This window comes from Hibiscus syriacus, unplaced genomic scaffold (assembly GCF_006381635.1).
Source record: "Hibiscus syriacus cultivar Baekdansim isolate YM2019G1 unplaced genomic scaffold, ASM638163v2 tig00110503_pilon, whole genome shotgun sequence".
Lineage (NCBI taxonomy): Eukaryota > Viridiplantae > Streptophyta > Magnoliopsida > Malvales > Malvaceae > Hibiscus > Hibiscus syriacus.
The window spans coordinates 240,888-312,976 of NW_024062764.1; the positions used below are offsets into that span (position 1 = coordinate 240,888).

The 72,089-nt window shown below is 34.4% G+C and overlaps 1 protein-coding gene across 2 annotated transcripts; it reads right to left on the bottom strand.

The window, feature by feature from the left end:
- Positions 1-13,587: 13,587 nt before the first annotated feature.
- Positions 13,588-32,061, bottom strand: LOC120129567 (N-terminal acetyltransferase A complex catalytic subunit NAA10-like). Of its 2 annotated transcripts, none has more exons than XM_039147034.1 (4): positions 32,049-32,061; positions 28,502-28,504; positions 14,896-15,226; positions 13,588-14,152 (listed from the first exon to the last, which is right to left on the bottom strand). In XM_039147034.1, exons 3-4 carry the CDS (start codon positions 15,193-15,195, stop codon positions 13,829-13,831), a joined length of 624 nt encoding a protein of 207 aa, XP_039002965.1. In that variant the 5' UTR covers positions 15,196-15,226; positions 28,502-28,504; positions 32,049-32,061; the 3' UTR covers positions 13,588-13,828. The 2 variants fall into 2 exon arrangements, with proteins under 2 accessions (XP_039002965.1, XP_039002966.1); XM_039147035.1 differs by lacking the exon at positions 28,502-28,504 and adding an exon at positions 24,970-24,973 and having other exon boundaries at positions 32,049-32,059.
- Positions 32,062-72,089: the final 40,028 nt, after the last annotated feature.

Here is a 72,089-nt window from a genome sequence, read left to right on the forward strand (position 1 = left end):
AGTTTCGCAGCTCGTCTGTTTAGTAAATTAATTTACAACCATGAAATCATCTAATGTTGATCATGTTTGGATAGATTTGTGTTTTGGAGGGTCATGGGATAATGTTCATGGTGTTTTACAATATATGCCTTTACCCATGAATCTTCAACTAAAATTGTCTTTACAAAAGTTAACTTATGAAACTCTAATGCTACGTGTTTCAAATAAATTGAATTTAGAGCCCCTAAGTGGATTTAGGCTATCTTATCAGAGAAATGGTAAAGTTTATTTGTTAACCGACAATGAAGATGTTGAACGATTCATTGCTTACATTAGTGTTTCACAAGATGATGTTACATTGTATGTTGTTGAACCTAGAAGTAGTATTGTTGGGTCAGTAGCGGGTAGTAATCAACTAAGTTTTTCTCAAAACCCACAACCTTTCTCTAATCCAAATCCCAATCAACTTTCAGCACCAAATTCCGGTTTTCGTATTGACCAGTTAGACGATGATGAGCCAACAGAAAAAATTGTGAGTACTAGTCAGTATTCGAAATTTGGTCTTGGTCAATATCCGGACTTTGATATTGGTCAATACACGGATTTTGATGATGTTTCAGAAGAAGAAACAGACCCTGCGTGTAATGATTTTGATATTGGTCAATACCCGAATTTTGATGATGAAACAGCCGTTGCCGAAGAATGTATTGTTGATGATAATGAGGAGGAAGTTACGACTGTGAATGAACATGTTGAACATCCATTCTATAATTCATATAATCCTGAAGAAGAAAAAGAAGAAGAAAAAGTCCCCGAAGAAAAGAAAATGCCACGGGCGTATAACTGGAATATGCCAGAATTACTTCAGATACCGGAAGAAGAGTTGGTAAAGAAAGCAGTTGATTGTTACACAAAAGTTATTCGTATCAAGAAAGATGATTGTTTTGATACAAAGGAAGACTTGAAGATAGCTTTGTATACGAAATGTGTGGAAGATGGCTATCAACTAAAAGTTAACAAATCAAGCAAAGATCGTTTAGAAACAAGGTGTATGATTGACAAAAACTGTATGTGGCGTATGATTGCAAAGAGAATAAAAGATTGCGAAATGTTTCAAGTTAGGACTTTTATTGATAAACATACATGTTCAAGAACCCAAGTTTTTCCTCACCATAGACAGGCAAACAAAAAGGTGTTGGGTGGTTTCTGGCTGAGTTAATGTTTTTGAATGGCAGGGTATATCGGGGACATGAAATTATGACTGACATGAATGCTCGGTTCAAGATTAGTATATCATATTCTCAAGCTTGGAGAGCCAAATGTTATGCCTTGGAATTGTTGAGGGGGTCGCCAGAAGCATCGTTTGCCCAACTGCCGGCTTATTGTCACAATTTAAAGCTGAAAAATCCTGGGTCGGTAACTCATATCAAAACAGATAGAGATGGACGCTTTGAGTTGCTGTTTATCACCATTGGTGCTACGGTTAGTAAATCAATATAATTTTGTTGACTCATTTTTGTTAGTTACATGCATTTCACATTTAAATGATTATATTTCTTGTGTATATTATTTTGTAGATTCGTTCGTTTATTACTTGCATGCGCCCAGTTATTATAGTTGACGGAGCACATTTGAAAGGTCGATACCTTGGAGTAAACTTATTAGCAGTAGCCATGGATGCTAACAATGGGATATTGCCAATAGCTTACGGGGTTGGCAAATCTGAAACCTCTGATTCATGGACATGGTTTATGGGGCATCTTAGGGATTGCATAGGTCCTATTAGCAATCTGACAATCATATCCGATAGGGAAACTCAATTGACAACGCTGTTAGAAGGTGTTTCCCAGATGCTTTTCATGGAATTTGTGGTGTTCATTTGTATAGAAATCTAAAATCAAGGTCTGCTGGTATAAAAAAGCACAAATGGACATACTGGAAGGCTGTAAAAGCTTATCGGGAAGTGGATTTCAATAAGCATATAAATTGTTTAAGACGTGTTTTGCCTCAGTGTGCTCAAACACTAGAAGATGTCGGGTTTGAAAGATGGTCAAGAGTACATCAACTTGGAGCAAGATATGGTTTCATGACGTCTAATAGTGCAGAATCAATCAACGCTCTAAGTCGTCATTCCCGGAAATTACCCATTACTATGTTAATGGAGTTTTTTCGAGCCTCTATTCAACAGTGGTACTACAAGAAAAGAAACCATGCAGGTATTATTTCTTTGAATTCGTAACTTATCATATTTATATTTTACTAAGTATTGTTTATTTAAATTTACAGGAACATTGGAACATCGTGTTACACCATGGACTGAAAAAAAGATAACGAAACGTGTTGTGAAGTCAACGTCATGGAGAGTTGAACCATGTTCAAACACTTTGTTTCAAGTACTGGATAATAACTTAAATGGGCTAGTCGATCTAAATGCAAAGACGTGTAGTTGTATGAAATGGCAAACATCTGGTTATCCGTGTGGCCATGTTATAAAAGTTGCTCTTCATTTAAACCAAGATGATTCAAGCGCATACGCTATGGATTGCTACACTACAGAAGTTTATCGACAGACTTATGCCGAGATTGTCTACCCTATTCCACATCCTTCTGAGTGGGACATACCAGATGACTTACAAACAGTTTTGCCACCAGCCATGGACAGAAGGCTACCTGGCCGACCAAAAAGTCACGATCGTATACCGTCTAAGGGTGAAGAGAAGAAGAGATCGACATGTAGTCGGTGCAAGGAAAGTGGTCATACAAGGTTGACATGTGGATCACCAGTGCCATCAAAATCATCTTTTCCTCTACCAAAATATGGATCCTCATCAAAATCCAAAGCTCATATGGTGTCAAGCAAAAGGCAATCATCTTTAAAATACCAATCACAATTGGCTTCACCTTTTGGGACTGTTAACTTAGGTGATTTTTAAATGCAAACGTTGTATTATGTGGATTTTATGTGTGAACTTTTAACATTTTCAGTTGAATTAATGACTCAGGCAAACCATTTTGACTTAACCAACTCTTGTTATTCAGTTGTTATCACTATTAGGCATGCATTTGACTATCGCAACACGGAAATTACAATCGCAACGAGAGAATCGCAATGCGAAATGAAAATCCCAACATGAAAATCGCAATGTGAAATGAAAATCGCAACGAGAGAATCGCAATGCGAAATGAAAATCGCAATACGAAATGAAAATCGCAACGAGAGAATCGCAATGCGAAATGAAAATCGCAATGCGAAATGAAAATCGCAACGAGAGAATCGCAATGCGAAATTAAAATCGCATTGCGATTCTCCCGTTGCGATTTTCATTTCCGCATTGCGATTTTCATTTCGCATTGCGATTCTCTCGTTGCGATTTTCATTTCGCATTGCGATTTTCATTTCGCATTGCGATTGTCAATTTTGCCTTCAACATAATGCAGATTGAAATCAACAAAATCAACCATTACATTTCAATCAATTAAACAAGCACAAATAAGAATTATATTCGCATCAATTACACAAATCAACTTTTACAAATCATCTTTTACAAATCAATTAAACAATCAAAAAATAAGCAATAATTCTTATTTCCGATCATCTACTATTGAATCAACTTTTACAAATCAATTAAAAAATCAAAAAACAATCAATTAAACTATTGAATCAACTTTTGCAGCCATACATCATTTTCACGCAGTTCACTTCTGAGATTAACCTGCAGAAACCAAACATTTGCTCAAACAACACTTTCTACACATCTAAAACCTACAAACAGCAAATTATTGAATTCTAGGTACTTAACCAAACATTTTCAAACCAAAAGTATATAAACTTACCAATTGTTTATGGACATTTTTATAACGCGGATGCAGGTAGGCAGCGTCTCGTATATATCGATTTAGCCATATAATGCCGAAACCACAAGCCTACTGCAGCTCTATCTCTATCGGTGGGAGGTAGATACTTGATGCTTCCCGTCGTCAAACGCTCCATCGCCAAGCATACGAGAGGACCACAATCTCCTCTGGCTCCGCTCGTTTGTTGTGGCGCGGTCTCGTCTCTAATAACTGTAATATTGAGCTTCTTTGGCTTCTTGTTTCCAGAACGAGTCCAATAATTGATCGCATCCAAGAATTTAGCCAAATGAGAGCTCCATCCCTTAATAACATCTCTTAAATCAGCCAATGATATGTAATTTATCATGCTGTCATACACTATTGTCTTAAGGGATGGGAGCTGAAGCTCGACGAGAATCCAATGTTTACGTTCCAAAACAGGGATAAACACCTGCAATCATAAGTAATAATTCATTCATTTGCGCACTTATTTCATAAAACCTTTAAACTCAATCTAAAATAAATACTAACCTTATCGACCTCCCACCATGCAGGATAAAGTTTAGCTTGTCCATTGCCCAAATCAAATGATTCATCTCGTGCATTCTTCAAGTGAACGGCGTGAAAAGACGTCGGCATAATTGTATATCGTATATTTTTATTTTTCTTAAGTTTTCTTATTATTAGAAGACGTGTCACCCACGCATCGATATGCTGTTTTACAAAAAAAGACATATATTAGTGACTTACATAAATTTAAAAAAAAAATTAATCAAATTAAAATATAAGAAAAATATAAGACTTACCCCCACATCGAAATAGCCATTGTCTTCGACCCCTAATAATACGCCCCACCAAGACCGATCAAGCAACAAATAGATATCATCGGTGAGCTTGCATATGTCAGTGAAACACCCCTGGCTCTGCTCATGTAGATAAAAATCAACAGCGGTCTTAGCCCAAAGGGTGTTATCCAGAATTGTGTCCGGTAGTTCTTCCCTCTCCTCTTCAGATACCGGTATGGTACTGGCCGGTAACTCATACGAGAGCCAACTTGAATCCATCATGCCCGGCACGTCAGAGGGTTTCTCAAGAAGCCTACATATGACGCCATGTGAATCGGGCTCTTGAATGGTGGGAGGGACCTCTTCAATGATGACAGTGGCCTCTTGAACGGTGGGAGGGGACTCTCGAGGAATGATAGGGGGCCTCTTCAACGATAGGAGTGGACTCTTGAGGGATGATAGGCGAGTCGGGCTTCTTCTTGCGGTGTCTTCGCACTATTGGGGTGTACGGAGACTTAATAGCACGTGCACGCTGTCTGATGCGTGAACTCCGTCGTGCAAGCATAACCCGACGTAAAGCATCCACTCTATCGGGCCGCTAAATAATTAAATACAAAAATCAGTAAATAAACAGACATGATATTTAAACAGTGAAAACAAAGACAAATATGTTTCAAACTTGCATTGTATTCACCCAAGTCATTATTCTATCATAGTTCACAAAATGCATCAGATAACAAAGAAAAATATGTTTCAAACTAATACCCTGAAGTTAGTATTTGTCTTTGTTTTGTCTATTGGTTGAAGTAATGCAATCCATTCAAGTTTCAATTTGCAGAAGAAGAAATAGTTTACTTTCGCAACACGAAACTTAAAATCGCAACGCGAAATGAAAATCGCAACGACAGAATCGCAACGCGAAACCAAAATCGCAACGAAAGAATCGCAACGCGAAATGAAAATCGCAATGCGATTTTGGTTTCGCGTTGCGATCTTGTCGTTGCGATTTTGGTTTCGCGTTGCGATTTTGTCGTTGCGATTTTCATTTCGCGTTGCGATTTTGGTTTCGCGTTGCGATTTTAAGTTTCGTGTTGCGAAAGTAAACTATTTCTTCTTCTGCAAATTGAAACTTGAATGGATTGCATTACTTCAACCAAAAGACAAAACAAAGACAAATACTATTTCACAGTGTTAAAGAATACACAGTTTAGCAGAATTGGCAGCAACCGAACAAATTTACTTTCAACCAAAAGACAAAACAAAGACAAATAATATTTCACAGTGTTAAAGAATACACAGTTTAGCAGAATTGGCAGCAACCGAACAAATTTACTTTCAACCAAAAGACAAAACAAAGACAAATACTATTTCACAGTGTTAAAGAATACACAATTTAGCAGAATTGGCAGCAACCGAACAAATTTACTTTCAACCAAAAGACAAAACAAAGACAAATACTATTTCACAGTGTTAAAGAATACACAGTTTAGCAGAATTGGCAGCAACCGAACACTTTGAATTTCAACCAAAAGACAAAACAAAGACAAATACTATTTCACAGTGTTAAAGAATACACAGTTTAGCAGAATTGGCAGCAACCGAACAAATTTACTAAGCAATCTAAGTGAAATGGCTAATCTAAGTGAAATTACGAGTAAATTTATCATTAAGTTAAATATGGAAAATCTTAAACTTACCTCGTTGCGTAGAGTATGAACCTCATTCTGCAACGATACTATCATCTCACGTAGAGCGGCAACCTTACCACGTAAAGTTGACACCTCCACACGCCATGCACCATCGTTATCGTGTAGAGTACCGATCTCCTCACGCAAGGCATTGACCTCATCACGTAACTCCCTTGACTCATCCCGTTGAGGTGGAGGTGGAGAACAGGGAGATAGGAGTCGTGGCATCTTTGCCGGTCGCCTATCATGAGGTGATGGTGGAGAAGAGGCTCGATGATGTGACGGGATAGGTGATGGCTCTCGTTCTAGAGGTGTATAGTCGGGTCGATCGGGTGATGGCTCTAGGTGAGGTGATGGCTCTCGAATTGGAGGAAGTGGATGCTGCTCATCATCCGTGCCATCAAAAAAACTCTGACTAGCTTGCCACCAATCAGTGGCAAGCTCTTCCTCCGTGGGTGTCAGTCTTTGTAATGGAATGTTGGCCTCCTAAAATATAAAAACTCAAACAAAGTTAAACGTCTACTATTAATAACTTGTTTATATATTATGAAAGTATTTGTGTTAACTTACATTATTTATTGTCGCATATGGTATTAAGTCTTCCCAATCCAACAGAGTTTTCCTCTTCCAGGAAATAGCCCTGGGAATATCATTTGACGTTTTTATTGCATATGTACGCATGCTGGGGAAAGCCTCGAATATCCAAATCTACAAACAATATAATAACAAAATTAGTAATTGTTAAATAATTAATTATAATTTTAGAAACATTATATAGAAATTCTTACCTTAAAGGCCCAAACAAAGCCTGACAAAGTGTATTTGGACCCATCGCCCCGCAAACTTTTGCGGTCATCAAAGGCAGACGACAACTTAGTCCAGGTAGCTTTCCATATATATGAACCCCACGGAAACAGATTCCATGCATTCAGGTCCTCTACCAATATTATTAGCTCCCGATGAATAGGTTGTCTGGCCTCTCTGCCTAAAAAGCCGGCATACACAAGTAGTAGAAGGCATACTCGGACAACATCGACGTCATCCATCCGAGTGAAACCAGCTTTCTTATTAAACAATTTCTTCAGGTCGTCGACATGTAGGTTCGGCTTCTCCATTGACTCATCCGGAAAAACCCGGGATAACCATGATGGGCGGGCGATATGACGAGTGTACCGGCCTACATCATCGTGTCCGAATCGTAGACCAGTGATTAAGCAGAACTCCTTCCGCCCAAAACAAGTATACGCTGGTGGAAAATGAAACCATATCTCTTCCTCACCACGTTGTATACTGTCGGGTAGATTTGATGTCATGGTCTGAAGCCACAAATGGGTCAAATTAGCATCTCCACCCGGATGCTGTACTCTCAGCCATGGCCCGAAGCAGGTTTCCTCAAACAATTGTCTTTGAGCAGGTGAAAGCTTCGAAGCAATTGTAGTGGCCAGGCTGACTTTATTTCTCAAGGTCAATTGAGCCGAAAAAAATTTCTACAAAAACAATAAACATACCACGTTAGATATACCAAAAACTATAAACATAAAAAGTAGTAGTTTATTCTTGAAACTAAAATTTGCAACACTGTTTTATCTTTTGGTTGAAATGAAAATCGCAACGAGAGAATCGCAACGCGAAATGAAAATCGCAACGCGAAATGAAAATCGCAACGAGAGAATCGCAACGCGAAATTAAAATCGCAATGCGATTTTGGTTTCGCGTTGCGATTCTTTCGTTGCGATTTTCATTTCGCGTTGCGATTCTCTCGTTGCGATTTTCATTTCTCTCGTTGCGACAGTCATTCTCTCGTTGCGATTTTCATTTATCTCGTTGCGACTCTTCTGCAAATTGAAACTTGAATGGATTGCATTACTTCAACCAAAAGACAGAACAAAGACAAAGACAAATACTAACTTGAAAATCGCAACGAGAGAATAGCAACGCGAAATGAAAATCGCAACGACAGAATCGTAACGCGAAATGAAATCTAAGTGAAATGGTTAATCTATTATTGAAATGACCAGTAAACTTATCATCAGTTTCAATATGAAAACCTACAATAATGCAAACATTTCAAAATAAAAATAATTAAAAAAACTAACCCTCGGAGGTTGATTTTCCATTTCTGAATATTGTGAGGGATTTCTGACCGTGAATGGTTGTGAGGGATTTCGCCGGAGATGGGGACGGAAATCTTCGGAGATGGGGACGGATTTCTTCGCCGTAGAGAGTGAGAGATGGAGATGGGACTCAGTTGTGATTTTAGGTTTTAGGTTATGAGTTGCGATTACGGGATTTTGTCTTAATATTCGTTTTTGTAATTTGAAAATAAAATACGCGTAGCGATTATAATGGCGCTTTAAATATCGCGTTGCGATTTACGGATACGCGTTGCGATTTTATGTATTATCGTTGCGATTTACGGATACGCGTTGCGATTTACGGATACACGTTGCGATTTACGGATACGCGTTGCGATTTATGTGTTCGCGTTGCGATTTTCATATTCGCGTTGCGATTTTGGAAAATCGCAATGCGAATTTGTACTATCGCATTGCGATTTTCAAGAATCGCGTTGCGATTTTGGAAACTGATTTGCGATTCTGGGGATCGCGTTGCGATTTTTATTTCGCGTTGCGATTTTGTTGGTCATTTTGGCAAATCCAAAAAAAGTTGGTTAAAATCGTATATTATAACTTTTTTTTGGTCACTGAGGCGATTTTCTCTTTATTTAATTAGAAGTTGGCATCAGTCGAAACTACATCAACAGTACTTGTGGAACATCCCTTACGAAATAAATAGTAGAAGACGACATAGCCGCATGGTTTGCTAACACATGAGCAGCCTCATTGGCTTCTCGGTGAACAAATCGGATCGAAATGTGAGGATTCGAATCTAGCGATTGTCTCACCTCACGGGGGTGGAAATGAAACACTGAACGATCGGACTGGGGATGCTCTAATTGGAGGACAACATTCCGAGCATCACTCTCCACTTCTACTGTTGGCAGCTCTAAATCTACTTCCATTCGGACATAATAAAGTGCAAGGCCACAACAAGATTAGAAACCCGATAGCCCGGTGAAGGAACCCCCCCCCCACACACACACACACACCACGACCACAAAACAATCTGCAATAACACGTCCAGATGAATCACGCAGAATGATACCATAGCTGGTGTAGCAGGATTTGCAGGGACAGCTCTGTCAACATTGATCTTATACTCTCCGGCCGGAGGCTTCATCCAACGATGAGGTTGCAACAATGAGTTTTGTTGGGCAGTCAAAGAAGCTACTGCAGTTGCATATGCTGATTGGAGTGCCTGACCAGAAACAATAAGCTGCCACCCCGGGAGGAGTTGTCCTTCATGGAAGAAAAAGTTAAGACGATTCCAAACCTTCCACAGAAAGATCAGAAGGGCAATGAAGTGAGGGACTGACAACAAACCCATCATATTCTGTAACCATGCACCAAAGGATGGGAAGGCAATGGAATCGTCCATCACTATGTAGCCTGCCACTACTAAAATGGGTTGAACCGTACTACAATCCCTTAAGGCATGGGACACTGTCTTGCCCAGATTTCCACATAGACAACATCGGCCATCCAAAGCACCAAAGTGAGAGAGACGACAGACAACATGGAGAGCCTCATACGCGGCCCTCCAACAAAACATGTTAACCTGTGGGAGAGTTTGCCCAACATCGCAATGTTAAAAGTCTGAAAGTCATGAAATCCAAGGCCACCCAATCATTTCGGCCGGCACAGTGTTTGCCAAGCAACAAGAGCCCATCTTCGTGCGGAAGAATCGCCCGACCACCAATAATCTCCAAGACATGAAGTTAGATCTGTCAGCACCCTATTTGGTTGACCAACATCTTTAATATTATTTTAGAGACTGCCAAGATGCCAGAGGAGTGGAGAGAGTCTATGGTGATATCAATCTATAAGAATAAAGGAGATCTCCAACATTGTGGTAACTGCAGAGGTATTAAACTAGTCAGTCATACCATGAAGCTATGGGAAAAGGTGATAGAGGCTAGGTTGAGACAGGTTACTAGGGTTTCGAAAAATCAATTTGGCTTTATATCAGGCAGATCTACTACGGAGGCGATTCATCTACTTCGACGGCTTATGGAGAAATATAGGGAAAAAATAGGGATCTTCACATGGCGTTCACTGACCTTGAGAAGACGTATGATAGCGTACCCCGCGATACGATCTGGAAGGCCTTGGAAACGAAACGGATCCCAACTGCTTATATACGGGCGATTCGTGATATGTACTATAGATCTACTACATACGTCAGAACTACAGTTGGCGACACCGAGGCATTCTCGGTGGAAATCGGACTCCACCAGGGGTCGGCTCTTAGCCCTTACATCTTCACCTTGATTATGGATGACATCTATTGTACGACACCAGACAGTGTTCCATGGTGTATGCTTTTCGCTAACGACATTGTCCTAGTTGCTGAAATAAAAAATGAGCTGAATAGTAGACTGACTACCTGGAACAGTGCTTTGGAAGAAAAATGTCTAAGGATCAATATTGAAAAGACAGAATATTTATGTTCAAACTTCAGTGGGAACCAAAACGATGTAGATGTAGAAGTATGCATCGAAGGAAACGTTCTCCCCTCAAAGGATTGTTTCAAGTACCAAGGGTCTATGATAGATAAAGATGGGGGTGTAGATGATGACGTTACACACCGTATAAAGGCGAGATGGCTAAAGTGGAGGGCTGCTACTGGAGTTTTGTGTGACAAGAATGTGCCTCTAAAACTTAAGAGAAAATTTTATAGAATGACAATAAGACGAGCGTTGCTGTATGGATCAGAATGTTGGGTAATCAAAAAGGATCACGTAAGGAGGATAGAGGTCGTAGAAATGAGAATGCTTCGATGGGCATGTGGTAGAACTCTGTGGGACATGACACCAAACTCTGCAATTAGGATGTCCTTGGGGGTGGTGCCTGTATTCGAAAAATTGAGGGAGGGGAGACTACGGTGGTTTGGGCATGTTCTTAGGCTACAACCGTCGGATGTAGTCAGGGGGTAGAGTGGATTATAGCCGATGGTGCCAGAAGGAGAGAACGATCAAGGAGGAAGTGGGTAGACTGCTTGAGATCTGATTTGAAGGATCTAGCCCTTACCAAGGATGTGACCTCTGACAGGAAAATATAGAAACTTAAGACCAGGGTAGGCGAGTAGTGTGGTTCACAGCCATAGGGTGTAGCATCTCTGTCTTCTTTTTAATGTCTTTGTAGTAATTTCCATGACTTCTACTTTTTATACGTTTCTGTCATTTGGAATTTATGAAGGTTTAAATCTAGGGTAGCGGAGTAGTGTTGCGGAGTAGTGTTGCCTTAGTTTAGGTTTTAACCTATTTGACTTTATTCCTTCTCGTAGCTTGCTATCGCTGACTACTATGTATCCTTCTCTTCATGTTTCCTCTTTTTAAATTTAGCCGAGACTTACGTTTCTGTCTATATGCAGAGATTTTTACGCATTGATTTATTTGCAGGGATTACTTCCCATTACAGACGTGCATATGAAGACTGCATATGAAGATTGTTCAACTATGTATTTATTTATTTATACATGCATTGAATTTTATTTTTATTTTTAATTTTCTAACTGTCGGAGGTATTCCATGAAAGCTGCTCTCAACCTGGCGTTGGAAGGAACCTACTACCCTACCTCTCTTTTACTTCATTGCATATGAGAATTAGGGTTTTGTTGTTGTTGTAGCATCCCATCGCATAAGTTGGAAGAACCTGGCCAATGGCTTTGACGTAGATGGCCCGTCCACCGTATGAAATCAGATTTTGGACAGTTTTACTTTTAAATAATAACAAATGATATCTCAGAAAAGTAGAGAAGGTTTTGGACACATAAATGAAAAGAAAATATAATTTGAACATGAAATTTTCAATTAATCTTTTTTTCAAATCTTTGTAAATACTGATGCCACGCCAAAAGAGACAATTGGCTTCATCTATAGTGAAGGCCCACCTTTGAGCAATTATTACTGCTGAAGGGACTACATTTTGAGAATAATAAGAATTTTTCTTTTTAATCATCTAAAGCAGTTGGGGAAAACCTGCCTTTGTTTATGTATTTGGTAAACCGAACTTGAGTCAATCTCTATCCCATGTTATGACACCGCACGGGGACAACCGGGAAGGAACTGATAAAAGGCAGTGGAGGTTTGGAAAATATTAGGGTTAACTACTTGATTGATTACATATATTTATATTTTTGTTTATTTTTTCGATTTTAAAAAACATAATATATGATCACTTTTATTTTTATTTAATTAAAATAAAGTTACTTTCACTTTTATTTAATAAAGATGTAATCACTACGGATTAACTATAATTAATAATTAACAACTTAGGTGATGTGATATTTTGATATAATCACATTTGATCTAAGTTATTTACATATTTTCTTAATTTAGTCATACTCTTAATAAATTAAATCATCCAATCGAACGATTCCACATGTGACTGGTGTCACATGTAATGCCACATGTCACCATTCAATTGGAAGATTTAGGTTTATTATAATTTAATATATTTTTTAATAAGATTTATTTAATAAGTTAATATAAAATATATTTTTAAGTTAATATATATAAATATTATGAATTTAAGTTAAATATTTATACATCAATATACAAAATACATACATCATTTTATCTATTTTAGATCACGCGTGGATCTTCACTCAATGATTGGGTACATGATCAGAGGATTAAATTTATTTTTATTTATTAAAAATATGATTAAATTGAGAGAATATATAAATAACAAAGATCAAATGTGTGATTATATCAAAATATTTAACGACAATCAACTCGTAGTGACCACATCTTAATTAAATAAAAACAAAAGTGACCATATATTATATTTGAAAAAGTGAACAAAATATGAATACAAGTGATTAATTGTGTAGTTAACCCAAAAAATATCAAGGCTACAAAGGATCGTCTCCAATCATAGAATTCCTAGGAATGTATATTACCATATCTTCTGGGACTGTGGATTCAAGCAAGATTTCGATGCAGTATGGAGAAACCGCATACAACTTCAACTATTGGCAAGAGCCACCCAAAGGGCTGGTCAACCAACTCAAGGGCAAGTCACTTGAAACAGTTTTTTTTTCTAGACTATTAGAATGGCTTTCAATTACATCATTTGGTAGGAAAGAAACAAAAAGGCTCATAGTCTCCCCACTAGAAAGGGGCAGTTCTTAGCAGACTCATCACTGATATAAGTTGACACACAAATTTCAGGAAATGTAAATAGGCAGTGTACAGACCATCTACATTCTCTTATTGGTTTGATAGCTACATATCAGTTCAGTTTTCTTTCAAAGCACACTTAACTTACTTGGATAAATGAAATTCTTTACCTATCCAACAAAGGAACACCAAAAAGTAGGGGGAAAAACCATAACCGGGGGGGGGATTCATTGCAACATACTTTTGAACCACACTAACAAACTTCTTCAGTGAATTATTGTGTTTACCTCGTGTAATCATCCTGCTTTCGAATCAGGTTTCGTGCTACTTTTGGTCTCTGATTTTGCATCCCCTCTCGTTTGAGTAACTTGGGTGCTTCTTGCCTCACCTGAACAACATCCACCACCATCATGGTGATGGTGGTGGTGGTGGTGGTGGTGACCATGTTGATGACTCGGCTTTGCCTTGAATTGCTTCCGCATGTCATATGCATCCTCCCCATCAGCATAGTATTTGGCCTCAATATCATGAATCTTATATCCCAAAGTCTGGGTATACAGATTAAACGCTGCCCTGTTACTCTTCCTCACATGTAAAGACACATACTCTGCTCCAAAAGCCTGCATCTCTTTGTATATTAGGAATAACAACAGGGACTAAAACGGGAAATTGTAAATAAACCCCTTTAAAAATCATAAAATTATTAAGTTAATACATGGTAAAATTGCATCCTCCCCACTCAATCGACTAGGAAAAGTCGAATTTTTCAACTGGATTTAGTGTAAGAAACTCTATTCGCAATTGCATAAACTCCACTCGACTCATAAATAGTTGACTCATATATATTTCAAATTCAAGTTAAGTTATAAAATAGAACTCTAATAAGTCAAAATTTTTAATTACTAGTGAATTGATTTTCAAGATTAAGTATCTTAACTCAGTATAATATGAAAGAAATATATTTGTATATTGTATACCACTATAGAAAGTTGTTTAAATTAGAATTATATAATATCATAACAATATAAATATTTATAATTAAATTTAAACATAAACTAAAACTACTCGAATTGACTCAAAATTTTATAAATTCAACTCAAAAAATTTCAAACAAAGTTTGAATTATAAAATATAATTCTAGACTCAAATATTTTAACAAAAATTGACTCGAATCCATCAAATGCTCAACCATACCTCCCATACTAAATCATAAAATATCAGCCTTCGCCCCTGAATGACAATGTAAACGTCTTCTGATCAATGGTCCCGAGAAAAAATATTTCTTTTCATCACAATAGTAAACCCTATCTAATTTACGGGTGATATTTATTAAACGATGAAAGGAAAGAGATAAGGGAAAGACCTGTTCCATAGCGGCTTGGGCGGCGCTCATGAGCTTAGTTGCGAGGCCGAGCTTGCGGTGGGTGCGGAGGACGGCGAGGGAGGTGATGTGGCCGTGGCACTCGTTGCTTTCTTCATCCATCTTGGCGAGAACGTAGCCGACGATGCGTCCGTTGTAGTCTTCGGCGACGTAAAGGAGCTGAGGCCAGGAGAGGATGTGGTACAAATAGTATTTCATCTGGTAATTCTCGGGAAGGCAAAGCAGGTTGCAAGCTTGCATCGCCAAAAGGTCATCCATGGTTGCCTTGCGTATGCAAACCATTGTTGCTTCTTTCCGCTGGATTTTTTATCTTCTTGCCCGATGGAATTATTTGGGACCTAGGGTTTTCGAGTTAGTTCCTGCTTGGAATTGGATGGCATTGCTTAACCAGCTTTAATTCATCGTTTAGGGTTTTGGGCTTGGATTTTTCAAGTCATATATAGCCCGACTTTATGGTAAAATTAACCCAATAGACTAGACGGGTAAAAAAATTAACATATTAGATTATTTCTAAAATCAATTTAGGATCTACTATATTTGTTATAATAATTTATAATTCATCGAACTGATGAGTTTAAATAAAAAATTATTTTGATAAACTCATCGTATAGATGTGACGAATTTCTCTAATATTTATCGTAGATCCCAAATAATTTTAAAGATGAGTTGCATTAATATTTTCACCCCGACTAGCTTATTGTACCAATTTTTCCCCGATTCTATGTTCCAAGCTTAGCCCAATCAATTTTATATTTTTTTAATCCTTCACTTGATTTGACTTGTGTGTAGAGAAACTTCTCCATAGTTTTTAAGGTTAAAAGGTGGGCAAATAGGTATTTCAGTTCAGGTTATTTTGGTTTAGGTTATTTTGGTGTATACTTAATTCAGGTCAGTCTTGAATTGGGTTGGATCATTTCGAGTTTCGGTTTTATTCAAGTTTATAGCAAGTAAGATCAATACAAGTATCAGGTCGGGTCAATATCGAATCAGTTGATTTTAGGTCGGATCAAATCGGATCGGTTGATTTTTGGGTCGGATCAATTAATATTCGATCATTTATTTTTGGTTCGGGTCAACATTAGATCTTCAGATCAATTCAAGTTAAGTTGGATATAAGTCAAATCAAGTATATATGAAATTATTGATATTGTTTTGTAAAAAAACGTGTCCATTTTTTTTACAAAATCTTATCATTTGTGTTCAATTTCATTCAAATTCAATTATTCTTTACGGATTATAATTTAATTCAAACTCAAACTATAAGATATGTTAGAGTTTTTGATTTTTTATTGACCAAAACTAAAAAGTTTATGGTACAATCTATTTGATTAAAAAATTAATTATCAATTTTATTATCAATTAAAATTTTAAATTAAATACTTAACATTTAATTATAAATATAATATTTTTATTAAACTTAAAAGTAATAATATACTATTTATGTTTGAGTAAATATTATTCTAAATATATTTATAAATGATATTATATTATTATATCATCGATAATATTTTAAGTTTAAATAATAAAAGAATAATATCTTTATATTATAAAAATAAGTTATTTGTGTAGTATAAAACAAATTATTTTTATATTAAATTTAAATAATTGTATTTTTTTCATATACAAAAAATGAAATTTCTTGTAGTGAGTTTTGAAAAGTTATTTTAGTAGTTCCAAAGTAAAATATAATAATCCATTTCAACCATCATTTAACCTATTTTTTTTTCAAACATATAATAGTTTAACTTGCCTAATGATTTTATTAACAAGAGATGTGATCAATATATACAAATAATTTAGGATAAAATTGAAATATGCAAATAGTTTGGGGACCAGTTTAGGATGAAGATCATAACTTGAGGATGAAAATAAAATGTTTAAAAGTTTGAGGACTAATTTAGAATAATAGTCATATTTTAAGGATGAAATTGAAATGTTTAAAAGTATAGGGACTAATTTGAAATGAAGGTGATAAATTGGGGTTATATGATGCAATTAACTCATTAGTGATTCATAATTTGATTTAAATATATTGAAAACCAATCTAATAAGTTATTTTAGTATTTTTATACATTTTAACTCAATTATCTAGTTAAAATCATATCAATGTTCGGTTCAAATCGGATTTAGATAAATTAAATTCAAGTTATTTTCGGCTCAGGTTATTTTCGGTTCAAATTGATTCTAATTCGGATTATTATGGACTAATTGAAAAAATATAGATAAAGAGGTATTATAACAATTATCCATGTATACATAAAAGTTAATTATATTATTACTTGGGTCGGGGCAAATCAAATGTTTTTCACTCTAAACTTGACTTTGATTCGACATAATCTTATCCTTCAAAAAATATCCAGCATGACTCGACTTGAACCCAATATTTTTCCTAAAAAAACGATCTTATAAGAATAGGTTGAGTTAAAACTCGTCAAAATCAAAAAGAGTGTTTATTTCTCAGTTTTAATCGAATTAACCAACTAAACCCAATTAGTTTGGTTAAAACAGTTGATCGCTAAATTAATTCAGTTTGGGAAACGGTTAATTTTTTTAATATTTGGTTAATAGTTAATTCAGCTTGAATCGAATAATTAACCAAAAAGTATTAAATATTAAATATATATTAAATACACATTTTAAGCTCAAAATCATTAAAAATTAATCTTCAATCATTTTAACCACACTAAACTCACTAAATTATCACGTCTTAATTAAGATTTAATTCAAATAAAAATACCACTAATAAAGTCAAATTAAACTATATATATAATTCAGTTAATTCGATCATTGACTGAATTAACTAAATTTTGTCTGGTTCGCTTAGTATTTTCAAAAACAAGTATAGTTCAATTAACGATAAAAAATTAATTAATTTAGTTAATGAGAATTTGATTTGATCGGTAAGTAAATTAATTGTTTACACACCCATAAATTCAGATCAAATAAGCATAACTAATTTTGTCCTCGAAACAAAATCCAAACTAACTCGACTCTAAACTAAATTAAGACTCTTTTAATTAGTAAGCATCGAAAAATCTCTCAAAATAACTCCCATGAGTTGGCTTGGTGTGAACCTCGGCACCTATAAACTGCCTCTTCTTTCTCTTATACTTTTTCTTAAAATTTAATTTTGTGCACGTGCTTATTTCATTTATGTATGGTATAATTATTAATATTTATATTTGATTATCATATATCTTAAAATAAGATATATGTTTATTTATATTTTATTTTTCATTAATAAATAAAATTTTAATTGTTTATAAATGTATTCATGTATCTTTTATAAATATATTTATTTAATATTCATTATTAAATTCATTTAATCAAAAAACATAAAAAAAATTTAAAATTCGTAACAAACACAAACTATACAAAATGAACTTAAAAAACAAACTAACTAAATATAAATAAAATTAATTTGTTTTAAGTTCATTTTCGGATAAACTACACGGATGGTCACTGATGAATGATGATTGAATAAGTTTTTGTTTTTCCCACTAAACTTTTAAAAGTTACAAATTGGTTACTAATATTATCAATTTGTAACAAAATAGTCACTCGACGTTAAAATTGAGTTGGACTGCTAAACACTTACGTGGACCGTTGACCACCATGTTGGAGTCTCTGTTGACCGACTCTTCAACTAATACAATTTATTGAAAATAACACCCCTTCCTTCTTCCTTTCGCCTGAGAAAGAATCGGTTTGAGAGAAAACTTGGTGAGAAAAAGAGAAAATTGTGAGGGAAAAAAAAAACCTAGGGTATGAGTGAATAAGAGAAAAGAAAATCAAGGATTACTTGGAATATTAGCTCGAGTAATAGACATTTGATATGTTCTTTTACTTTCTTTATAATTCCTTTAAAGTAATAAAGGCTAATGCTTTGTCTCTCATATGTCCTTTGGATCAATTCTGTGTGGATCTTACAGCTCGTGTTAGTGAAGAATTCATTGATCCTATTATTGGCAGGGAGAATGAAGTTCAAATAACCATTCAGATATTTGTCGCAAGAGCAAGAATAATCCTATTCTTCTTGGTGGGAGTGGTGTTGGTAAAACAACCATTGCTGAAGGACTTGCAATCAAGATTGCTCAGGCAGAAATCTCGACATTTTTGTTGGCCTGTCTCTTCACCGGTCTTGATGTTCTAGATAGTATAATTAGTTTCGTTTTATTCCATCTGTATGCTAGTGGTCATACTTCTCGTAATGTTGTATCTCAAATAATAATGATTTTTTGGCTTTTTTTTATGCAGAATAAAAGAATAATGTCCTTGGACATGGACTGTTGATGTCTGGTGCAAAGGAGAGAGGAGAACTAGAGGTATGTGTTACTGCTTTACTAAACGAGACAATAAAACCAGGTACCTGCTATGCTGAATTGCTTTTTGGGACTGAAGTGTGAATTTTGCTATTGCTCATACTTTATGTACTCGTTCGGCAGGTGATGTCATTCTTTTTATCGATGAGATCCATACGCTTGTTGGATCAAAGTACAGTTGGCCGAGGAAATAAGGGTTTGACCTTAATATTTCCAATCTTTTAAAGTCTGCAATTGGGAGGGGTGAATTACATGTAAACATTTCTCAGGGTCATTTATGCAGAAAATCTGAAATGCCAAATTTTTTTACATGTTGTTTATCGTAATCTCTTGAAGATGACAGTTTGGGTAATAAAATCAAGGATTTAGTTTGAACGAAAACATTCCAACCAATTTATTTGATATTATTTTGAACCCTAAATTTCTTCCTTCTTCCATTCGTTCGAGAAAGAATCAGTTTGAGAGAAAACTTAGTGAGAAAAAGAAATATATTAGAAAAAGGGAGAAAACCAATGATCTTAGTGATTAAGAGAGAAAAAAAATGATGAATACTTGATTTAAGAGAAGGTTTATCGGAAGAAAAGGAGAAAATCTAGGGTCCAGCGTGTGGTTAATGGTCCATGTAAGTGTTTAACGATCCAACTCAGCTTTTCGTCACTGAGGCTACAGGGTGTTAATGTTGAGTGACCATTTTGTTACAAATCGATAACGTTAGTGACTAATTTGTAACTTTTGAAAGTTTAATGAGGAAAACAAAAACTAACTCAAACATTAGTGACCATTCATATAGTTTACCTTATTATTTAGGGTAAATTACACGTTTAGTACATTAACTAATATTTTTGTTCCATTTTGGTATCCAAACTTTATTTTGTTTTAAACCATGCCTAACGTTTAATTTAGATTTCATTTTGGTGCCCCGTCGTTACAAACTTAACGGTGATGTTGATGTGTTATCGTAAGGTAATGTCGCGTCATTGGTGAAAAAATAAAAAAAAATGACACGTCAGCCGTTCTGTTAATTTTTAACAACAAGGTACCAAATTGAAACCTAAACTAAACGTGATTTTGAAACAAAATAAAGTTTTGGTACCAAAATAGAACAAAAGTAATAGTTTAAGTACTAAAGATGTAGTTCACCCTTTTATTTATAACCTAATCACGTAAGAATGTCGTTTAAGAATAACATTCGATGGTGATGAAACAAACTTTAGCTTTGAGATCATATTCAACGTCTAACTTAAGTTGATAATGGAAAAAGCCACTCAAACTTGTTTATGAAAAGAAATCAAAGAAGAGAAGAGGCGCACCATGATGCGCTTAGAAGTCAAGCACCGTAAATACATCAGGAGGTGTTCTTTATTAATCAGTCCAACCAAATTACCCAAAATTTATTAATCGAAATATCAACACCCTATCTTTACCTTTCGTTTTCTTTATGTTTTCCTTTCGAAGGTTCTTCCCTTGCTCCGCACGTCAAGTAAAGGCACAAATGAAGATTGATGGGAACTTTAAGGCAGACGCTTGGAACCTACTCTTATTCTTTACACCTTTTCAAGGTTTTTTTAACCAAAAAATCACCCTATTAAAATAATACTACCTATCAAACATCGGTTCCTAACTATTTGCCGATCTAACACCTTTTTTTCAAGAGAGATAAGGAGGCGCACGGCAGGAGATGCGCCTTAGCTGAGAGGAGGGAAGGCGCGTCGCATGAAACGCTCCTTTCATGGAGTTTTATGAATGACCCGTCCTAGGGAACACGCCTCCCATGCCTATGGTTTTAGGTTTAGGGTTTTATATTAAAGCATCTTTAGGTTTTTAGTGGTTTGGCGTATTATATTTGTATGATTTAGGGTTAAAATTGATTGTATGTTACAATGTTTGTGTTTTTAAAGCAGGGTAGGGTTAAAGTTGATTGTATGTTAGATTGTAAGAAATAAACGCTAAAAGTTTAATTGAAAAAATTTATAGATATACGAAATGGTCATCTTGTAAAATAAACAAGCTGAAATCACATTAATTGAAACTAAAAGAAAATGAAATAACATAAGTTGAAACATTAGAAAATATGATTACATGAGTGGTAGCCAACAAATACATGATGATTAAAGAGATATACATATTTTCCTATTGTGTATGGGGTTTTTGCAATGGCCACATCTTAAGTTTTGTCTTGACGTCTCTCGAATATCCATATCACAATGAATTCGAGTGGATTTTGGACGACCTGACTTCTTTAATAAGTTCAGATTTGGTATAATAGGAAGTCAATTTTGAACCTTATTTGGGTCATTGTCATTACCTATAGGGGGAAACTTATATTCATATCCTTGAATACTTGTGAAAGTTTGTATACGGGATCTATATAACGCTTATAGTCTTGACGAGAAAATGAGCAAACTGCTATGACATGGGAGCATGGATACTTCAAAGCTTGAAAAAACCCACAGTCACAACATCTATCTCGTATATTAACTATGAAAGAGTTAGATTCAATACCTTGCAAAGGTCGTGACATTTTTGTGACCCGAAATAATTCTTGGGTTTGAGAAAAGCTTATTACGAACATGATGTTTGATGCTGCAACCTTTTGCTGCAGATCTGCTACTAATCGTGGGTGATAAATATGACCGTTTTGCATCCAAGTAAGAGCTTGTCCCCCGAGCTTGGCAAAAAGTTAACCAAAATAAAAATACGTCGTTTTAGCCAAAGCAATTATTGGTAAATGGCGGGCCCTATTTAAGGTTGAATTGATTGCCTCAGCCAAGTTGGTTGTCATATGTCTATATCGATATCCACCATCGTATTCGTTTGTCTACTTTTCTTTGTTGATTTCACTGATGTAATTGTATCCGTGTTCATTTTTTCCTCACAATTCTTGAAGCATAACCTCAAACGTTTGTAACCTAAGCGAAAAAAGTAGTTAGTATAAAAAATGAAAATGAGTGAGAAATGAAATTCAGAAATATGTAACATACTCATGGGTATAATTAATTATCGTTCATCATTCTTCTTATATATGCCATGATAGTTTGCAGCAATATGTTGGATACAGAGATGATGTTGGATGTGTAGGGGTTTCCACATTGGACCCAAAGTGTCCATTGTTACTTTGATCTCAACTCCTCGGTCTAAAATGATACAAATACGTACCTCGTGATAACATGTAATAGTAGATTTCTCAGGAAAAAAACATAAGAATATGTATCTTCTCCTTCAACAAGGGAAAAGGTAACGGGGAAGAATGTTGCGATTACCGTCATGGACAACTGCCAATAATAAAACTTGCATATATTTTCCATACAAGAATGTACCATCAATTTGGACAATGGGTTTACAATATTTCGTTGCATTAATGCATTATGGGTAAGTCCAAAAAAATATGGTACAATATGCATCGATCTCAAAGAACTCGATCATTCTGGTAGACAAGGCAAGTTTCAAACTCAACTACTGTCCCAGGATTCAGTCGTTGAACCATATTAAACCAACTGGATAATTCGTTGTAAGATGAATCTCATTCACCGTGTAGTTTTATAATGGCATTCTATTTTGACTTCCATGCTTTTTTGTAGGAGACGGTATACCCATATTGAGATTGTATTATAGAAATCAACACTACAATAGGTATGTAGAAGCTTGCTCTGACCAAGGGCATGGTGTCTTGGCAAATCACGCTAGAGTCCAAGTTTGGATGGTCCTGGTTGATCCCTTGTGCACAACATGTATGATGATCGTGTATTTTATTAGTCCCATCTACCAGTATTCTTCTTCTTTGAAACACGAACCATCCAGCTATAACCATTATCACGTTAGACACAATAACATACATACTTTTTGGTGGTAGATCGATCGACTCTGGACTGAACTGAATTACGAATATTGTAATTTAATTGTCATCATTGCTTCTTCTTTAGATGTGAACTCCATTCCACGATATAAATCACCATCATTAACTAATAAATGCCTCTTATAGTCTCCAAGATGAGGCATATCAGGAAATTATGGCATGTACATCGCATCACAGTTAGCTTCATACATGTGTGCTGGAGGTTCGTATCATACCATATTTGTAGGAACTTTATTGTATCATCATCAGAGTCTATGTTGAATTTCGGTGACTTGGGTTCAAGGAATAATCTAATTTCAGCACTATATGCTCCGAACTCACGAAGAGGTTCTTCTGAAGGAGATAGGGGTTCTTCTGTGACTCTTATGTTTAGTTCGAACAAGTTCATAGATGAATGTCTTCCTCTGGAACTTAAAGAGATGTCACCATATGGGTTATGAATTGAGTGTTATGTGTAAGACATTGCCATATTAAGGTCGAAGGTGCTGGCAGATGAATGTCTCTCCCTGGAATTGGAAGGCATCTCCATATCGAGGTTGAAAAAAATGGCAGATGAATGTATTCCCCTGGAACTTGATGGTATGCTAAAAGAAGATGGGTTAGCCACTAACAACATGAAATCATTACAGATTGTTTGAGTTGGTCTGTCAACTTGATCAACTGGTTCAGGCAAGCCATAGTGGGAGGATAGGGACATACCCTGAACTACATGCACGTCAAAAAAAGTGGCATACATTTCTGTAATAGAGTTAAAATTTTGACTGGAATCATCAACCATCATAATAACATTGTCGTCGTTTGAGAGATTGAACGATGTATATGTTAATGGAAAATTTTCAGTCAGAAATCTACACTGAAGTGTAACTAGTCTTCTATTGTTTCCAATATGAGTCTTCCTTGAGATTTTTTTGATTAAATCATTAGAAGTGATGTTTCTCCTGAAGGATAGAAGGATATAATGATCTGATCAAAAAACAAACCCGTATTCATTTTCCCTAATTTCTTGATCATAGTAAACAAAAGCTGAAATAGAAGCCATTTTCTTAGTTTGAGAGTTTCAAAGTTTGAACGTTTGAGAGTTTGAGATTTCAAAGATACAAAGTTTTAGAATTGAAGAGTTTAAGATATTGAGGGTTGGGGAATAATTCATGTCAATTATGTGAAATGACATAGATTCTCTGAATAATAATGGAAAATGCCTCCCCTAGAATGCGTCTTTCATTTCGAATGGGATGGAACACTATGATATGATAGAGATTCTCTGAATAATAATGGAAAACGCTTCCCTGAACATGTCTTTCAATTCGGATGGGATGAAACATTATGACATGGCAGAGATTCTCTGAATAATAATGGAAAACGGTTCCCCTAGAACACGCCATTCATTTCGAATGGGATAGAACACTATGACATGATAGAGATTTTCTGAATAATAATGGAAAATGCTTCCCCTGGAACGCGCCTTTCATTTTGGATAGGATGGAACACTATGGCACGGCAGAGATTCTCTGAATAATAATGGAAAACGATTCCCATGGAATGCACCTTTCATTTGGGATGAGATGGAACACTATGATATGACATATATTCTCTAAATAATAATGGAAAACAATTCCCCTTGAACGCACCATTCATTTCGGATGGGATGAAACATTATGGCATGGCAGATATTCTTTGAATAATAATGGAAAACACTATGACATGTCAGAGATTCTCTGAAAATAGGGAAAACGCTTCCATTGAAATACACCTTTCTTTTTCTTTAGATTTTATTTTATCCAGCTTCAGACACTATATATATATGAGAGATAAAGCAAATGGTCCTCAGTGCTTTTCCTTCCGTGTACCTTTCTGATTATATTATCTATCATTTTCATATACTTTTCTATCATTTTCAATGGCAGCTAAAAATTCATTATCTTATCTCCCAAATGATATATTAGCTAAGATTTTACGTTGCACTACTTCTAATTCTATTGAGGACTTTCTTCACATTCGTTTAACTTGTTGGGACTTTTTCTTGGCATCAAATTACATATTCATATTTGCAAATGTTTAACTCTATCGGTATGCCTTGAAACCTTTGGATCATTCTGAATGGCTGCTCGTACGAAATTTTTCTCAGTTTCGTACATCAAAAAGATTCCTCAAACATATTGTTCATGTGATGGCACGTTTAGGGGTTGCTTTTATTGTTTCTGGAATCGTGAAAGCAATATTGTAATGGATTTTGTTCTTAGTAGGACTAATTAAATTCAATATGAGATTTGTTATAGATATGAACTATGAAAATAAAAAACCATAAACATTACATTAAACAACAAACTATTAAACATGACATGAAGCATACCAAACCAATGAACTAGAAATACCACACATCTTTCATAGACCTTAAACATCATAAAAAACTTACTTTATATAAATACAGAATAACGAAACAAAATAAGAGGTAAAAACCAATTAAGAGGAAAAATCTTACTTCATATAAATATATAATAAAAAAATAAGAGGCAAATACATAACAAACAAACAATAAATAAAAAGATTGCCATGGTTGTCAGATTCATCGATGTCTCATGGCATGTGTTTCACATAGTGGTGGTCATCTACTTCTGGGAGGGTTTATTCTTATATGTTGCTCATTGTCGTCGTCAACATCCTCCTCCTCGCAATTATCATCCTCATCCTCCTCGTCATTATCGTCCTTATCCTTATCCACGTCATCCTCATCGTCATCATCACTCAACAATATTGTCTCGATAAGTGTTGAATATCGATGTATGATCTCTTTAGAATAAGAATCATGGAGATGTATGACTGACGATCCCATCACTCACTGAGAATTGCGAAAATTGTAAAAAATCGGACATCAATGTCTACGACGCATATTGCGGTTAAGGTGTTTGTGGTGGAGGACCACTCGCAAGATAATTCACGTAAGAACTAAATGTCGGATCTGTAAGCATAGTTGAAAAATATCCTTTAATGGGTGTTATAAAACCATGCAGGCTTTATGAGTAGCCATATGGTGGTGCCATCTGAATCGACAGATATGTAATCTGGACTTACGGATGTGGCCTTTGAACCAGCTATGGTGGAGTCTGAAAGTTAAGTAGTGTCCCCATGTAAATTAGAGGGTTCGGTATGTAAACCTATGTCATTGGCTGCTGGTGTGATGGCTCCATTGTCATAGCTGAGGATGACCCGAACGCACTGCCTCTTCATCTAGTAGTGGGGGAACGATGTTTTAACGTTAGATGTTTTTTCGGCGACGATGAATTGCCACCCCTCATGCTTCTGCTGAAAGTAAGAATGGCTTCCTGTTTGCATTGAACCATTCAATATAACAATCTAAAATCATCGAACTAGTTTTTATTATATATTATCGCTGAAGCAAGCGTTTGTTTCGGTTCTCCCACTTCGCCAACCAATATTCACCTCTTTCTTGCCTCGTCTATCGATATTATGCATATTGTCAAGGTTCCTTGGTACTTCTGGAATATATTTTGTAAACCCAAACTGATGAAGCACGCGATCAGTCGGATGCCACTGAACAATAGTATAACAAATAAGGGGCACAACCACCACTCATACATCTAATAACACACTCAAGTTAGGTGGGATGCAAACCCTCAATTTTTCATCCAAATATTACAACCATTTGAACTAAAACAAAAATATATATTTCTTATAAAAATTAAAATGAGATTCAAATTATATAAATACAATTAAATAAAAAAATTAAAAATTAAAAAACGTACCTCTACACCAGCTATCTGGTCAATGACTAATCAGATATCTTGCGATTCATTTAGGATATCACGATGTTTTTTTTCTAGTACTTGACCACCTATTTAATAATATATATATATATGCCATTATATAATAATAAAAAACATTATTTAAAAATAAATTTAGTATTAATACCTTGATAGTAACAAAAAGGAAATTGGCTCATTCACGAACGAACACAAAAAATGCATGCGATACTTTGCCCATGATTGGAGCAACATGAGATACCCGCAAATAATAGTCTTCTTATAATTCATAGCCCAACACATTTCTCTAAACAAAAATGTAAACACTGCAGACCCCCAACTCAATGAGTCGACTACTTCAAAATCGATCAAGTGCCTCAACCACATACAATGGACCTGGTTCCGAGATTTGTTGGGCACCAATATACCTCTAATGAGTTGTAGTATATATGCCCGGACAAATTATTTTGCCTCATCCTCCGAACAAATTTCGCGTAACTATTTAAATTCACTTTTTAGCCACCCTAATTTATTCAGCCACCGTTGAAACTGGGTGGACAACTTCCAAGATACTCCCTACATAAACCCCCAATCATCATCTTCCACACCAAAAATGGCAGTTCCATTGACCGAGAGCCCCAATTGCATTGAAACATCCTCCAGCATAATGATACACTCCCTACATGCTAGATGGAACGTGTGTGTCTCTGGCTGTCATCTCTTAATTACTGCATAAATTAGGGCGGGTTCAAGTTTACAACCTCCTTTAATTTTCTCTAGGTAACCAAATCCAACCATAGATAAATAACGTCATATACGTCTCGGTGTTTTCATCTTCTTTTTGCGAATAAAAACTTCTAATATCCGATCAGTTTCCTAATAAATAAATTCTAACCATTAATATTTTAACTAATACTTTAAAACTATTTAAATAAATTCTAATAATTTAATTAATATATACTCAATTTCATAATATTCATAAATTTAAAAAGAATATAGTTTCGTATTCTTACCATATCAACAAAATGACTCGAAATATGATCAGCATTTTATCACAACATCGCGCCTTCTATTTTTTTAACTGTAATTAATAAATATTAAGTAAATAAGTTTACAATTAAATAATCAAATGTTAAATAAAAAATAATACAAAATTATTGAATAAAATAATTAATTACTAAAATAATAAAAATTTTGATAAATGAAAAAAATGATAAAAATACTTATACATTAGTTTATATAAGAAATAGATAGGAAGAATGGAAATTTTAGTGTGATTAATGTGAGGTGGAGAATGAGTTTATATAGGCAGTCGGTTGAGGATATAAGAGGTAAATACAAACGGGAATTCGGGGGGGGGGGAGGCTCCTAGGCATGCGCCTTCCAAGGGTGTCAGAAAACTCCGATAAAGTGCACCCCAGGTAATGTGCCTTCCAGGGGTGTCGATATTCGATTAGTGCGTTTAACTGAAAGCGCCTTAGCCTTAAGGCGTGTTTCGTTGGGTGCGCCTTATCTCTCTCGTGTTAGATCGGGTATTATTTTTGAATTGGTGACTGATATGTATTTTTTTGGGATGATTTTTTGGTCAAAAAAATCCCTTTTTCAAACTCCATTATCATAATTGTTAGAGTAAATTATATAAATTATCTTTCAACTTTCTTCTCAATCTTATTTTGATCACTAAAGTTTAAAAGATTCAATTTGATACTTTACCTTTCGAGTTACTCTTGTTTTAATACTCAATCTTTTATCTATTTAGGCATGTGTTGACTTGGTATTTCTCTGTACTAATTTTTAAATTGGTCTTCGCGCCAACTATTGTTGTCGATGACTATTAAAATTAAATTTTTAGATTAGCGTATTTTGATCCCTCAAATCCGAATTTGACCCTCATTCTACTTAAATCCATAAAACATCATCTAAATATTAAACCCTAAATCTCAATAAAAATTAAATCATAAATCATAATCAAACCATAAACCTCGTAACTTATTTCTGCCATAAATCTCACGTTTTCCCTTAACGCTCTAGTGGTGAGATGGAGAATCCCAATGGTAAAAAGGTGGATGTCGGTGAGGATAAAAATATATCTAAAATATGTGGTGACATGACAATCAAATGCTTAGACAAGTGAAAGAGAACGTCAAAGTTTTAGGATACTTTTTGAGCCTTTGTGGAGTTTCTAATTAAACCAAAATACTTATAGATGTAGAAAATATGAATCGATTGATATTATTGTTGGTCGAAAATGATGTCAGACAATGACGGTTCGATGGACTGAAATTTTCGAATGATGGATTCATAGAACTTGAGGTATTTTCAACTAAATTGACACTAAATTCATATTCAGAAGGGAAAGGCGAGTTTGAAGGAAAAGTTTAGATTCATCAAACTCCAATAAAATTAGTCGAAGGTGGTTAGAATGACTGTCCGCAGGATCAAGGACGGAGAGCCATTGGGCCCCGACCCTTGTTATAATTTAAAATTTTAACTTTTAGTATTGTTAAAAGAATTGGGTAAACTACAAGTTTAGTATCTAAATTATTATTTTTGTTCTATTTTGATACCTATAATTTATTTTTTTAAACCATACCTAACATGGGTATGCACTTGGCCACCTATAAGCCAAGTGCATTCACCCATGTACCTATCATTAAAAAATTAACAAAATTGTTGACATGCTATATTTTTTTTATTTTTCAATCATGATGTGTGATTATCTTTTGAAACTTAAACTAAAAGTTAGGTATATTTGAAAAAAATAAAACTTTCGTACAAAAACAAAATAAAAATAATAGTTTAATTACTGAACGTGTAGTTTACCATAAAAAATTACAGAGTAATAAGCTGTAAAGTCTTCGTTCTTCTAACATAAAATATTGCGATAGAACTATCAACTTCACAACAAAAGTAAGCTTATTCTACTATGATTGTCAAATAATTATTAAAGTGATCCAAATTTAATTGAGTGACAATTTTTAAAGGTAAACAATTAAGCAGTAGTATATTTATTAATTGGAGTTGTTTGATCTTATATTTGATTTTAGTATATTTAGTACAATATCTCTCGTGAACGTATTTTGAAATTTGAAGGAGTGATGTATATTAAATATGCCTTTGACACATTTTAAAATTGTATATTTTTTCAATATTTAGTTTAATTTTATTTCTAATTTTATATTTGTTATTTCTTAGAAATGATAAACTAATATGCATATTTTATATTATAATGTATATTTTTAATATAAATAAATAATAAAAATTATATATATAAAACTTAAAGCCTTTAAAAAAATCTTATCTTTGTTAAGATTAAGTTCTAGCTCTGTTCCTGAGCAAGATGACTAAAATATGAGTTTGATTTAAACTGAGGGAGAGAAAATGAGAAGAAGAAGAAGGAAATGAGATAATATGGAAAATGAAGAGAAAGAATTTTTTTATAGAGATCTAAACTAACATCATTTTGGTTAATATTTGGTTTTCTCTAAAGATCCAAAACGACATCGTTATGGTGTAAATTGTCATGTTATAACTTCATTAATTATTTAACGGTAGAGTGACTAACGCATGAGCAATTCGAAATTTGAGTGATCAAATGAAAATTTATAAGCTTAAGTGATCAAAATAGGATTGAGAAGAAAGTTGAGTGAAGAAAAAAGTAATTTACCCTAATTATTAAGGATTTTATTAAAGAATCTCATATTTACCTAATTTTTTCTTTTACCCTATTTTTCTTGGTAGCGAGTGATTCAGATCTGACTCTAATTATATATTAAATTAAGTTTAATCAATAGATAAAGTTTTCTCAAACATATTTTTTAATTTGAATCCATTATCTTAAATTAATATATATTATTGTCTATCACGTGATCGCGCTTGCAAGAGAAAACAAATTGTAATGGTGTGATTATATAATACACTCTGGTTAGTTGTATTGATATGTGTATTGTAGGTGTACGTACATGTTTATTTAAAAATGAATATAAATTAATAAAATTCTTTTATGTTTAAATTTAATAATAGAACTTGTTATAGTTTGAAAATTTTAAAATATAAAAAATCCTGTGTTAGGGTTTCTCTGTTGCTTGAGACGTTTTCTCTACCACTTTTTGACACATCTATTGGGTTGTGATTTCAGTTTTCTTTTATTTTTCTCTTTGTTTTCGTGGTGTTAGTGTGTTTTCCTTGCTTTGAGTTTGCTTTTCAGATTTATCATGGGTGAAAGTGAACACGAATTAGAGAACCTGAATTTGGGAGTGGATGAAGATGAGGTTTTGACTTTGGAACAGCCTGCTGTCCCACGATTATATCGTTTGAACATTGTTTTGTGGAACATTTGCTCACAACTAGTACAGTGAATTTTCAAGTGATGCGGATCACGCTGGCGAATGTATGACATCCGATTAGGGGTATCTCGATAACTGAATTGGGGGAAGGCCATTTCTTATTCTGATTGTATCATGAGGTGGATGTGGAACGCATTGAATCGGAAGGACCATGGTATTTTAATTCTCACCTTCTCATTTTATATCGGATGCAGCAAGGTCATAACCCAAAGTTAGTGCATTTAAATAGTGTTAATTTTTTTGGTTTTGGTGAATGATTTGCCAGTTGGTTTTATATCAGAATAGGTTGCGCGACAATTTGAGAATTTCTTGGGTCCACAATATGACTCTACTGCGATCTCTTTAGGGTACAAATGATGTATTCATGTAAAGGTGGCTTTAGATGTTAGGAAGCCCCTTAAGAGGAGGAGAAAATTCTCTCTACCATCGAATTCGTTTATATATGCAGTTTTCCGATACGAAACGTTGAAGCATTTTTGTTTTTTGTTTTGGAAGCTAGGACATTGGAAGAATTTATGCCCGTTTTGTGTCTCAAAGTTAAGGAGTTAATAGTTCAATGAGATTTTTCTATTCGGACACCGCCGTGGAGGATTTCAATTGGGAGTAGTCCTTGGTTACGAGGAGATTCTGTTGGTGATGGTCAGATTTCTATCCAACTGAATGGTGGGATGAGGAACGATGTGGTTGGCTCAAGCAAGGGTGGTCACACAAAGGCATTAGTAGAGAGGAATTTTGGAGGAAATAGTGGGGCTCCAACGCTGAAGGAAGGATTGGATATAGTTATGGTGGCAGCTAAGGAGGAGAGTCCCTTGAGTAAGCAAGAGACTGCAAAAAGACAACGGAGTATTCCAGCAACTTCGGGAGCTATTTCTGAAAATATGACTGGAATTCATCATTATCAACATGCCTGAATGCACATGCCAGTAGAGAGCAATGACACTCTTAACCTGAAACATCCAGGGATTAGGAATGCCTAGACAGTGCGTCGTCTCAAATACCTGCTTAGAGTCACAAACCCATATGTGATTTTTTTTATGAAAACAAAACTACAAAATATGCGGATGGAAAAAGTTCAAAAGTCATGTGGTTTTTTGAATGGTATCGAAGTGGAACCCCAAGAGACTCATAGGGGTTTGTGTTTTGCGTGGAAATCGGTGTGTAATGTTGTTTTGCGACCTAGGTCTGGGTCACACATTGATGTTATTATTCGAGATATTAAGGGTTTTTAGTGAAGGTGTACTAGCTTTTATGGAGATCTAGAAGAGAACATGAGGTTGGATTCTTGAAATTTATTAAAGAGTCTGAATGATGCCCCGAATATACCCTGGATCATTATAGGAGATTTTAACGAAATTATGTTTTCGTTTCAAAAAGAGGGCAGGCTAATCCGTAGTGAGAGGCAAATGCCAGTGTTTTGTGATTATCAGACATTGGGTTCTCAGGTACGTGGTTTACTTGAGAACGTGGTACTCGTGACGCTTCGTCTATCTGGGAGTGTGATTAGATCGAGGTGTGACGAATGATTTATGGAATGAGTTGTTCTCTCAGTACTCCCTTCAACATCTTATGTATGCTTTTTCGAATCACTTTCCATTACTCTTCTCGCAATCGTCTTTCGGATGGGTCCGAAATTTAACTTCGACTTGAATGAAACGTGTTGAAGTCGCCACCGATCATTTAAAAAAAATTATTTAGGTTGATCGGATACCATCTTACATGATCTGTGTTTTACCAGAAATATGTCTTAATTACGAAAATTAAAAACTTAATTACGAAAATTAAAATTTAAAAATTCGATCATAATTATTTATCTTTTGATTAATTAAAATTATCCTAAAAATATCATAAATAAAGTTAAAAAAAATAAAACAAACAAAGAAAAAGAGTTAGTATTAAAAAAATAAAAATAAAAATAAAAGGAATGATTAAATTGGAAAGAATTAAAATTCATGGATCAAATTAATTCTAGGAATGAGCAAGAGAAAAAACATAAACTTAAGGGATTAAATAGCAAAGGGAAAAAATATTAAAGTACTAAAATAACATAAACTTAAGGGATTAAATAGCAAAGGGAAAAAATATTAAAGTACTAAAATAACATAAACAAAAAATTAAATGATTAAAATAGTATTAACAGAAACTAGAAGGACATAATAAATAAATATGAATAAATCAGAGCCTCAACAAACAATTTAAAATAAATACAGTTGCCCAAATTTGTAATAAAATCTAATTATGTTGACTAAAATGCAAGAAAATATAAAATAATAGCTAAATAAAAAATGAATAAGGATCCAAATGCAAAAATTAAAATAATCGGGGTAAATAAAAAACTAATAGTGACTAAAATAAAGGAAATGAAAGTTACAGACATAAATCATTACAAAATATAACATATTGGTGATCGAATTGAAAATAACGAAAATAAAGCGTCTAAAATAAAATAAAATAAAAACGTAGAGGTTCAGTGACTAGAATGTAAAAATAAGGTAATATTAAAGGGACCTGAACGTGATTAGACAAAAGGATTTGGGGGTCAATGTGTAAAAGCACTGCATAATTGGAAGGGCTTAAACATGAATAGACCAAACTTTAAGAGACCAACATAAAAGATAACAAGAAATTAAAGGATCCTGTGTAAGATTAACCCAAAATTAACATAAAAGCAATTCCCTTTTCTGATTTTCACTTCTGCCTGTGTTTTTAATCCCTAGATTTCTTCTCTCTTTGCTCAACACCACACGCACAACCATCTTATTCAAATAGCTAGAGTCATGGCACTTGGCCACCGGATATGGGTGGCTTCGAACCCAACAGCAACAAGGTAAGTTTTCGACCCCTCTTTGAATATTTTGCTTTTGATTCTAATTTTGGATTGCTGGAAAATTCTTTTTTCTCCGTATTTTTATTGCTGAAAATTCCCCCTTTTGTATGGTTTTCGGTTGGGTTATATACCCATTACAGAGGAAAGAAAAAAACAAACAATCATGGAGTAATACTAGCATGGGCACGACACGGGGACTTGCACAAGATGGGTGAGGCATTGGTGGTCGACAAGCATGGAACTAGTATGGGTGGTGGTGTGGGAGTGTGCTGATGTGCAGGGCATAAGCAGAAAAACCATGTCATTTAACCGGGTCGGATCTCGGGTCAGTTCGGGTGTTAGACCTCTTGAGTAAACGGGTTGACCTGGCCAAAAAGGGTGTTTACAGCTGCCCCTCTTTGCACATTTTTGTGTTAACAAGAATAGGCAAAGATGAAAAAGAGAACCAGTTTTTGTCCGGTTCTTCTTTTTTGGTTTTAGAAACTTGATAGTGTTTGATTTTGGGGACGACACTGCTCATACATGATGAAGAGTTCTGGTCGGTGGATGACAATGTTTGTTGTGACACTAAGTCGATCCATTGGGCACGATATCCTTCTATGTGAAGTTGAAATCGTGGACCTCTTGAGTGCAATAACCCTCATTGTGACGTTGAAACTGAGCTCAAAGCATTGACAAGTAGCTCCTGGATAGTCTTCTAGCCCAATATACTTTGTTGTGAAGCTGAAATTTGACCTGAATGAAACAAGTTTTTCATTTCTGTGTCATAGATGACTCATTCGTTGTGAAGTTGGGTCAATCTTTTGGGTACGATATCCTTCGTTGTGAAGTCGAAATCGTAGAGTGGCTCATTCGCTGTGAAGTTGAGCTTTAAATTGGATATCATTCGTCATGAAGTTTAAATCCAACCTTTCGAGTCCAATATCCTTCGCTGTGAAGTTGAAATTGACTTTGAATGAAACTGGGAAGCCCTTTCATTGTAAAGTTGAGCTTTGAATTGGATATCCTTCGTGATGAAGTTGGAATCCAATATAAGGACGGATGTTGTTTATGGACACGATATCCTTCGTTGTGAAGTTGAAATCGTGGATGGCCCATTCGTCGTGAAGTTGAGCCTCGAATTGGATATCATTCGTCATGAAGTTGAAATCCAATCTAAAGATGTTGCTGATGGACACGATATCATTCGTCGTGAAGTTGAAATCGTGGATGGCCCCTTCATCGTGAAGTTGAGCCTCGAATTGGATATCATTCGTCGTAAAGTTGAAATCCAATCTAAAGATTAATGTTGCTGGTGGGCACGATATCCTTCGTCGTGAAGTTGAAATCGTGGATGGCCCCTTCGTTGTGAAGTTGAGCCTTCAATTGGATATCGTTCCTCGTGAAGTTGAAGTTCAATCTTGAGTAAATTGCTTGTGGGCACGATATTCTTCGTTATGAAGTTGAAATCGTGGATGGCTCCTTCGTTGTGAACTTGAGCTTTGAATTAGATATCATTCGTCGTGAAGTTGAAATCCAATCTTGAGTAAATTGTCTCTTCGAGTCTAATATCCTTCGCTGTGAAGTTGATATTGACTTTTAATGAAACTGAAAAGTTGTTTGTTGAGTCCAATATCCTTCGCTGTGAAGTTGAATTGGCTCTGAAAGCTGCAAAAAATTATGTGTGCAAAAAATGATGAATGTGATGATCTTAAGTATGTCTAAGATGCATGCAATATGAATTAACTCTTGTTTTATCTCATGGGTGGAGTCTCGTGCTTTGTCTGCCGATCTGGTCCTTGGAATCGAGCATGCCCCATTTCTTCTTGGGTTGCAGCCTTTCACATTTGAGACTGTCTTGTTTGAAGAATGTTTTTCTTTTTCTTTTATTTTCAAAGTTATGAAAATATCAATTAAAAGAGTTTCAAAAAAATGTTTAATCAAAAGTTTTGAAAATATTGCCCTTTTCTCGGTTTTACAATTCAGAAAAATCATAAAACTAGAGTTCATTGGATATCAAAGAATTAATTACATTGTTAATCATTCAATAAATTATAGCTATTTGACAAGTGTCAAGATAAAAGTTATCTTTGGGAAATGGTTAAGTAAGGAAAGGATAAAAAGTATCAGGTTATTGTGTTTGGTCAAAGGTTTGACATTTTTGTTTGTTTGATGCTCAATGGTTTGATGGGGTAGCTTATATGCTCCTCTACTGGAAGTGTTCTCTGACTCCCAGCTTTCATGGTTACATTCGGATTGTGCAATGTCTTATCAAGGAATTTATGCGATTGCCTCAGCTGTACTGTTTTTATATTCGATCCACCTTTTCAGGTTTTCAACTCGAATCCTCATTTGGTTTCAAATCATCATTCAAAATTTACGTCTTGAACCCCCCTTTGTTATTTTTATCTATCATGCATTGAAGATTTTAGTAAATCTTTTTGCAAATAAAGATTAATCCTGATGTGCGGGATGAAATCTGAATATAGTCTCTTCTGTTTAGAAATTCATGTATGATTAGAAGGGACTTTTTAATGCCCGTAATGTAGGACATGGTTCATGGTTATGAAAGAAAATGATAAATAGGCCCAAACAAGTGTTTCAAGGTATTGAACCAAGGATCAATTCATTCTGATGTCTTCAATCTTGTCTTGCTCAATTTGAATCTGTTTGTATGTCTCTCTCTCTTGATGCTCTATGATCTTCGAGTGAAGTGATTTTGGAATAATTGTGCTTGATCAATCTCATAGTTTGAAGCTTGATGCGCCATTTGACTCGAGGGAATCTTTACGTATGCTTCTTGTTCATTTTTCTTTGTTTATTTTCTTTTTGCTTCTTTCTTTTTTTATTTATGTTCTTTGTTTTTCTTTCTGCTTTGATTTGATCTTTGCACTTGGCGTTTGGTTCACCTTTCGGTATCTCCTTTGATTTGATGTCTTCACTCATACAAGCAGATTTCCTCCACCTTGCCCCCAATGTGGAGGGTGATCCTTGGTTAGGGTTGAATCAAAGAAAAAATATTATAGGCTCAAAAGGGGACAACAAGGGATATATATATATATATATATATATATATGTATGGATAAATGAAACAAAGTCGTTCATCATCTCATACATGGAAGTCTTCACATAAGAGGTATCCCAGGGGGATAGATTTACAGGATTAATTTTATTCACATGAAAACAATGTAATTAATGCATGATAGAATTATTTCGAATAAATTAATGTCCCAAGTTGTGTCTTAGAAGAATGCTTATGCTCAAATGAACAACTCAATGCCTTAGGTTTTAATGGTATAAAAAGTCAATTTTGAGTATAAAATGACAATGGTACGACTTTATTGACTCAAAGAAAGGTTCAAAAGTTTCAAAGGGTGGTAATGTCAAAATCTAGTCTTTTGGTAATGACCATAATTTATTTTGAGTAAAGAATTAAGGTATTTTATTTTTGGGGTTTGAGTCAGGATAAGAAATGTCTAATCTTGCCATATGTCAAAAATCTATAATTCTTGAAGAATTAAAAGAATTCTCAATTCATTTAATATTCAAAGAACTAAAGATTAAACTTTGTTCAATTATTCCACCTTAGAAGGTAGCATAAATTCAGTCGTTTAAAATATTAAGCAAACATGAAAGATCAAAAGTGTGTTCAAACAAGACAATGCTCTCAATGCAAATGGTAGATACAATGCCCCTTTCTTCGATTATCCATGCCCCTGAATCCATCAGGTCTTGAATCTTGCGCTTCAGTTTCTTACAGTTCTCAGAGAAATGTCTGGAGCTTTCTATGTGGTAACTGCACAAAGCTTCAACATCGTAGTCCTTAGGATATGGGGACTCTTTTCTCATATCGTCCTGGCAGTCTTAGTCCTATAATCAGCTGATCAAGCTTCCACTGTACTGATTTCAAATTTTCTTTTAATTGTTCAAATCTTGCTTCCATGCGGTGTCATGTGGTTAAGAACACTCCATCAAATCTTCCATGAAGAAATTTCATGTTTATGAAAATACTTAAAAATGAAATGTATATGTAAAATGCAAAAATGCATGAAATGTTCGAGGCATTGATCTGAAAACATGTATGTTATTATAAATAATCTTTATTAGGACAAAAGTGTTATTTCTTAAGAGACAAAAAATATCCTGACAGCTTCTGACAGGTTGACTAGTATTCTGCCTTCGTCTGTCACCGGTTGAATACCCTGTCAAACTGTTCCGGCTCCTTTAGCTAAACTGTGCAAGTGACGAGCTGTTTGCCCCCAAAAAAGTCTCGAATGACTGCATCTCCGGCTTTTACTCTACTAAGGTTGTTCCTAACGAAAGTGCCATTGGAGCCCTCCATCGATAGAAATTATCCGAAGTTTATCTGCTTGTTTCTTGAATTTGTCAACAATGGTCTCCAGCTTAGCTAGGGTTTCTCCATCTAGTTCTTGTTGTCTTTGAAAGGACTCTCCAAGTCAGTAGCCTTTTTATCTTCTTGCCCCTACAAATTTACTAACTCAAAAGGTCGACTTTTGATCTGAATCCTTTATAATGCAGCAGAGTGGCATATTCTTTGATTGCGGGTACCACGTCTTCCTGGTTGAATTGTCTTGCAGATTGTCTCCCTGACCATAGTCGGACCTATGCGTTTTTTCACCTCTTGTATTACAACCCCTCTGTCCATTAATGCAAATTATTTAGGTTTAACAAACACGTTTTAGTGGATCAACACCCTTTTTGAATGATGTAAATGATAAAATAAAATAAAATAGGATAATAAAAAAAAGTAAAATGAAAGGAGAAAAAAAAGAAAAAAAAAATTAGTGAGATAAGGATAATAAAAAAAATAATGAAAATAAAAAGTCCTACCCCACATGATATCTACCCAAAATGTTTATTATTCCTACCCAAACATGATCTCTATCCCGTAAGTTGATTTTGAACAAGTCCTAACCGCATAAATTTCTAGTTCACATGCTTTGAACAGAAAATAAAGTAGGAAATAATATCAAAGTAGCCTAGGATTTGAAATGAGGTTTTGGGGTGGGCTCTAATTCCCTGTAGTCTCCCGATTTAGGTTTTAAAAAGGTACTCGAGTTCTTTTTGCTGGTGCCCCCTTGGGCTTGCCAGACCCTTAGTCCTAAGCCCATTACAAGCTTGTGTAGACTAAGTTAAACTCGAGAGGATACATTCCCTTATGCTTATGCGGTGAATAAATTCACACGAAGACATAAGGTATATGAATACCGAAGGTTACTTGCTAGGCCTGTGCGAAGAATAAATTCTCACGAATGCGTCGCTTTCAACCCAACTTAAAAGGGTCGGAGCTCGGGTATAGAGCCAGAGATAAAAACTTTTCAAAAATTTGAAATCATTGAAAAATCAGTACAACTATTTATTTTAGATAGAATCAAAGGTAAATAATTGGAATCGAATAAATAAATTAAAATTAAAATTTACTATTTTCGCATAAAAAGACAACCAAAAATTAATTCTGCCTGACTCACTTACTTGTCCAGCGGAGTCGCCAAGCTATCACAACCGTCTTTCGGGTGGTCCTGAAATTTGGCTTCGACTTGAATGAAATGTGTTGGAGTCACCACCGATCATTTAAAAAAATTATTTAGGTTGATCGGATACCATCTTACCTGATATGCGTTTTACCAGAAATATGTCGGGCTCGGGAGTCGGTTACAGTCAAGGAATGATTAGCACCCATGAACTGCCCATTCGGTACTATTTAATTTATCGATTGTCTTAATTGTAAAAATTTAAATTTAAAAATTCGATCATAATTATTTATCTTTTGATCAATTAAAATTATCCTAAAAAGATCATAAATAAAGTTAAAAAATAAAACAAAGAAAGAAAAAGAGTTAGTATTAAAAAAAATAAAAATAAAAATAAAAGGAATGATTAAATTGGAAAGAATTAAAATTCATGGATCAAATTAATTCTAGGAATGAGCTGCAAGAGAAAAAACATAAACTTAAGGGATTAAATAGCGAAAGGAAATAATATTAAAGTACTAAAATAGCATAAACAGAAAATTAAATGATTAAAATAGTATTAACAGAAACTAGAAGGACATAATAAATAAATATGAACAAATCAGAGCCTTAACAAACAATTTAAAATAAATACAGTTGCCCAAATTTGTAATAAAATCTAATTATGTTGACTAAAATGCAAGAAAATATAAAATAATAGCTAAATAAAAAATAAACAAGGATCTAATGCAAAAATTCAAATAATCGAGGTTAAATAAAAAACTAATAGTGACTAAAATAAAGGAAATGAAAGTTACAGACATAAATTATTACAAAATATAACATATTGGTGATCGAATTGAAAATAAGGAAAATAAAGAGCCTAAAATAAAAAAATAAAAACGTAGAGGTTCAGTGATTAGAATGTAAAAATAATGTAATATTAGAGGGACCTGAACATGATTAGACAAAAGAATTTGGTGGTCAATGTGTAAAAGCACTACAAAATTGGGAGGGCTTAAACATGAATAGACCAAAACTTTAAGAGACCAATATAAAAGATAACAAGAAATTAAAGTATCCTACATAAGATTAACCCAAAATTAACATAAAAGCAATTCCCTTTTCCTGATTTTCACTTCTGCCTGTGTTTTTAATCCCTAGATTTCTAGGGTTGTCTCAGGAAAGATGGGTTAATATACGGTGTTACCGGATACATTAAAAGATATTTAATAAATTCTGTTTAGCGCTACCTAATATGTTGACAGATTAATAATGTTTTAGATAGAAAACACGAAAAATTATTAAAAAATTTGGTAACCGGTAAACTTTGATTATCGGTAAGTATCGATACATATATATAAGTGTCCATACTTATTTCACTGTAGAAAACATTAATTTAAGGTTATCTTTTGAGTGAGTTTTAAGATATTAATTTAGTAATTATATGCGTCTAATGATTTATTTTTTATGTTACGGTATATATTATTATTAAATTAAAAATAATAAACATATATATTACATATTTATTATTATCTTTGGTTAAAATTGTTAAATTTAAATTCTAAATAATATTTTATAAAATATTAAAACAATCAAATAATATTTTGTGTAAATGAAATTATTAAATTAATATTGTAGGTGGAAAACATGAAATACTATTAAAATTTTTTTGAAACATAAACTACATAACTTTAAAAAAAGTATCGATCATTTCTATAAAAAGTATATATACTTTCAACATATTAGGTAAATTTTATCGGTTTTGTCATAATGAAACTTGTTTTGTCATATTTTTACCTGTTATATTGTAAAGTATCTATCATTTTTATAAAAGGATCGATACTTTCAACATATTAGGTAAATTTTACCGTTTTTGCCATAATAAAACTGGTTTTGTCATATTTTTACCTGTTATATTGTAAAGTATTTATCCTTTTTATAAAAGGATCGATACTTTCAACATAGCAGGTAAATTTTACTGTTTTTGTCATAATGAAACTGGTTTTGTCATATTTTTACCTGTTATATTGTAAAGTATTTATCTTTTTTATAAAAGGATCGATACTTTCAACATATCAGGTAAATTTTACTGTTTTTGTCATAATGAAACTAGTTTTGTCATATTTTTACCTGTTATATTGTAAAGTATCTATCCTTTTTATAAAATGATCGATACTTTCAACATATCAGATAAATTTTACCATTTTTTTCATAATGAAACTGATTTTGTCATATTTTTACCTGTTATATTGTAAAGTATATATCATTTTTATAAAAAGATCGATACTTTCAACATATTAATGAAATTTTACCGGTTTTGTCATAATGAAATTGGTTTTGTCATATTTTTACCTATTATATTGTAAAATATCGATACATTTTTATAAAATATTGATATTTTATAGGCATTATTACTGCTTTTCTTTTAAATTCCAAAAGTGTCGATACTTATTTAAATGGAATCGATACTTTCAACATACCCGGTAGATAGTTTAATGTAATATGTAGCGCCTATTTTTTTTTACCGTTTACATTATTAACAACCTTCAAAAAACGGTAGGTATTTTAATGTAATAGGTATTTTAAATTTCATTAACATTTATTCCTAAGGTAAGTTTATTATAACTGATAACAAATTAAGTAAGTAATTACCTATTTTGTTACATAAGTGCTACTTAATATGTTATTATACTTGATAATGTTTTCAGTAATTAACCGATTATGTTATTCTTGGTAACATTTTAGGCGTTTACCTAATATGTTGTAATAACAAATTACGTAATTAACCTATTTTAATATATAAACGCTACCTACTACGTTATATAAGCGCTACCTAATATGTTATTGTGCTTAATAATGTTTCTAGTAATTAACCTATTTTATTATATAAGCGCTACCTATTACATTATATAAGCGGTACCTAATATGTTATTGTGCTTGATAATGTTTCCAGTAATTAACTTATTTTATTATATAAGTGCTACTTATTACATTATATAAGTGGTACCTAATATATTATTGTACTTGATAATGTTTCCGGTTAAATGATATAACATAACCGGTCTAAATTTTAACCGGTCGCTTATTTAACCGGTCACGCCGTTTTTAGCCTATTTTTAAGCGCCACACTGCAGAACTTCCCCTAGCTTTCTTCTCTCTTTGCTTAACACCACACGCACAACCATCTTCTACAAATAGCCGGAGTCATGGCAATTGGTCACCGGATATGGGTGGCTTCGAACCCAACGGCAACAAGGTAAGTTTTCGACCCCTCTTTGAATATTTTGCTTTCGATTCTAATTTTGGATTACTGGAAAATTCTTTTTTCTCCGTATTTTTATTGTTGAAAATTCCCCCTTTTGACATGGTTTTCGGTTGGGTTATATACCCATTACAGAGGAAAGAAAAAACAAACAATCATGGAGCAATATTAGCATGGGCACAACACGGGGAATTGCACAGCATGGGTGAGGCGTTGGTGGCCGACAAGCATGGCACTAGTATGAGTGGTGGCGTGGGAGCGTGTTGATGTGCAGGGCATGGGCAGAAAAACCAGGTCATTTAACCGGTCGGATCTCGGGTCGGTTCGGGTGTTAGGCCTCTTGAGTAAATTGGTTGACTCGGACAAAAAGGGTGTCTACAACTCTTATCTACGGAAACATGGCTTGTATAGTGAGGCGATGGCATTTTAAGTTTTGAATCTTCTTGGTTTTTGGAGGACTCCTGTGAAGCGGAAGTTACTAGGCTTTGGCACGAATTGAATGGGATAATTCATGAATGATTAGCTCAGTTTGTGGAGGTAGACACCCGTTTCAATCTTTTAATTTTAAACCATTAACTTATATGATTTTAAGTTTGATTATTTGTTTTTGTTTATTTTCCTTTATTTTCAATTATTTGGTTTTGAAGTTAGGATTAATTAATAAATATTTATTATTGGATTCTATTAATTAGGTTATATATATTATTGGAGATTATTTAATTAAATTAACTTAGGAATAAAAGATATATATATTTTAAATAAATAAATATTAACACAAATCATGTTTGTTCTGGCAGATTACACAGTCAAGCCTAAAATCAAATCAACCTAATCAACAACATTACAAATACCCAAACAAACCCAACATTTGGAGTTTTGTAAACCCTAACCGAATGAGTTCCACCAGGGGCGTGGCTAAGTCAATGGCGGCGTAGGATTTAAAAAAATAGAAACCCTAAAATAGAATATATCTAACAATGGTTGATATTAAAAAGTAAAAAAAAATAGATATAAAATAGTGGTTAGATTATTGGATCCATGATTTTATTGATCTTAAGTTTAAATTTTATTAACAAAATTTTATTTTTTGAAAAAAAAATACAAGTGGACTCCTATTTTTTAAATTAATAAAATTAATTATTTATTATTTTAGTAAAATAAATTCGAGATTTAATATTCTTTTATAAGAATTTGTACAGATACTCTAACAGACGGCGTTGATTTCAACCGCCTACCAATTTGGCAGGTCATCTTCCGGAGCCTTCCGGAAGGGTTCACAACAACCCCTCATGCTTCCCCCCTCCACGTCACTCTCCAGAAAAGTCCCAAGCTGCAAGCAGCTTCCTCCTTGCCTTGTCACCACGCCTCAACAGAATCCATTGTGCACAAGAAAACAAAGCAGAGATTAGTTATAGGTTTTAGGGGTATTTTCGGATTGTAATAGGAGATTGAATTGGATAAAAACACTTAGCAACAGATTGTAAGGGCGGCAGTTTTCCCCATTTTTTGAGGAGAAAGAAATCAATGTAAGGTGTTCTTCCCCATTTCTGAGACAAAGAAATACCAAGCAAGAGAAAGGCTGGCGTACGTTGGAACCAGGAATTAATCTGTCGAGAGCTTTAGACGTTTAGGAGGTCATTTAGATTACAAAGAAGAAACTAAGGCATTTGATGTTGTTTGGTTAGGTTTCATTACATCCAGCCGCCATAAAAGGTAGTCGGAGGGAGTGGTGTCGCCGATCTACGGCTGAAGTTGAGGCTTTGGAGTATTAAGGTCGATTCAGTTTAAGGGTGAGGAAGAAGAGAAAGTAGAAATCAGGTATTCTGGGTTTGGGTTTTGGTGTGCCTGGCCACCATTGCTAGTGGTCGGAGCGAAGCAATGACCAGTTGACGGTAGAAAGAGCAACAATTGCATGAGCTTTGCTGGGTTCGGCCGAAGTGGAAAGTTCGAGAGTTTGGAACTCTCAAAATCATGGGAGGCGGCTGAAATCAAATTAGGGTAGGATTAATGTCAGGTTTAGTTTAATTAGGCTTTTATATAACTTAATATGGATTAATTTGTTTTAAGTCCCTATACATTAAGCGTATTTTTACAAAATGGTCTATAACTTCATTAATTTCGTGAATTTGTTCAAATCTACAGACCATATTTATGTTATTTATTTGCCGCTTTATTTCATAATATGTCAGCTTTAGGAAAAAAGGAATATTTAGGTTTAGATCCCTCCATTTTAATCTCTTTTTGCAATTTGGTCCTAAAGGTTTCATTTGTCTTATTATGTTCGAATTGAACATATTAGGTTGTTTATGTTTTTAATTTAGTCACTTATGTTTGTTTATTTCAAATTAGTATGTATATTTTATTTCTGTTGTATTTTAGTCATTTTTAATTTCATTAATAAATTCAATATTAATCACTAATTTATTAATTTATTTTCATGTAAATTATTAACTGATAATTTTCTAATTAAATTCGTTCCATTGATTCTTATTTTAGTTTTTTAGATTATATTGTTTATTTTTGTGATTTTATTTATTTCTGCTTTATTGTGTAGATATTTGACTTGGTCCTTAGTGAATATCCAGATTTTAACTTTAATCCTTAGATTTAGATTTCTCACACTTTAGTCATTGAACTTCTTAATTTAGGGAATATTCGATTTGGTCCTCGCATTAAATGCCCGAGAGTCAAAATCAATTATTTAATTCAATAATTGGTTAAAATTAATAAGACTTAATAATTAGAGCCTTCGTTTTAGGCATAATTTCACTTTAGTCACTTAATTTAGGGAATAATCCGATTTGGCCCTAACATTAAAATGCCCGATGACTCATTTTGATTATTCGACTCAATAATTGGTTAAATTAAATTAGGATTAATATTAGAGCCTCTATTTTTAGGTTTAGTTTTCTAGGTTTTTTAAATTTCATAATTTGACACTCCTAAGTTAAGAAAAACCTTAATTAATGCACCTAGTATAATTAGGTTCATAAATAGTTGTACATTTTGATTTAAAAAAATATTGAGGCAATGTTCATTTATCAATGAATTAATGGTGTATCCTCCGCGTTATCCCTCAGGGGGTGACCATCGGTAATTACCGAAGTAAATCAATATCCTTTTCAAAACCTCATATCATAATTTCTTAAGATTTAAGACAATGTTTGTTTACTAGGATCAATAACAAAGCTTTCACATTAAATGCCCAAGGGTGGACGTTATTGGTCTTAATAAATTGACATCCTTTTCCAAAATTTGCATACATAATAATTTTTAAATTAAATAAACATCAAACTTAAAAATTCCAATTTCAAATATAGGGTAATAAACTATGTACCAATTTCTAGGCACTGTTGTTCTGTTAATCCTTCCCCACACGCAACCGACTCTCGAACTCGATTTTTAGTTTTTGTAGTCCAAAAATTGTTTTTTAAGAAAATAAAATATTTTATTAAAATTACTTGATTTTAGATGTTTCAATTGCACCTTAAAAATGATTGGTGGTGGCTCTCAATATTTTATTAAAAATCTTTAAAAAAACCATCGTCGTAACTAGTCGAATTTCCCCCCGAAGGGCCAGTTACGACAGTGGAGGATTGGATAAATGGTTTACCAAGGTGTCGTGAACAAATGTTTGACTGCTACGAACCTAAAGAAGCGGTTGACAGATCTGCTCGAGCTCTAACCTTCTGATGAGGTTTTAGGAGACATTATTGACACAAGGCTTTAGTTAAATTTGGAGGCGGATAATCAAGAACTATATTGGGAATAGAAAGCGATTGTTAATTGGATAAAGTTTGAAGACAATAATACTGTATATTTTCATCGGTATACGACAGTTTGAAAGAGGAGAAACATAGTCTCTTATCGCGAGGTAGGCGATGGGCGCTACGTAGAGAGTGAGATTAGATGCTTGATTTGGCGAATGATTATTTTCTATCTTTTTTTTTACCTCGATTGATTTTGCGATTAGCAATAAATTATTAGATGGAATTGATCTTTGCATAATGGAGGATGTGAACCAGGATTTAACTCGTGAATTTACTTTTGAGGAGGTCACCAATGCAATTAAGTCTCTTAGCCCGTTGAAAGCTTCGAGTGAAGATTGACTTGGGGCTCTATTTTATAAGAGATTTAGGTACTTACTTGGCCCAGAAAAATTGTTGAATTTTGTGTTGGGTTACTCTCGGGAAAGTATGAAATGGCACAAATAAATCACTTGTATTGTGCTTATCCCAAAGTTGATGCTCCAAAGAGAATGAACCAGTTCTGCCCGATTAATTTATTCAATGTCCTGTTTGAATTTTTCTCAAAAATGCTTGTTCATCACATGCAGAAATATCTCCACTTATGCATTGATGAAGTTCAAAGTGTTTTTGTCAATGGGAGGCTAATAACGGACAATAATATTATAGCTTATGAGATGTTACATTACTTCCAGCTGAGAAGGATGGGTCGTATGGGTTACTTTCTTTGAAATTAGATATGAGTAAGGCATATGATCGAGTCGAGTGGTCTTTTCTTTGGGCTTTCATTGAGAAGATGGGATTTGCATCCAGTTGGATTTATGAGATGGGATTTGCAACCGGTTGGATTTATCTCCTTAGCCTTTGTTTGAGTTCATTTTCTTAATCAATAGTGATGATTGGTGAGGGCCTTTCGGCTTCATTTCATCGAGATGTTTTGTCGGGTGTTTTTAAATGGTTATAATTAAACATGTATGCACCTAGATCTCTCATCTCTTGTTTATTAATGATTGCCTTATATTTGGAGAAGAAGATGCATGTACGATGGTCCGAGTCAAAGAAATATTGTGCATCTATGGAGAGAGTTCGGGACAGGAGATTAACTTCGATAAGTCGAGTCTTTTTTTTTAGTTCAAACATAGTAGAAGAAAACAGAAATGACTGACGACGTATTCTTAACATTTTTCCTGTGTCTAATCCGGAGAAATATTTGGGCCTTCTGACAATAGTAGCAAGAAATAAAAGAGTGGTGCTTGTTCACCTGAAGGATAAAAATCAGAGTCGAATTATGAGCTGGTATACTCGGGCACTATCTCAAGGGGGTAAGGAAGTTTTCATTAAGTTAGTTCTTCAGGCACTTTCCTTATATGCGATGAATTATTTTTTGTTGCCACAGACTTTGTGCTTTGAGTTGAATGGAATCATGTCTCGGTTTTGGTTGTAGAACTTTGTGTCACGTCGAGGGATCCATTGGTGTTCGTGGTAAAAATTATGTCAGCTGAAGGATGAATGAAGATTGGGTTTTGGGATGTGATGAATTTTAACATTGCACTCCTAGCTAAGCAAGGATGGAGGCTTATGATGAACCCAATATCGCTAGCTAGTCGAGTTTCGCATGCGAAGTATTATGTCACAGGGGATTTTGCAAACACGAGATTAGGCTCCACGCCATTGTATATTTGGCGTAGCTTGTGGTGTGCGTGAGATTTGCTCGAAAAAGGCTTAAGATAAAGAGTTAGGAATGATCATTCCATCTCTATATGGAATGATTTATGGTTTCCGTTAAGAAGCTCGCGGTGTATTGAGTCTCGGATAGTGGATATAGTTGAGTTTGTCTCGGATTTTATTGTGACGGACACTATGTCTTGGAAGGAAAATCTGATCATGGGAATCTTTAATGAAGATTAGAAAAGGTTGATTTTGAGTATACCGATTACTAGCTTCCCTCAAGAAGATTGTCGTGTTTGAGTGGTGAAAAGATGGGAGAATATAACGTGAGGAGTGGATGTCGGCTGCTCCTTGGGGATATTGATGTTTCCTTACCGGCTAAAACTTTGTTTAATTATATTTGGGCTAGTGCGTGTCAACATAAGATTCAGATACATGTTTGGAAATTATCTCGGAATTTTATCCCTTTCGATGCATAATTTATTTATCAAACGTGTTGCACTAAATCCTTTTTGCTCTCGCTATGATGGTGTTGTTGAAAACGAAATGCATATTCTCGACACTCCTTTTTGTCCGGACCCGTTATTATTATTATTATTATTATTATTATTATTAACTACTTTTTTATCTTGGCAGGCCATCACAACAAAGCTCGATTGGACTCAAATTACAAATGGGCCCAATCGAGCCAAACCAAAATAGACAAGCCAAATTCAACCGACCCATACCTGGAGCCCAATAAGAAATCTGACCCAAACCCGGATTCTGCCCACTACTACAACCATCACTGTGTAATCCCATCACCTACGTGAAACCTCTGGCAACATCATCTCCCCAAAAGCCACTGCAACAGTCCACCTATGCCAACAACATTATTTCATCAGAAATCAACAATCAATTTATATAATTTGATGTAAATGGGAAAAAGGAGAGGGTCTCGGTTTTTTAGGAGGGGGAACCGAAAGAAAAAAGGGATTTTTAAGGGGAGGGGGGATTGATTTGAAAGCAATGTGAGGGAGATGGCTCTCGGTTTTTTTCCAGAAACAATGTAGGGGGTAAGAGGGTCTCGATTTACTAAAAAAAAGGGGAGGCTCTCGGTTTTTAGAGGGGCTCGATTTTATGAATTGTTTTTAACATTGATCCTATCCATTCGAAAATAACAGAAAAATATATTTAAAAAAAGGTTTTGCGGCCCTCTTTCATTCAAAATAGAGAAGAGATTTTTTGTTTATATTTTAAGAGAGCATTCGAACAAAGCAACATAAATATTTCAATTTTTTTAATTTTTGATTTTGTCAACAATGTTTTACTTCTCAATTTCTTTCCATTCGAATCAACATATCCATCTTTGCATTCGAAATAAACTAAAAAAGAGAGAAAAGAGGAAGATTACCACTCGGTCGGATCTTCACTGGCGATCAGAGCCTCTTTTCTAAGACCCAAGCGGTGAAAATCAGCACATCGACGAGGAGACCGGCATACTCCGAAACCGGGATGATCCAACGGCGGACGGTGACATATTAGAGAGAGGAAAGCCAAACGGTCTTCGACTATTTCGCGACGTTCGACGCAGCCCCCTACGAAACGGAGCGCAAATCCTAGACAGAGTGGTCGAGATGGATATCCGGATGAAATTTGGTGGCCAATGACGATCAGCGGGTGGTAAGTCACCGGCGGTAACTAGTTTTTTTCTCTCTCTAAAATCTAAATAAAACTAAAAAATGAAATTAATAAAAAATGTTGATATTTATAGAAAACTTTAGGGGAAATTACACTTAGGTCCCCTAATTTTGGCATGTTTTTGCAAAATAGTCATCTTTAGGGATTGTTTTTGTAATTTACCCTGTTTATGTATGTTATATATTTTTGGTTTAATTTCTGTTTAGTCCCTGTATGTTTAGGCATGTTTTCCATTTTGGTCAATCTAGTGACTATTTAATTTTTTTAAATGCTTAGGGACTGATTTAGTGATTTTTCCTTTTTTATTTTTTAGCACTAACTTTTTGGTTTATTTTCTTACAGGTCCTACTTTATGCGTATGTTTATATTTTATTCACTAGTCCTCTGTTTATTTTATTTATTTAATTTTGTGCTATAGTTTTTGAATAGTTTAATTTAGTTATTTTTATTATTTTAGCTTATTCGAATTTAGTCAATGATTTTTATTTGTTTTACCCATTGTTTGTATTCTATTTATTATTCTATTATAATTTAGATATGAAATCTTCAATTTATGCATTTTGGTCACTAATTGATTATGATTTGGACTTTTTATTTTTATTTCATTTTAGTCCCATTTCACTTGTTATCTTATTTTTAGAAATATTTTAATTTGAGTGCCTTACTTTAATAATTTTCATTTTGGTCTTGAATGATTAAAGTTGGTGTATTTACGATTTTAGTGCTTGGATTGTGAAATATTTGCAATATTTGCCTTTATTTTTTGTTGGTTGTATAGTTTAATCCCTAAAGCTAACATTATTATTATTTGGTTCATCATTTATATACTTGTTAATTTCCCGATGGTTGTAAAATTTTCAAATATTTATTTTACTCGAGGAATTTATAGAATTGCGCCTTAACTGACAAGGAGTGTGTTTCCAATAATTGTTCGAAAAAGATAATGCATTTTATATTCGAATGAATTAATTTTTGTTTTAATATATTTAATATATGTTTTTTTTTCTAAAAATTTGGGCAATATTATTTTGTATGGAGAATCCATGGAAATGCCCCCTTAACTGACAAGGAAGATATTTCAAGAATTATTCGTGCAAAATAAGAACATTTATACTTTTTTAAAAAAAAGATCATAATTTAAATGTATATTTGAATTTGCCAATTTTAATATTTAGATGACGTATATCGATTTCGAGCATTGTGGGGGTGTTAATCATTCCCCACACGTAATCGACTATCGAACCCTTTTCCAAAACGGATTTATGGTTAAACGTAGATCATTTTTTTATCTTTTAAAATTATTTTTTAAATTATTTTAAAAGTTATTTTTAGGTATTCAACCTACCTAACCAAAGGTCGATGATGACTCCAAATTTATATATTTATTTATTTTAAAACCCAATCTTTCCCAAGATTAAGTTGGATCGTTCCCCGAAATAGCCCTAAAAAGCTCGAGGACAGTTCCGAGAACTTGGCGACTCCGCTAGGGACATTAGAGAGTCTGGCCGTAATCGATTATACGTCATTTTTAGTCGAAAATGGTAAATTCGGATGATATTTAAATTTTGATCCTCATGTTTTGTTTGCATTGCATCATACGTCTTTTAGTTATTTATTAGTTGTACTAATGTGTGATTTCCATTGTTTCAGATTTCTGACATTTTTAAGTTTGTTTGTTTTTGGATCGAGACAAAGGATTGTGAGTTTCCCCTACTAGTGCAATAATCGTTTGAGTATTTAGAGACTTCTAACTGTGCACTATCCCGTTAAGTAGGGGTGAACGCTACGCTTACGTGAGAAAAATTATTTTTCTCTGCATGGGCTTTAGCAAGAAACCTCTGGGGTGCATATGCCTCATGTTTACGACTGAAAAATTGAGTTTCTTTGCATGGACATGGGGAAATGCATCTTCTCGAATTGAACTAGATTCGTTTAAGCCTATACTGGGTGAGGATCAAGGGTCTGACAGGCCCAAGGGGGCACCGACAAAGGACAATTCGAATACCCTTTTAGTAGTACCGAAACTCTGCTCGTTTCATAGTGAATTTCTGTCCGTTGTTCTTCAAAAGTCACAAAGGGGAAACTCACATGAGACTTAGAATAGTATGCGGTTAGGATCTTTTTTTTCTTAAACAAGCATGCGAACTAGATGACATGAGGTTAGAATTTATGGGGGTAGAAAACATGTCTTGGTAGAACTGTTATAAAATCATGTCAGGGTAGATACCATGTTGGGTAATATTTTTTTTTTTCGTAAATATTTCTTCTGTTTTTTGGTTAAGTGGTACTAACAACTTCTTTTGTTTTATCTTATTTTATCTGCCTTATGTTTGCATTTTCTTTTTCACATCATAACCAAACAAGGTGTTAATTCACAAGTTATTGATCGAATCAGAAGGCTTTCAAATCGATATAAGAGTTCTATAACTAGATAGTCAACTCTGTAAGGGCAACAATATATATAAACAAAGTTGATCAAAGAGAGAAGAACTCTACATCGATCAAAGACTCCTGTTAAATCAACAAAGATCGAGATGATACCAAATAGTCGGACAATAATTGGGTCAAGAGTAAGAAGATCTTTCACGAGATATCAAGGTCGTTTTCCTCGTGGAGAATCCCACGAAAATAGAAATTCACAATGAGTGAAATAAAACGAAGAAATATGGGTTAACACTTTGAGCAGTCCAACAACGACTACAAAAACAACATCAAATCGCGAGAAAGACCTAGTTCGAGTAAATAAAGAAAATAAAGCTCATCAGTTTAGTGCAAGGAACACTTATGGTCTGATGAAAGTTGTTTTATGGTGATCGCTTTTGGGAATTAACACCTTGTACATCTGCATTTGCATTATCGTTTTGCATTAGCTTATTAATTTTGCTCTCTTCTTCTATAATAATCTTGTTATATCATTACTAACTTGCTTTTACGATTGTTTTTCTTTTTGCTTGCATCGCATGATCATGTCATAATTAAAAGGTGTTGATTTGTGAGTGGTCATCAAAGTAAAAGGTTTTCATGATGGACAAAGGGTTTTACGATCAAGTAAGCTATAACACAGCTAGGGAATGACATCTTGAGGAGACTCCAAGGATAGTAGAGAACTATGCTCCTAAAGATTGTATGTCCGACGAAGAGCAAAAGGTGATAAGAGACATGAAAAAGAAAATGTGCAAGATGATGGACATAATAACTACTTTGGCCAAAGGAAAAGAGACTTCTACAAGAAGGAAGAAAGAGCTCGATGAAAACAATATAGTAGTGTCAAATACACAAGGGATTACTTTAGAGTAAGTTTATTCTATCCAATCTAAGAAGTCATGCACAATCACCATTTGTATCAGCAAGTTGTGTAGAGACCCCAAGGAAATGGTGACAAATGTAGAAGTTAAGAAAGATGAAAAGAAGCCCTGTAATTAGAACTCATGGTCATTTGAGAGTCTGCTCCCAACATTAGGAGAAATAAACATAAAGACTCTAGTTCAATCCAAGTCGAGAGGAGCTCAAGGATATGCCATTGAGAATTGTACTGCCTTCAAGCATCGAGTTTAATACCTTTTATATCATGGAGTTCGAGATGAAAGGTTGACATAGTTTAGTAACTGGTTGTCCTTTTAAGATGGAACGAAAAATGTTCAAAGTTAAGGATATCAGTGGGGGAATATAGGAGGAAGAAGATTTACTAGAGTACGAAGCTCAAGTGTGTCTTTTAAGGAGTAGACAACAGGGGTCATTCTGAAAAATAGTGTTAAACACTAGAGAAAGAATTACAAGACGCATGAAGGTCGAACCAAGAAGTCCTCTCATAATTTACATATGGCGGAAAGAAGACGCAATACAACCATAGATGACTTAGAAAGATGCCAAGTCAAAAATCATATGTTGAATATGTTCATAGCCAATATGAAAGCTTCATACTAGCATTACCAGCATGAGATTGATGATGAGCTCGAAGCCACTAGAGCCAGGAACAAGAGATTGATGAGGATTGTAGATAATTTTAAAAATATTTCCCAAAGAGTTCATAACAACGAAGACTTTCTTACGAGGAAAAATGAACAACATTGTCTATAGCTCCAAGAATTAACACAGAAAATAAAGGAAAAAGAAGAAAACATGAAAGAAACTATAATCCAAGTAAGTAATATGGATCACAAGTTTATTGATTTAGCTGGCTTTACAAGAGAATTAAAGCAAATTGATAACTCAGCACCCGAGCATGAGAGGAAGTTAACTTGGCTTCTGAGAGAAATAGAAAAGTTAGGAGTTAAGGCTATCCCTTGTATGTAAAGTTTATTTGACACACCAAAACCCTTGTGTCCAATGAAAGTTGTTGTAAGATGGTCACTCTGAAATGACACCTATTGCATTTGCATCGCATCTTTTGCATTTCCATTTCTATATTTAAGCATTCATATGTGTATTTTTGGATCTTTACATTCATACGAAATACATTGCATAATATACATTGCATCTTAACATGCATTAATCACGGATCTTGGTAGTACCTCGTAGAGAATCTTGTGATAGAAATGTTGAAGGTAAATTGAAGCCACCCCGTTTGTACTTAAAGAAGGTTTGAAAACCATGGATATAAAGCTTAGGGGATGCCAATAAGAAATGTGGGATATCAAAGAGCAAGTTATAAGATCTGATCGATTCAGAGACATGGTTTTTTAATGAGCAAGTAGGGTATCAAATTGTAACAACCCTGAAGATCCAGTCGAGCCCCCATATATCGGATGAGTGATGGGGCTTTTAATTAGGAAGATACCATTTCATCCGTCATGAAGCCCTATTTCACTTCCATTGTCTTGTTTGAGTTTGTTTTTGTTCTTTCTTTCTTTCTTTACCTAAATATTTACTAAAAATGTTTGGTGATTAAACTTATGATACTTTTTAAGGTCATGAGCAATGAATTAAATTTTTAATCTTGAAGTTTTTTTTAGTACAAAGTGAATTAAATATTCTTTTAATTTTTCAAGAGTTATAGATCTATGGCAAGTGGTAAAATTAGACTTTTCTTATCCCGTCCAAAGCCAAAAACACAATTACTCGATTTTTTACCTTACATAATTCATGGTCATTAAAAAAACCAAATTTTGACACTACATTTATTTGAGACTCCGAAGTCATACCTTTACCTTTTGTTCAAGATACCAAATTCATACTTTTACTTTATCGGGTAGAGCCGATCTGTTTATAACACTACCTTTCTCCGTATACACGACTTCAAAGTCACACCTTTGTCTTTTCGGATATAAAACCATCATTTTTCTTTATACCAGTGAAACCGAAAGGCCTCAAAGTGCAAAACTTTCATTTTTCTGTAAATCTTCTTGCAAGAAGAGACGAGATGGGGCATTGTGGATCAACTTGTATAAGAGAAGCTCAAATAATTGGGGTATCCTCAAAGCAAAAGGAAGAAAAAAAAATAAAGAAAATGATTTAAATAATTCTATCATGTATTAATTACATTATTTTTCATGTAAATAAGAGTTAATCTTGAATATTCATCCCCCTGAGGAAACTCTTTTCTACAAGGACTTCTGTGTATGAAATGATGAACAACATTATTTCATTTAACCCTTCACAAAAAGAGAAAAATATATCCCTTGTTGTCCCCATTTGAGCCTGAATTATTTTTCTTCTGATTCAACCCTAACCAAGGACCACCCTCCATATTTGGAGGCAAGGTGAAGGATATTTTCTCGCAAGGGTACACATCGTCAATCAAGTTTTATTACGAGGGCAAAGACTCCGTGAAATAAAAAGGAATAATAAGGAACCACAAGACAGATCAAATGCAAAGTGCTCATAGATCAAATCCAGTCGAGAACAATGAAAGAAGTTCTAAATGCATGAAACAAAGAGGAAAAGAAGTTCCTCAAAGCAATTGGAGTCCTATACTCATCCAATAAATTCTTTAAAATATAGATATAAAGAGGAGAAAGTAGAAAAAAATAGAAGAAGAAAAAGAAGAGAAGAAAAGATAGAAAGAGAAAAAGAAAAAGAAAAAGATAGAAGAAGAAAAGAAAAAAAGAGATGAAAAAGAAGAAAAGAAAAAAGAAAGAAAATAAATCAAGTATTTCAAGATGAGAGACTCATTGAGCCTCAAGCCACAAGATTGATCAAGTGCAATCATTTCAAAGATTCAAATTCAACAAGAAGAGCGAGAAATGTTGAATATATAAGAAAATATAGATGAACTCTAAGGTGAAAACCCAAAAATGGGCAATCTAGAGGGATCCAGAAAAAGAAAAAGAAAATAAAAGACATGTGGCAAGCATATCCAAGCCAAGTAAGGCAATATTGAAGGCATCATAACGAATTTATCATTGGTTCAATTACCCTTAAACACTTGTTTGGGCCTATTTATCCATTTCTTTCGTAACCGTGAGCCCTGACCTATGTTACGTCCCTAAAAAGTCCATTCTAATCCTACATAGATTTCTAAGTGAAAAAGATTATCTTCAGATTTCATTCCATTTCTCAGGATTAATTTTTATTTGCAAAAATTGGTTTTCTAAAATCTCTAATGCATGATAGGAAAAATAATAAAGGGGGTTCAAGACGTAAAATTTTAAATAACGTCTTGAAGCCAAAGGAGGATTCGAGTTGAAAACATGAAAAGGTGGCTCGAATATTAAATTGTGCAACACGACATAAGAGACAGTCTTACAAAGCTCTTGATGAAGTACTGCACATCCCACAGATGTTCCTGAGAGTTTGGAACCAATAAGTAGCTCTAGAAGGTGAGGATAACAACCTTTTCTTCAAGTCAATGGACGCCCAAAGAGATATATATGTTGTAATAACAAGGCCAACATGAAAGACCTTACCTTTCCAAAATCTACCTACACCTTAAATTTTTCAGTAATTTTGACACTTGCCAATGAGCTATGATTTTTTCAAAGATTTAAAGAGTAGTTGACTTGTTTGATATTTATTAAACTCATGTCTTATGATTTGTCTCAATTGTGAAACCTAGAAAAGGGAAATATTTTTCAAATTTTTTGATTAAACATTTTTCAAAATTCTTTTAATTGATAATTTTTAATTTATTGGAAATAAAAAAAGAAAATCATTTTCAAACAAGGCAATCTCTCTAGAGTAGGTCTTGGTAGTTGACACATGTCTCAGACATAGAGTTCATGCTTAGAATCAGTGCTGCAACAATGAAATGATAAATGTTGGGGCATTTTTGAAGGCTCATATCATCCAGGAATACAAGCTCATTGAATTGAACAACAATGAAACATGAAGGTGTGAAAAATGAAAATGGTGAAATGATGAATTGCTTCTAAAAATCAATGTAAAACTTAGAGGGCTAAGTTCAAGGTTAACAATTGAGCAAACACCTTCAATTCCAGTTGTTTCTAAGGTTCCAACCATCATCCTTTGCATGGATGTGTCTCATGGCTCTCCTAGGAAGTCTAATATTCCATCAATTGCTGCAATGGTCAACTCTAGGCAATGACCTTTGATTTCCCGTTATAGGGCAAAAAAACATATACAACCTCCAAAGCTTGAAATGGTAGATCCACTTTTCAAAGATAAAATATCTAATGTATTTCTACACAAGATCATGCGGAGAAAGCCAATCTTATCAGGGGCAAATTTTTTTTTTGCTGGGGGTAAGAAGAAATTGACACAACTCAAGAATTGCAAGAGTGCACACTGGTGCAAACAAAAGATAACTTAATCAGGAAGAGAATGAAGATCGCTCTTGCAGCCGTTCCCACCACGGATCACGAAAACATGCATTTATACATGATACATGAGTTCATGTCATTGCACCATACATCATTTCATACATACATGATAATTTTGATCTCCCTCATGAGAATGTCTTTAAAATTTGTTTTGAGAAATTTTTTTCTCTTTTAAGATGGTTTCCCTAGAAACTTTAATCGTGGCATTCTTAAAACATGTCTCCTAGGAGACTTAATCTTTCAATGTTATTCCTGAATCCCTCGCGAAGAGGAGTCAATCAATCTTTGTTATTCTTGACTTGCTCGTGAAGACAATTCAATTTTTGTTACTCTTTACTTACTCGTGAATAAAATTCAATCTTTGTTATTCTTGACTTCCTCACGAAGAGGATTCAATCTTTGTTATTCTTGACTTCCTCGTGAAGAGAATTCAATCTTTGTTATTCTTGACTTTCTCATGAAAAGAAGTAAATCTTTGTTATTCTTGACTTTCTCGTGAAGAGAAGTCAATTTTTGTTACTATTGACTTCCTCGTGAAGAGAAGTCAATCTTTGTTATTCCTGACTCCCTCGCAAAGAGGAATCAATCTTTGTTACTCTTGACTTCCTCGTGAAGAGAAGTCAATCTTTTTTATTCCTGACTCCCTCGCGAAGAGGAGTCGATCTTTTTTATTCTTGACTTCATTGTGAAGATAAGTTTATCTTTTTTATTCCTGACTCCCTCATGAAGAGGAGCCATTTTTTTTATTTTTAACTTCCTCGTAAAGAGAAATCAATCTTTGTTATTCCTGACTCCCTCGTGAAGAGGAATCAGTCTTGACTTCCTCGTGAAGATAAGTCAATCTTTGTTATTTCTGTCTCCATCTCGAAGAGGAGTCAATCTTTCTTACTCTTGACTTCCTCGTGAAGAGAAGTCAATCTTTGTTATTCCCGACTCCCTTGAGAAGAGGAGTCGATCTTTGTTATTCTTGACTTCCTCGTGAAGAGAAATTGATCTTTGTTATTCCTGACTCCCTCGTGAATATGAGCCAAATTTTTTTATTCTTGACTTCCTCGTGAAGAGAAGTTAATCTTTGTTATTCTTGACTCCCTCGCGAATAGGAACCAGTCTTTGTTATTCTTGATTTCCTCGTGAAGAGAAGTTAGCCTTTGTTATTTCTGACTCCCTCAAGAAGAGGAGTCAATCTTTCAATGTTATTCTTGACTTCCTATGAAAGAGAAGTCAATCTTTGTTATCCTTTATTTTCTCATGAAGATAAGTAAATCTTTTAATATTGTCATTCTTGACTTCATCGTAAAGATGAGTCAATATTTCAGCGTTGTCTTCGTTGACTTTCTTGTGAAGAGGAGTCAATCTTTTAATATTGTCATTATTGATTTTCTCATGAAGAAGAGTCAAGATTTCAGTGTTGTTTTCTTTGACTTTCTCGTGAAGAGGAGTCAATCTTTTAATGTTGTCTTCAATCTTGACTCTCTTAAGATTTATGTCCAAGAAAATTCAATTTAGTCATTCTTGAGACCGTTTCCCTAGAAACCTCAACCTCGTCTTCTATAAGTCTCTAAAATTAACATTTGTCTATTTTGGGCCTTTTCGGTGAAAATTTTAATTTAGTCTTTCTTAAAGACCTTTTCACTTTCTCAAAAGATTAATGATAAATGAATTGCATCATTGCATTCATTATTCAGATTCGTTGCAATTTCAAGATGAATATTTTATAGGTTTTTCAAGAAAAATAAAGATTTATGACCAGCATAAGTCATCAACCAATCCAAATCCCCAATAAGGGAGATGTTCAAATGGCACTCGAGTCAAGGCAGATTCCTATATCTGGTGGCTGCGAGACAAGTTCCCACAAGATAAATGGATTCTCAAAGATTCTCTCAAATTATAAACTTTCGAGTATAATGTTTTCAAATTCTCAAACCTACACTAATGATTGGTAATGTTTGATTTTCTGATTCGATCTTCTTGAAGACAAGAGAAGTAAATAGACATCGATTCATTTCTTTCCAAAGAATGGTAGAGTGAATCCAATTTCTCGAGTCTGATCTCCCCTAAAGAGTAGTGTAATAGATTCTTCTTCTTTCAGATTTGGTCTTCCTTAATAGTAGTGAAACAAATCGATTATGATTCAATCTTCCCTGAAGAGCAATAAAGTGGATCAAAGTTTTCTCGAGTCTGATCTCCCCTAAAGAGTAGTGGAGCATAATCTTTTTCTTTCAGTTTTGGTCTTCCTGAAGAGCAGTAAAGCAAATCGATTATGATTCAATCTTCCCTAAAGAGCAGTGAAGTGGATCAAAGTTTTTCTCGACTCTGATCTCCCCTAAAGAGTAGTTTAGCAGATTCTTCTTCTTTCAGATTTGGCCTTCCTGAAGAGTAGTGAAGCAAATCGATTCTGATTCAATCTTCCCCGAAGAACAGTGGAATAAAACAACATTTCTCGATCTGATCTACCCTGCAGAAAAAGTGGAGCAGATCCCTTATCAAGTTTCAAAGCACGGAGATGGAACTGCAAAAAAAAAGGCGTTTTCTTTTTATCTTTGCCCTATTCTTGTTAACACAAGAATGGGCAAAGATGGACATCTGTCGACACTCATTTTTTTCCCAGACCCATTATTATTATTATTACTATTATTATTATTATTATTATTATTATTATTATTATTAACTACTCTTTTTATCTTGGCAGGCCATTACAACAAAGCCCAATCGAACCCAAATTACAAACGGGCCCAATCGAGCCAAGCCAAACAAACAAGCCCAATTCAACCGACCCATACCAAGAGCCCAACAAGAAATCCAACCCTAACCCGGATTCTTCCCACTGCCACAGCCATCACTGTGCAATCCCATCATCCACGTGAAGCCTCTGGCAACATCATCTCCCCAAAAAGCTCTACAACACTCCACTTCTGCCAACAACATCATTTCATCAGAATTCAACAATCAATTTATATAATTTGATATAAATGGGAAAGATGAGAGGAAAGGGTCTCGATTTTCTAGGAGTGGGAACTGAAAGAAAAAAAAGGGATTTTTGAGGGGAGGGGGAATTAATTCGAAAGCAATGTGAGGGAGGGGGCTCTCGATTTTTTTCAGAAACAATGTAGGGGGCAGGAGAGTCTCGGTTTATTGAAAAAATAGGAGGTTGTCAATTTTTAAAAGGGCTCGATTTTTTTTAATTTTTTTAACATTGATCCTATCCATTCGAAAAAACAAAAAAACAAATGTAAAAAAAGGTTTTTTGGCCCTCTTTCATTCGAAATAGAGAATCTATTTTTAAATAGAGAAGAGATTTTTTGTTTATATTTTTAGAGAGCATTCACACAAAGCAACATAAATATTTCAATTTTTTTCATTTTCGATTTCTCAATAATGTTTTCCTTCTCTATTTCTTTCCATTCGAATCAACATATCCATCTTTGCATTCAAAATAATTTAAAAAAGAGAGAAAAGAGGAAGATTACCACTCTGTCGGATCTTCGTCGACGATCAGAGCCTCTTTTCCAAGATCCGACTAGTGAAAATCAGCACATCGATGAGTAGGGGTGTAAACGAACCGAGTCGAGCTCGAGTATTTCCAAGCTCGACTCGAACTCGAAAACTTCAAATGTAAGCTCGACTCGACTCGAAAACTCACGAGCCTAAAATTTTCACAATCGACTCGAACTCGAAAGATAATATTGAAACTCGACTCGAACTCGAAAAAGCTCGAACTCAAAAAAGATTCAAGAGCTCGACCGAAGCTCAATACTCAAACTTATTTGAAGCTCGATTTTGAGCTCGATTGAAGCTCGATTTTGAGCTCAATTCAAGCTCGATTCAAGCTTGTTTGAAGCTCAAAAATGGGTTAATTATCAATTATTGAAACCCATCCCCTTTTATACACTCTCTTTACCCCTTATTCCCCCAAAAATCACCGATGTAGGATATAAACTTTCAAACAGCTCAGCAACAACAATAATGGGGTTGTCCAAATTCACACCCCACCTTCAACTCCGATCCCCATCCCCATCTCCAGATCAAGGTTGCAGTAAAAAGGAGAAAGAGAAAGTAATCTATTTTCACTACCCTTTGATTACATGAAACATTATTACATGAAATACTAGGTCTGCATGTTGGTAACTGCAGAAGATAAAGGCCTTGAAGCAGCTCACACTTCATAATCACTCGATATAGGTCCTGGAGGATACAACCCGATTGACAAAATAATACACTGATATTAGATTGATCGGTTAAGACACTGATGGATAAAAGATTAAACCTAAATTCTGGTACAAATAACACACCATGTAGAACAAAATCATGAGAAAATCTGATTTTCCCAGCCCATTGAACATAAATGACAGTTTTATGGCAGAATTACCGAGCCATTTGAAACAAGAGTTAAGGACTCGAAGAGGGATTTCAAAACACAAACATATTTAGACACCCGAGTATAAAATCCAATAATTTAACTTCTCAAAGGAAGAATTATTAGTACAATACAAGATCTCACCCTGCATGGTAGTGTTGATCGAGGCTGGAGAAATATTAGAAGAAGATGTTGTGTATAACTGAGAAGTAAGCATAACAATCAACTGCTGACACTTCTGAGGTTTCAAAGCATCGCTGGATGAAGATGATAAAGAATCCTGCTAAAGAACCTCATTCGAAATGGCCACTGAATAAGTGTGAGCTGACTGACTGTTCTTAGCACATGTAGAGGTAGAAGATCAATTCTTGGAACCATATCCTGGAGGATGGCCATGTAGCTTGTAGTATTTGTCCTTGGTATGGCCAAGAATTTGGCAGTGCCTACATTGTGGGCGATTCTTGCGATTACCATAACTAGTCTTGATAGCAAAGGTAGATTCAAAGACTGGATTTACACATTTTACAGATCTTTGGTTTTCTTCTTGAATAACCAATGAAAAAACCTTGAAAATCGAGGGCAAGAGATCCATAAGGAGAATATTTCCTCTTATGTGAGCATATGAGTCATTCAGTCCCATAAAAAACTACATCACTTGTTCCTGCTGTTGTTCTTCAAACATACATCTCACACCACCACAATTTTTAATTCAAGCAATTGCACAATTGTTTAATTGGGAAGAGTTCATCACAAATGATCTTTAATTGAGTGTAGTAAGTACTCACTGTTATTTGATCTTAAACCAAATTGTTTAATCTTTTCTTTAACTAGAACAGTCTTGAACCATTAGACTGCTGAAAACGTTCAATGAGGTCCTTTCAATTCTCTGCAGTTATAGTATGATAAAGCAAGCTCACAACAATGTCCTTGAAAGCTGAATTCAAAATCAAGATTTCACAAGGTTGTTTGCTCTTGTCCACCCACTAAGTCGTTCTGGAGAAGAAGAGTCTAGAGCTTGGATTGAACCATCAACAAATCTTAATTTGTTTTAGCAGAAAGGGCAAACATCATTGACCTCTTCCAGCTATGAAAATTGTCATTGGATAATGGCTGTGTAACCAGAATCATACCAGGATTGTCCGATTGGTGCAGATAATATGGATTGTTGACATTGTCAAAGCTATCACTCAGTGAATCAGGTATGATGAAGCGTGAAAAAATAAACTTCTGATATCATATAACAACATAAACAGAGAGGATTACAACTATGTTAGGACATTAATTAAAATTTTAGGATAGTTGTACTATAGAATTTTTAATATATTTTTAAATTTTTATAATTATCAATAGTTTATTTTTATTATATTTTTAATAATGTAATTTTAAAAAATCTAAAATTATAATATAACATTTTTTCGAGCTACTCACGAGCTTTTCGAGTCGAATATCGAGTAGCTCGTTTAGGCTCGTTAAGAACTCGAGTCGAGTCCATTCGATTCGAGTATTTATCAAGCCTTGATCGAGTCGATCTCGAGTAGCTCGCGATCTGTCTCGTCTCATTTACAGCCTTATCGATGAGGAGACCGACATACTCCGAAACTGGGATGATCCAACGGCGGACGGTGGCAGATCGGACAGAAGAAATTTGAACGGTCTTCGACTATTTCACGATGTTCGGCGCATCCCCCGATGAAACGGAACCCAGATCCGAGACAGGGAGATCGAGACGAATCTTCAAGTGAAATTTAGTGGCCAAAGGCCACCAACGATGTCAGCGATGCAGAGGCCGGTGGGTGGTAAGCACAGGCGGTAACAGGATTTTTAAAGAGAAGCTAGAGTTTCTCTCTCTAAAATATAAAAAAAATAAAAAATGTTGATATTTATAGAAAACTTTATGGGAAATTGCACTTAGGTCCCCCTAAGTTTGGCGTGTTTTTGCAAAATAATCACCTATTGGGACCGTTTTTGTAATTTACCCATTTCTTATGCATGTATATTTTTGGTTTAATTTTTGTCTAATCCTGGTATGTGTAGGCGTGTTTTTCACTTTGGTCATGTCTAGTAATTATTTAATATTTTTAAATGCTTAGGGACTGATTTAGTGATTTTTCCTTTTTATTTTTTTAGTACTAACTTTTTGGTTTATTTTCTTACATGTCCTACTTTATGCGTGTGTTTATATTTTAGTAACTAGTGCTCTATTTATTTTATTTCTTTGATTTTTTGCTATAATTTGTGATTAGTTTAGTTTAGTCATTTTTATTACTTTAGCTTATTCGAATTTAGTCACTGATTTTTATTTTTATTTGTTTTACCCATTGTTTGTATTCTGTTTATTATTATATTATAATTTAGATATGAAATCTTCAATTTATGCATTTAGGTCACTAATTGATTATGATTTGGACATTTTTTTATTTTTATTTCATTTTAGTCCCATTTTACTTGTTATCTCATTTTTAGAAATATTTTAATTTGAGTGCCTTACTTTAATAATTTTCATTTTGGTCTTGAATGATTAAAGTTGGTGTATTTACGATTGTAGTACTTGGATTGTGAAATATTTGCAATAGTTGCCTTTATTTTTTGTTGGTTGTATAGTTTAATCCCTAAAGTTAACATTTTTATTATTTTGGTCCATCAATTATATATTTGTTAATTTCCCGTTGGTTGTAATATTTTAAAATATTATTTAACTCGAAGAATTTATAGAAACACACCTTCATTGACAAGGAGTGTGTTTCCAAGAATTGTTCGAAAAAGATAATGCATTTTATATTCGAATGAATTATTTTTTGTTTTAATATATTTAATATATGTATTTTATCTAAAAATTTGGGCAATATTATTTTGTATGGGGAATCCATGGAAATGGCCCCTTAACTGACATGGAAGGTATTTCGAGAATTATTCATGCAAAATAACAACCTTTATACTTTTTTTAAAAAAAAGGATCACAATTTAAATGTATATTCGAATTTACCAATTTCAATATTTAGATGATGTATAATCGCTTAGTTAACGATTTCGGACGTTGTGGGGGTGCTAATCCTTCCCCACACTTAATCGACTCCCGAAATCTTTTCCAAAACAAATTTCTGGTTAAATGTAGACCATTTTTTTATCTTTTAAAATTATTTTTAAATTATTTTAAAAGGTATTTTTAGGTATTCGGCCTACCTAACTCAAAGGTCGATGACGACTCCAAATTTATAAATTTATTTATTTATTTTAAAACCCGATCTTTCCTAAGATTAAGTTGGATTGCTCCCCGAAATAGCCCAAAACGCTTAATGGCCGTTCCGACACATCATTAGAGATTGTCACTTAGCGAAGTTAGTTTGGCCTAGTATGGATAATTATTGGCCTTGTCGTATAGCAGAAGCTAATTTGATAATCTGGTTACATTGATTGTTTGATCACTATGCATCCACCAAACATGCTGAAATTTTAGTGATTATATGGGGATTGTGGTTTGCACGAAATCGGTTCTATCATGAGGGTAATCAAATGCGAAGGGAGGAAATTGTTACCTTTGTCCGATCGCATTGTTTGGAATTTCAGGATTGTCCATACAAGCATTCGAAGTCATGTGACCCGGGCTCTGGTTAGATGGCATGCTCTTAATCCCCTGAGTGTGAAGGCAAACTTTGACGCTCGATACATACATGCACAACAAAAAGGTTGGTTAGGGGTTATTATTCGCAACCATGAAGTCTACATTCTAGGTGCATGTCGGAGGGAGTTTTTGAGAGTTACCACCAATTTCAGTGTTATTAGATTTTTATTTATTTACTTCGATCACTCCATTTATCTTGTCTTAATCAATTTTTATCTTAATTTTTTTTTTCTAAGCTTGTTATGATTTATTTATTTCTCACATTAATTTGATTAGTTTTACTTTTCTTAATTCAAAATTTAATTTTTCATCTTTTTCTAAAAAATGATTTTTTATTTACTTTTCTTTAAAGAGTATATTTGTACGAATGATTCATTTTCATATTTATTGTATGTGTCTTATATGTTTCGTACATTCATATCTATTTCTAATATTAATTTCATTTATTTAATGTAGTTTTTGTTTTATATTGGCACCCATGATCTTTTTTCATGTTTGCAGAGTAGATCTATTTTGTTTAAAAAATCCCTAATTTATTTAATTTTGTGTTGGTAAACTTTCAAAGGTAAGTAGTTTGAATAAATTATCTAAATTATAATTTTCAAAATTAAGATAATCGGGTAATTGTGTTGGTACTGAAATGACAATTTGAGGGTGCTCATCCTTCTTCGTTTGTAAATGACTCTTGTATCCGACATTCTATAGTAAAATGCAGATCCGGTAAAATGGTAAGTTTAAGATGTTCGATCTACCTAATTCAAAAATGATTGGTGGTGACTCCATTACATATTCCAAGTCGGGACGCAAACCTGGGACCACCCGAAGGACCGTTGCCAAATATTGATTACCTAGTTGTCTTCTTAAGAGAAAATTGTAAGTTTACACTTTAATTTATTTTCGATCTTCTTATTTACCTTTTGAATTTTTTTTCCAGATAAATAGTTGTATTGATGTTTTCTTTTATTGTTTTTAGATTTTTCAAGAATCATTTCAAACTCTATACTCGAGCTCCAAATCTTTTGAGTGGGGGTGAAAGCAACATTTTCGTGAGAATTTATTCTTCGTATGGGCCCAATAATTAGCCTTCGGGGTTCATATACCTTATGTCTTCGTAGGAATTATTCCTTGCATAGGCATAGGGGAATTTATCTCCTCGAATTTAACTCAGTCAGCATAAACCTATAATGGGTTTATGATCGAGGGTTTGGCTAGCCCAAAGGGCCACTGACAAGGAGAAGTCGATTCCCTTTTATAGAATCAAGCCAAGTTACTGCATGTGATTAGAGTCTATCCCTAAACCACATGCAAACCCTAAGATATGGTTGCTTTATTTTCTGCTTTTATTTTACTGGTCAAAGCGTGTGAATTAGAAATTCACGTCGTTAGGCTATTTCTTGTTGAAAAGCATGAGGAATAGAAATTCATGATCGGGTAGGAATAAAACATGTGGGGTAGATATCATACGGGGTACGAATTGTTGAAATGTCTACTTTAATTATTAATTCACCGTACTAATTTATTTATTTTTTCTCTCATTTTTATTTATCATCATATGCATCAGGTCATAGAGGTGTTGATAGGCAGAGTGTTCATCAACTCAATATAGTCTTCATTAATTGACAAAGTGGTTATGACCCGACTATGACCCGAGAATACTCAAAAGGAAAGAAGGGACGGTCTTCATTATTACCATGTGTCAATAGTTAGCTGGCTACACTTTGATCGAGAAGAATGACGTCCAGGACCTACGAAGCATGTGGGACTAATAAAAGAACAAAGGGAAGAAGAAATAAAGATTGGATCCATTTCAAACCTGATGAAGACTATGGGAAGATCGAGTCAAATAAAAGATAACGAGAGTAAGGAAATCTTTCCAGATATATAAGGAAACATCGAATGCAGAGCTCATAGAAATAAACAAGAATAAAACAAACGAGCTCCAGATAGTTCTCGATGCTAGAGGAAACAATGGTGATGTCAATGGGAACAGACCGAACAGAAAGGTGAGAGATGTTGTCATCCAGAAGTTCCTAGCCCGGGTTTACAAGATGGTCTGCCACTTAAGTTGGGGCAGTTAGATAAGGTGTCTAGCCAGTCACTAGTGAGGCAAAGAGATTTATCAACCAGTTTGAAGTTATATAGAATATACCTCTAAAATGTTTTTGGTCTTGTTATAATAACGCTTTTGTTCCAATGAAGATTATTCTATTATGACAGACACCTTTTGGATCAATGCCTTAAGTTCATCTTGCACTTCTCATGCATTTTGCGTTTTAACTCAACTAACTTTTCATTGTGCATTCATAATTAAAACCTAAACGACTAATAAAGATCATTTCATTCATAAAGAAAAAACCACTGGACACATCACATCCACATAACACTTGATTCAAATCAAGACAAATGGAAGCTAGATTAAAGGAGATTGAAGAGAACTTCACTAAGCTATAATAAAATCTAGAGAATAAACTAAGTCAAAATCTCAAGACCACCTTGGATTCCATCGCCAAAAATCAGAATTCTATGATTGATCAACTGATGATAAGATTTACGGGGATGGATTTTGCTAATGTTCTAGGGAAATGAGCTACTAAAGAAACAATGACACCATTACCAAAGTTGATAATAATGTCTGGATAGCAGACAAATTCTTTTTCCACTAAGGGGCAAGCTAGGGTAACCAATCCTAATAGTAACCTCAAAAATTACATGCTAGACTTTGATGAGAAAGGTAAATCCCAGAAAATAGAAGAGAAAATAAGACATTTAGAGGATCAGATGAAATTTGTAAAAGGAGAGGAAAGTCTCTACGGGGTTAATGCTCTGGAGCTGAGCTTGGTCCCGAATCTTGTATTACCACCAAAGTTCAAAGTCCTAGACTTCGAAAAGTTTGATGAGAACAACTGCCCATCAACCCATATAACGATGTTTTGTCGAAAGATGATGAGGCATGTGAGAATTGACAACTCTTGATCCACAGCTTCAAGGAGAGTTTATCCGGTTCAACTATTCAGTGGTCTGAACTTGGAAGGATTTTGCTAATTCCTTTCTTGAGCAGTACAAGCATGTTAATGAGATGATACCTGATCAAGTAACTCTGTAAAACATGAAGATTAAGTGTAATGAGATATTTAGACAATATGTCCAACAATGGAGAGACGTTGCAATCAAAGTACGTTTGCCATTGATTAAAAGAGAGTTCATTACCTTATTCATGGACACACTGAAGTCACCATACATTGACCACATGTTAGGAACTGGTACCAAAAGGTTTTTTGACATTATCACGTGCGGAGAAATGATTGAAAGAGTTGTAGGAAGTGGTAAGATAAAAGGCACCAGTAGCCTTGATGCAAAAGATAAAGCCGAAATCAATTAGGTGGAATATCACTCAAGTAATCGTTGGACTAAATCTTAAAGACAAGTTCTAGAAAAAAAATTCTCATTAGTCCAATTCCAATGACATATAATGAGTTGCTCTCAATGCTTATTGAGAATAATCTTCTATATATTGTTCAATCGAAGCCAAAAGGGCCCTCGTATCCTAAAGGCTATAATGTCAATGTTAAATGTAACTACTAGGAATTTTGGGGCATTAAAATGCAAGGTCCATAATTTAGACGATTTAGGGGCATATACATTTGAAGAGTAATAAGACATTCTGATGCATTCCCCATAACACACTTGCATTATATATTGTTTGAAACTTGTTTTGTTTTTTATTTTCTTTTAATTAAAAGTCTCTTAACTTTCAACATATCGAATAAACTGCTACCTTATGAGATTGTGAGCAATGAACAAATTTAAATCTATTGAATTCTTTGAATATCAACTGAATTAAAGGCTCTTTTAAGAATTCAAGATATAAACCTTCTATAAGTAACATGATTACAACCTCCTAAAATTTGATCCCTTCGATCTTTCACCCTACACAAAATCACTTGATTGTATTCTCAAGATTATTTTTTCTCAAAGGCTCCAAGGTTACACTCTAGACTTCTCATGCACAAAGGAGGTCTTCATCCCATACAAGTTACAAGTGAAGTACAAGTCTTTTCGTAAACACGTAAGATGGGGCATTCAACGTACATGGTAGGGCTGTAAATGAGACGAGACAGATCGCGAGCTACTCGAGATCGACTTGATCAAGGATTGATAAATACTCGGATCGAACGGACTCGACTCTAGCTCGAGCTCGAGCTCGACTCGAGTTCTTAACGAGCCGAAACGAGCTACTTGATATTCGACTCGAAAAGCTCGTGAGCAGTTCGAAAAAAATGTTATAATATAATTTTAGATTTTTTAAAATTACATTATTAAAAATACACTATTGATAATTATAAAAATTTTAAAAATATATCAAATATCATAAGTATCAAGGGTTTGAGCATTTAATATCAAGATAATATATTGTACTTACCTCATAAATCGGTACCAAGTCGATTAATTAATGTCTTTGTAATGAACCTAAACCCTAAACCCTAACCTTAAACCTAAACCCTAAATCCTAACCCATAAACCTTAAACTCTTAATCCAATTATATGATAGGGGTTAAGTTATGCACATGAAAGTAACATACAAATTATGCAAAATGATGTTATGTGACTCCTAAATAAATCATTCGCATACTTATACATAAACATATCAACATGCAAAATAAATATACTCAACTAATTAAAGAAAACAATCCTAAACATGAACTAAATTAAAATAAACCTAAATGTGAGGAATAATTTAAGCTAAATATACTAACTTTAGAATGATGATTAAATTAACATAAATGTAAAATTAAACTTGTTATCGACCGTGACTAACTTGTTATCGGATTTCGTTTTCCAGTTTTCAATGTTTGGTTCCATCTTAACCATTGGTGCAATGCTTGGTGCTATCACTAGTGGTAGGATTGATGACATGATTGGGGCATGTAGGTTGTATTTTTTTTTATATATGAGTCTGAAAATCTGTTTTATTTCTGAATATTGGTAAAATTTACTTTTGTATTTATAAATGATTTTATGAGTTTACATGTTTTAATAAAAGTTTTAAATTTTCCTCTATTTTTATGGTGGGTCGCTCCGGTGGCCCTAATGTGACACTCCAGATCGGATCGGGTTATCTGTATCGGTCTTTGGTCTGAGGGGGTTACATCTAGTGGTATCAGAGCTTAGGTTGAGTTAAAATTTTCAAAATAGACCGGCCAGTCAAATGTCAAAAGATTTCTTATCAGTACATGCCCCTAGACTAGAATCGTACATCTCTGAGCTGGAACTCCAAGGTCGAGTCCCTCTTTGTAACGAGTTAACCTAAGTTTTCTATCTGTTAGGGCTCTGGCTTTGCATAAAGGAATACCAGTAACGTCTGTCTAAATTCTGTAAAATACTTCACGAGCCATGTGAGAGCTACTCATCTGAGAAATTTTGACCCGACTCCATAAATGAAATTGGGATATGTTACCCGCTCTATGAGCCTATTTTCGTAACCAAGGCTGAATTGATTCCACAAGGATATTTCTGTTCTGATTCTTTTATTGGAATGAGGGAGAGTTCTAATAAGAATGTTTACTCAACTAGTTAAGGATTAGTGGAGGATATGAACTTCTGTAAAAGCTACTTGAATATATTGAAGAACTGATAGAAGTTTCATTTCTGCAATTCTGTGACATGCATGAATTTCGAGGACGAAATTCTTTTAAGGAGGGGAGAATTGTAACACCCTAATTTAGGGGTAAATTATAAGTTTTTGAAATTGGTAGTCAATTTTAGAAAAGTTTAGGAATTCAGGGACTAAGCTCATAATTTACCCATTTTTCTTTAAGTGAATTATAAACCCCCTCCCCTGTGAATTCTGCTTTTCCCATATTCTTTTCCCCAAATTTCATCATCGCTAACCCTCCTTTGAGCTTCAATTTCTCTACCATCCGACCACTGTTCATTGATCCGAAACCACCATCGTGTTCGTTATCGACCGGTGAACAAAACTCCTCAAACGTCTCGTCGTGAATCGTCGTCATTCGCCGTAAAATTCAACTCAAAGCTTTGAAGTTTTTAAACTTCACAATCGTGAAAATCGTCGATTGTTTCTTCGTTTTCAAAACCTTTCGACCATCGTGTTCCTTGCATCATTCCTAGTCCACCGGTGTCATTCTTATCTCTGTCGTCACCGGCGTATGAGGGGGTGAGGAAGCTAAAGTTTTCGACGTTTCGGAATCGAGCTCTCTGTCGTTCAAAATTGTAAACTGAGCTTGGTAAATGTCTTAAAATCCCTTAAAATAATTTTAGAATTTTTTTTGGAATTTTTCGGACACTGTACGGCGCCGCACGCGCCAGCCCCTGAGAGTGGGTGTCGTCTGCCAGCATGAACTATGTTGAACCGATATGAACCGGTCTGAACTAGCTGGATCGGTCTGAGCCGTTGACCGTTGACTTTGAACAAAAATTCAAATTTTTTGAAAAGTCATAATTAATGTTTTTCAATGTCCTGAACCCGATTTCGAAGTCCGTTTCGCCAAATTCAAACCCGATAAGCTGTTTTTCACTGATTAATCACCTAATTCGAACCATTTTTCGCAATTA

Excerpts from the sequence above, each read along its gene's own strand:
- LOC120129567 (XM_039147034.1), bottom strand. The coding sequence starts at position 15,195 with ATGGTTTGCATACGCAAGGCAACCATGGATGACCTTTTGGCGATGCAA. Across the intron at positions 14,153-14,895 it reads CCCAAGCCGCTATGGAACAG|GCTTTTGGAGCAGAGTATGT; the intron begins GTCTTTCCCTTA and ends AAAGAGATGCAG.